The following is a 72,089-nucleotide window of genomic DNA, read 5'->3' as shown; positions in this document are numbered from 1 at the left end:
ATAGCAATTTGAGGTCGTAAAAGGGCACTAGAAATGTCGTAAATAAGAATAAGAGCGATACCATGCACTTTGAGGGCATTTGCGGTCTGAAATAAGAACTCAACTATCTATACGATCGGCCATACTAATTTTCAGGCGAATGGCACTTTATGTATGATAAAGAAAGATATACTTGCGGCAAAACTTCGACTAGCATGTAGCTATTTCTTAGCTCCCGTTATTAAAATTCAATTGAATATTTTATTGATTATAGCCTAAATGAATGGTTTTACGACATTAATAGAAAAATTACCATCAAGGAAAAAAAGAAGTTTTTATTAGAACCAACTATCAGGGCGGTAACTGTACTAGAGTGTAATTTCAAGGCGTGGAGGTCAATATCATAGGGTGTATTTTTTCGGGGGGGGGGGTGGATGTCCTTGGGGATTTAAAAAAAAAATAATTTGTATTTATTTATTTATTCATTTATTCATTTATTCATTTATTCATGTATTTATTATTATTATAATTATTATTATTATTATTATTATTATTATTAGTATTATTATTATTATTATTATTTATTTATATATATATTTATTCCCAATCTGAGTCAAATGAAGAAGTCAACAAATTTGTATTTTGTAAGTGTGATTTTCAAATTTCAATTTCAAACATTACTTCGAGCATTATAATATGTCGAGAGCGATCTGTAAGGAACCATTAAGGGGCCCGGCCGGGCGGCGCAATTTTTTTTACACGCTAGCCGTTTCTATGATAAATACCATGGAAACGACTAATATTGGAGTCTAGCAGCCTACATGCGATAATACACATGTATGATCATGTATGATCATGTATGACAATCATCAGATGGAGACTTAGCTGGCCCTTGTAAATGAGACGGCCATCGCAGCCACCGGGCGATGGAATTTGAAAGCTTAATTTAATTTAATTTAATTTCGGAACTTTACTTTAATCTTGTTCTAAGGAACTAGGAGACACGAACGAACGATCAGCTAGCGAGCAACCAAGTTCACTAACTGCGTGCATGCCTATTATGTAGGCTTTCCCACCAGCGCACTTTTACGAGTATTACGGCAAAACTGGCCAGGCTAGCGTGTAAATAAAATATTCGCGGCCGGGCGACAAAGTAATATCTCTTGACTAGCCGTAACAATTCTTCCATTCGCCTGGATATACGAACGGGCTTCCCCATCTCTTGCTGGCTTTGTGCACAGACAAGAGGCATGGGTGAGCGAAGATGACTTCCAGCCGGACACCCTGAGCTTAAGAACCTGGGCAATACTGATTGTATCACCAGCTTACGAACAAGTATGGTGGCCCTGAAGGGACATCGCGAATAGACTAAATCGTGAAAAATATGCGATAAAATTCACGATATCGTCAATTTTATCGCATATTTTTCACGAAGAAATTCACGAAATTGACGATATCGTGAACTTTATCGTGAACTTTTCACGATGAAATTGACGATATCGTGAATTTTATCGTGAAAAGTTCACGGTATAAAGTTCACGATATCGTCAATTTTATCGTGTACTCTATCGTGTACTCTATCGTGTACTCTCCTGACGGGCGCTTCGTAAACAAAACCAGCCCTAGCTGGGGGAGACAGAGAGAAGGAAAAAAGGGAAAGGGAAAGAGAAGATAAAAGGAAAGAAAGAATAATAAGAAGAAAAGAGGGAAAGGGGGGGGGGGCGAAGGGCTCTTGCCTCCTCCTCACTCCCCCCCCCCCGCCAAAAAATAAATAAGGAGAGAGAGAAGGGAAAGGGAAAGGGAAAGAAAATATAAAAGGAAAGAAAGAAGAGGAAGAAGGAAAGAGGGAAACGGGGGAAGGGCGAAAGGCTCTTACCTCCCCCCCCCCCCCCCGCCAAAAAAATAAATAAGAGAGAGAGAGAGAGAGAGAGAGAGAAGGGAAAGGGAAAGAAAGAAGAGGAATAAGAGGGAAACAGGGGAAGGGCGAAGGGCTCTTGCCTCCTCCCCCCCCCCCCCCCCGCCAAAAATAAATAAGAGAGAGAAGGGAAAGGGAAAGAAAATATAAAAGGAAAGAAAGAAGAGGAATAAGAAGGAAAGAGGGAAACGGGGGAAGGGCGAAGGGCTCTTGCCTCCTCCCTCCCCACCCCCCGCCAAAAAAATAAATAAGAGATAGAGAGAGAAGGGAAAGGGAAAGGGAAAGAGAAGAAAAAAGGAAAGAAAGAAGAGGAAGAAGAAGAAGAAAAGAGGGAAACGGGGGCGAAGGGCTCTTGCATCCCCCGCCCAAAAAATAAATAAGAGAGAGAGAGAGAGAGAGAAGGGAAAGGGAAAGAGAATAAAAAAGGAAAGGAAGAAGAATAAGAAGAAAAGAGGGGCTCTTGCCTCCTCCCCCCCCCCTCCCGCGCCAACAAATAAATAGGAGAGAGAGAGAGATAGAGAGAAGGGAAAGGGAAAGGGAAAGAAAATATAAAAGGAAAGAAAGAAGAAGAAGACGGAAAGAGGGAAACGGGGAAAGGGCGAAAGGCTCTTACCTCCCCCTCCCCCCTCCCGTCATAAAGGGAAAGAGAAGGGAGAGGGAAAGAAAATATAAAAGGAAAGAAAGAAGAGGAAAAAGAATAAGAAAAGAGGGAAACAGGGGCGAAGGGCTCTTGCCTCCTTTCTTTTCTTTCTTTTCCTTTCTTTCCTATTCTCCCTCTTTTTCGTTTTTCTCTTTCTTTCTTCTCTTTCCCTTTCCTTCTCTCTCTCTCTATTATTTATTTTTTGGCGGGGGGCGGGGGGACGAGGCAAAAGCCCTTTGCCCCCGTTTCCCTCTTTTCTTCTTCTTCCTCTTCTTTCTTTCCTTTTATCTTCTCTTTCCCTTTCCCTTCTCTCTCTCTCTCTGATTTATTTTTTGGCGGGGGGGGGGGGGGGGGGGGGGGGGGGGGGGCAAGAGTCCTTCGCCCTTCCCCCGTTTTCCTCTTTTCTTCTTCTTCCTCTTCTTTCTTTCCTTTTATCTTCTCTTTCCCTTTCCCTTTCCCTTCTCTCTCTCTCTCTCTCTCTCTGATTTATTTTTTGGCGGGGAGGGGGGGGGGGGGGAGTGAGGAGGAGGCAAGAGCCCTTCGCCCCCCCCCGTTTCCCTTTTTTCTTCTTATTATTCTTTCTTTCCTTTTATCTTCTCTTTCCCTTTCCCTTTTTTCCTTCTCTCTGTCTCCCCCAGCTAGGGCTGGTTTTGTTTACGAAGCGCCCGTCAGGAGAGTACACGATAGAGTACACGATAAAATTGACGATATCGTGAACTTTATATCGTGAACTTTTCACGATAAAATTCACGATATCGTCAATTTCATCGTGAAAAGTTCACGATAAAGTTCACGATATCGTCAATTTCGTGAATTTCTTCGTGAAAAATATGCGATAAAATTGACGATATCGTGAATTTTATCGCATATTTTTCACGATTTAGTCTATTCGCGATGTCCCTTCAGGGCCACCATAGACAAGTCAGGCTCGTAAAATTGTATAAATACGGCAATAAAACAATCCTCTAATAAGATCAAAGTTTGTCTCCCCTTCCTAACAGACCGCTTGTTCTAGATATACATTACCACAACAATATATTTCTTGTATAAGCGATTATAGGCGTCCAAATTCGCAAGAATGCCGCCAAACGAGGTGTGACGCAACCCGCCGCCATATATATCGCGTTACGTTCATATCGTTCAGACAGGTCACCTCTATGCTTCCACGGATGTAATCTTTTCTATTAGATATGGTCTGATCAAGGGTCTGATCATAATGAGTTAACTGCACTACTGTTAAAGGCTGAAGGCAAGTTAAGCCTGGCTTTATTACGTCAGCAATCCAATTAATATACGATGTGCATTAATATCAATGTATGTAAGTTAACACCTCATATAAGGAAGACGAAGAAGCAAAAGAAAACAAATTGTATTGGCTTGAATATCATCTAAAGTCGCCAAGAAGATACAGTTACTCTAATCTTGATAACCTAGTCGTTAATACTGCACACGAGAAGATGAAATTGATTTGTCATAATTAGCCCGATTTTAATACATCTCGATGTTAATCGACATAGAAGTCAAAAATGTGAATCACTAACGAAGCTATCCTCCTGTACGGGAAAGCAGGACATGGCGATTTTATGTTAGCCTAATCATACGAAACTCGAAGTAGAATGTCCGAACCCCGTAATCGTTTCAGCCGATGGCGTGGATATTGCGTAGATGGTCTGTGCATGGACTGCGCCAACTCATGGTAGAACTGTCGCTTGCGTGGGCGAGTCTACTGCGTGGAGAAAGGTGCTGACGTAATCCCTCAACCCCATCAGACGAAGCCCCGCGTCCCACTCCACGTGACTCGAACTGGGAGGCCGAGGTTTCCTCCCCGCCGTTTTGTCGCAAGAAGATCTGCCCAGTGCACCGTTGAGTCTCCGTACTACCAATACCTGAGGCTTGGCACGCAATCCAGTGGTGAGTGTGAGTGAAGAGGCTGCAAAAAGGAGGAAGAAAAGGAACAAACGGCCCGCATTTTGGGTTCCAAACATCCAACACACTCCGAATCTGACCATCTCTCATGAAGACCATAGAAAGAATGAAGCGAGCCGAGGGCACGCGGAGTATGGCGCGAACCTTTCTGGTTTTATTGCTGACGCCAATACTTTCACGACCCCCTCCCTTGACCACGCGGCGTGTGGTCTACGGCTCGGTTCACACTTCTTCGTTCAGATTGGGAATAACCTTTTTTTAGCTACTTTCGAGAAGTTCGCTAAAATGTAATATATAAATATATATTTTTTATTAATTAATTAATTTATTTTTTTTTTTATTTTTTTTTTATTATTTATTTTATTTTTATTTTTATTTTTTTTTTAAATTTATTTATTTATTTATTTATTTATTTATTTATTTATTTATTTATTTATTTTTTATTTTTTTTTCGGGGGGGGGGGGTTATAATGAAAACTGTTGGACATTTCTTCTTGGAAATTGCGTCTGCATACGTGCAAGTCGCTACAACACGTAAACTACTACTACGAATTATGACATTGTTGCATCAATTCGACCATATCTTAAGTTACCATTAACGTTATAAATTGGGGCGAGTCGCTTTTGAAAGGGGAGAATTTCTGCTGTTTTGTGGATTAGAAATTATTTCTGGGGACCTTTTAACCTTTCAACCCCTCTGCCTTTTGTTCTTGAATGTTGTTACGCATTCATTTCCTGAGACAGAAGTCTATGGCAGATGCCTCAATTTTGTGTTGATAAGTGTGCACGGTCATGCTCAAACGGCTATAATATTTGAATGCGCCAATGTATCAAATTGGGGCGAGCAGATCTGGAGACTTCAAATCTTAAGCTAAAATCTGATATCAAAATCATTGTCATTGGTCCAATTACCTCTCTGCCTTTTTGTTGTTAAAGTTTTCACCAATTGACGAAAAGCTCTGATAACTCGGAAACTAGCCATGACGTAATGGGAGATTCCATTATTGATTTGAGGGGGTAGTAGCATATAGCCCTTCATTCCTGCGCAAGGAGACGACAACCCTTGCGATCAGCGAATATTCAAGACCAAAATCATTGGAAAAGTGCCTGATTTCTTAAATTTTGGACCATTATGTGCAGGCACGGATCCAGGATTTCTTAGGGGGGGGGGGGCGAAATTTGAATTTATGCGAGCCAAATATTGGTACGTAATGGTGACACCGGCAGGGGGGGGGGGGAGGGAAACAAAAACAAAAATCCGCATCACCCTATTCTATGTAGGCCCAGCTGAACGTTTCTCTAAGTTGGTGGGGTGGGGGTGGTATTTACGATCAGGTAGAACGTAGCTTAAATTGGCGTGGGATTAAGGGGATTAAGGGGTGGAGCCCCCAGAAGTTCAGGGGGTATAGGCATTAACTAACGGTCAGGTGAGCATATTTTGATACCTTATTTGTGACACTGGCAGCTTACGAATTAGCTTGGGGTCCCCGGAAGCTCAAGGGTTTTGGGCAATAAATTACGGTCATATGAGCATATTTTGAGTTCTTATTTGTGACACTGGCAGGACACAAATGGGTGTGGGGGTCCTAGGGGCGGAGCCCACAGAAGCTCAGAGGTTTTATACATTGAATTACCGCCAGATGAGCATATTTTGATACCATAATTGTGACACTGGCAGGTCACGAATTTGCGTGGGGTTCCAGGGGGCGGAGCCCCCGAAAGCTTAGGGGTTTTGAGCAATAAATTACGGTCAGATGAGCATATTTTTATACCTTATTTGTGATACTGGCAGGTCACGAATCGGCGTAGGGTTCCAGGGGCGGAGCCCATAGAAGTTTAGGGGTTTCATACATTAAATTACGGTCAGACCAGCATGCATGGGGCCCGCCTTAGGGCCCCTGGCGGGTTCGAGGGGGTGAAGCCCCGGAAGCTCAGGGGTTTTAGGCATTTAATTACGGTCAGATGAACATGTTTTGATACCATATTTGTGACACTGATAAGACATTAATTGACGTGATCTCCAAGGGGCGGAGACCCCATAAGCTCAGGGGGTTTAAGCATTGAATTACCGTCAGATGAGCATCCATGTGCCCGCCTTAGGGCCCTAGATGATTTCCAGGGGGCAGAGCCCCCAGAAGCTCAGGGGTTTTATGCATTTATTCACGGTCAGATGAGCAAATTTTGACACCTCATTATTGTGAGAAAGGCAGGTTACTATTTTTTCTTTCTCTCTTCAGGAATTTGCCATTTTCCAACATACGTATAAAAACGTATAATTTTCTAAAGATTGAGGACAAATTTCGGAAAATTATGTCATTTCAGCAACATTTGTAAATCACCGGTATCGAATTAGAAATAAACCACGTTTGAGTTATAATTGAGGGGCATCTGTCTCCCTAAAGCCTCCTCCACCAAGCCCCCTCCCCCATCAGTACGCTAGTGCCCCCCCCACCCGATCTACACCTTGTTGGCGGGAAAAATCGCAACTTATCCCCCTACCTTTCTTCTTTCCCTTTCTCTACTCTTTTCCTTTCCCTTCCCTTCCTTCTCTCCGTTTTAAGTTTGATAGGGGGGGGGGGGGAAGGCAAGGGCCTTTCGCCCCCCTCCGATCCACACGTTTTCAGCGGGATTAATCTCAACTGTCCCCCCTTCAAGGGCAATTTGTTAGCGGGAAAATTACAACTGATATCCCCCTTGTTTTCTTTTCTTCTTCCTCTTTTTTTCCTTCCATTTATCTCCTCTTTTCTTTTTTCTTTCCCTTTCCTTCCTTCTCTCTTTTTTTGACGGGGGGGGGGGGGGGGGTGGGGGGGGGGGGGCAGGGCCCACTGCCCACTGAATCCTACAGGAAAGTTATTAGTTCAATAATGTTTTAAGTTTCATTAAGTCAAGTATTACTCATAAATAAGAGTTACAAAGGAACAAAATAGAGCTTTTTCTTCGCCATGCTCCGCAGTCAATCATGTTTCCATTCTCACGTCCCGCATCCGTGTCAATCGCGATATGTGAACCTACTTTCAATACAATGACTCAATGCAGGAATTGTGTCTGTTGGTGCATGCTGTACGTGTATTGACGTGTAAATTTGTGCTTGAAATGATTGTGAGTGAAGTGATTGTGGGCCTGTAAACATGTGCAATGTATAAGTTCAACATATATCCGGTACATATACATGAACGTGTTTGCTAGACGAGGCGAGGGATCGGTCATTTAATAGTAATGACACCAAACAACCCTATTTACTGTAATGGAGCAATCCAACCACTGCTCACTGAACCGCTGTAGCTTGATAAAGTTCAGGTGAATCCAACGGACGCTTATGGGATTTGTTTTCCTAATCGGTTTTCATTATGTTATTGTCCTGGAGTTGGGGAGTTTCCAGGGGGATAATTCTTTAGGGTGATTGTCTAGGGGGTAATTGTCCTGATGGGTAAATGAATGTAAATGACATCGATATTTGTGGTAATGAATTCAATTCAATTCAATTTAATTGTTTAAAATCTGGCACTTGTTCAGGTGTGTGTAAATAAAAATGGTTAAGTTCACTACCATAGCCCCGCTTTGCGTAAGAACGTCAAGGGAAACGATGAAATGTGTTTGAAATCTGCATATGAAACCTGGGAATCACGTGTTAAGTATGTATGAAAATACATCTTGGAGTTGAAAACCATGATGTTGTGTAAGTAAATGCAGACATATGGGTTTAACGTCTGGCAACAAGAAACCGGGGATTAAACAGAGATTATGTTTCAATATGAAAAAGAAATTGTCACGCAAGCAAATACGATTGTTCGCTTCCTGCAGTCGGAATGAGCGTCAGACTTTCACTCTATTTAACCCGGCTATTTCAGAAATGCATAGTCCGGGCGCGTTATTTTCTTCTGCGGCACAGATTGGGGCTTTAAAACAAAAGAGAGATCGGGGCTTTAAAAAAAAGAGGTCTTGATTTAACCCTAACCCTTACCCTAAACTTTCCCATAGGCTCAACACGCACCTAACCCCAATCTGTACCGCCGAAAAAAATCAGCCCGGGCGGGGAGGGGGGGGGGGGGGGGGCTTCTAAGGCCCCCTTATGATCTCGGCCTTTGAACGGCCGATCGCCCCGAAAATGTGCATGCATGTCAAGTGAAGTGTATACTATTCTAATTTTTTGTTGTTGAAAAAAATCAGTCATTTTCATATTTATGCAAATGAGGTAATACATCTCACATTTTTACCCATACATCATATATTATACAGAACAATTTTAAGATTGATCAATTTACAATTGATCGTATCTCAAAATTAATTTGTATCTTTTGGCCAATTTCAGTATTGATTTTGCGCATGCGGATTAGCTCTATTTTGCTTCACTGTCGTCTGCCATTATCTGCGACAATGAATCCAACTTTGGTGCTTGAAATGTTTTTTTGTAGAAATCCCGTAGGTACAAGTCATATATATTCCCTAATACGGACAATACAAGTCACAACTGGAAATTATGTCCTTTTTGGGGGGTATACTTTTCCGGAGGTTAAACAAAGATTGATTAACTCGCGTGCTAGCGATTGGCCAGTTTCGTGCGGCGGCCTGAGATAGGCACGAATCGAAAGCGAAAGCTGCCTGTAGCGCCTGGTCTAGTGCCTGGTATTTCTGCATCAGTCCCTACTGCCATCCGATGTTGTTATCCGGAGTTCGCTGTCGAGTGTCGGGTTAAATAAATTTAGAACCATATATCAAAACAGCAACTCCTGCAATAAAAGTGCAAGAACCCAAACAGTGTGTAGACCTTTCCCAAGTTCATCTCAAACCGCAAGGATCTTCAGGAATCAAGATGTAACAGTGGATGTAGAGAGGGAGTTTGTGACCCTCCTGGTTTCGACTACTCGCAATTACATTCTCAATCAATGGATTGTAGCAATTCTGCACAAAGCTCAATCAGTCATGATGGAGAAAAATTGAAACAAACACTCAGTGAAGTAATGATTTATGTGACTGGTATTAGGATATGTTTCAGCTTGTTAATTTTATAAAGAACTTTGTGCCAAAAGAACCTCAATGGCTCGAATGGTTCCATGTCACAAGCTGCCATCTTTGATCATAACTTTACGAAGTTACGATCAATTAAAAAAGATACGCTTGATTTTACGCTCAGCACAAAATGTACGACAATTCGGTACAAGGGTCTGGAAATTAGACTATATAATTAAACAAACGCAATCGCTAAGTTTCAAGTCCTTCTTTTTTGATGGAAGTAATGAATTAGTATCATCTTTCAAATGCCGTTGGAATTTAATATTTCATTTTTTGGTCTGCAAATGGGATATATAATCAGTTTTCATGTTTAAGTATCACAAAGGGATTCCCCGAGTATTTTTCGATGATATGTTTAGAACTAATTCGTAATTCCATAAATATTATATATGTTGCGTTAATTTTGTCTTCTCTCTCTCTGACCCTCTCTCTATCTCCCCTCTCTCACTCTCAATCTATCTCTATTTTCCTCTCTCCTCCTACCACTTCTCCACCCCTATCCTTCTATGTTTCTCTTCCCCTCCCCTCTCTCTCTTTTTATATATATAGCTTTTTAATATTTCTCTAGGACTTTTGTAGACTATATTGATATTGTCTGAGATGACCTTTGCTCCAGGATGGGGACAGAAAGATCATGAGAGTTTAAAAAAACAGGAAATAACACCCAGCTCATATTCGGCCTTGTTTTACTTTGTCATAATATTAGAGGAAAACATACGATATTCTGCCTCCACAAACCTCCTGATGAATTTATTCGAAAGCAACAAGGAATTAAAATCACGATTTTTTTTAACGGATCAAGTACGTACATTCGCATGTAAAAAAGAAACGGTTTAAAGTGTTCATTTTCCCTAGTGCATATTATGTTACCAGTCACAAGAGGGGAGCTGAGGGTTAAAGGCATGAGCAGCACAACTGACGTCCGAAACTTCCAGGTCAAGCGAAAACAAAAACAAACCAAACCAACAATAAACAAAAACAATCTGAAAATTAAACTAAAAAAGGACACATAAATGAAACCAAACAAATAATCAAATTTCACGTCGATGTTGGTGGTGTGTGCGTGTGTCTCTCTCCTCTTCTACATTTCTTCCTTTTTCTTTTTTCCATCTTCACCTTTTCTATTGAAATTGTTCTCTCTCTGACACTTTTTCTCTTTGTCAGTTTTGTCTCTTTATGTTTATATATGATAAATCCTCATATATTGTGTGCGACTGTGTTGAATTACTTTATCAAGTAGCACTGCGAAAAGGCATTTAATGTGCATTATATTATGGTTCGAATTCAAAATATATGATTGTCATAAACCCAATTAATCAGCCTCAATTAAAATTTAAAATATGAATATTCCTCACTTCCCAATATATATATTTTTTTTAATAATGACGAATTTGTTATGTTTGTAACTTCAAGGGATAGTTGAGTTCTGTAGCAAAGGGTGCTACGCACAATTATTTTCTTGTGAGATAATGAAAATCTGAGAGTCGAATGTCAAAGAACATACAATTTAAATGATAAAATCATCTTTTATTGATCAAAACCAGTTCAGAGACAGTTGAAATATCCATTAATATAATGATTTATAATATTTGTGTACATCCACAAATATTAGATAGTTTGAACCATCCGTTGAAAAAAAACAACGAAATATTGCCTAATACGTTTTTTTTTCTCCAGTCAATGCCGATGTTGGCTTTTCGTTGGCATTTTCATGTGGGTTATAATACGCATAATCAGCCGGCCCATGTAGTGTTAATATTAATTAATTATTTGTTGAACGTAGAGCTGAATTTGTATAATCGTATTGGCTATATTTCACATATTGTATGTCCTAGACGAGTACTAGAAATGTCATAAATAAGAAAAAGAGCAATAACCATGCACTTTGAAAGCATTTGTGGTCTGCAACAAGAACTCAACTATACCTTTCAATTTGTTTGTAAATAAGGAATATGTAATAAATTGCAATCTATTTTACTGTGTATTATTTGTACTTGTCCATATCTAGGTTTTTTTGAAAAGTTTTTAAATCTGAGCTTGTACAACATTGCAATGTAATTTAACTCACGGGCTACCAATTTGCAGCTGTTCTAAATAACCATTCTACTACTACTACTACTTCTACTACTACTACTACTACTACTACTACTACTACTACTACTTCTAATAATAATAATAATAATACTGTTGCTACTACTACTACTACTACTACTACTACTACTACTACTGTACTTAAACAATATTTTTGCAATGTATGCCTTGGCCGAATACGAGGTGGGTGTTATTTCCGGTTATTTTATCTCGTGATCTTTCTTTCCTCATCCGGGAGCAGAGGTCACCTCAGATGATCCAGGGATCAACATAGCCTACACAAGTCCCAGGGAACTATCAATAATGTGTATAAAAGAGAGAGAGAGAGAGAGAGAGAGAGAGTAAGATAAAGAGAGGGAGGAGAGAGGGAGAAAGAGAAAGATAGATACTGAGACAAGGGGAGAAAGAGAGAGAGAAAAAAAAAAGCGTAAAGAAACATTGCCTCTGACAACATCTCAGTAGTCAGAACAAATTAATATTCGTTGTATTCCTCTAAATTAAATTTTATGATCAATAAGTTTATTTGGTATCATACAAAAACATAACAATTCATAAAAACAGAATTAATAATACGCCAGGACCTCTGAGAATCAACATGTGCTTGTACATGAGGCCTTTTTCAAGGTAAATTTATTATCAAGTCAAATAGCGAGATAAACAAAACTTACTAGGTATGCTACGTATATTAAAGCCCCACTGTACTACTTATAGCTACTTGCGCCCTCTATATAACAAACAATGCCTAATCGGTGACCATTGGTCCCCAATGATCCTCTTTTTAAAATGTTATTTGAGAGCTGAGTTGATGAGATAACCACCTGTCCAGTGACATTGCAGGTTGGTCTAATCCCTCCTGTACACTAGTACAGATGGGATTTAAGAGAATCAAACCCCCAAAAAGGCCGACCGTTAACATTCAATTTGTATATTTAATTGATCCTTGGATACCTTATTTGTGACACTGGTAGGTCACGATTTGACGTGGGGTCAAGGGGGCAAAGCCCCGGAAGCTCAGGGGTTTTATGCAATACATTACGGTCAGATGAGCATATTTTGATACCTTATTTGTGACACTGGCCGGACACAAATTGGTGCGGGGTCCAGGGGGCGGAGCCCCCAGAAGCCCAGAGGTCTTATACATTAAAGTACCGTCAGATGAGCATATTTGGATACCTTATTTGTGACACTAGCACGTCATGAATTGACGTGGGGTAAAAGGGGCGAAGCCCCCGAAAGCTCAGGGGTTTTAGGCAAAACATTACGGTCAGATGAGCATATTTGATACCTTATTACACTAGCACGTCACGAATTGACGTGGGGTAAAAGGGGCGAAGCCCCCGGAAGCTCAGGGGTTTTAGGCAATACATTACGGTCAGATGAGCATATTTTGATACCTTAGGGGTTTTATACATTAAATTATCGTCAGATGAGCATATTTTACACCTTATTTGTGACACTAACATGACACATATTGGTGTTGGGTCCAGGGAGCAGAGCCCCAAGAAGCTCAGGGGTTTTATACATTAAATGTGACCACGGCAGGTCATGAGTTGACGTGGGGTCTAGGGGGCGAAGCCCCCGGAAGCCCAGGGGTTTTATACATTAAATTATCGTCAGATGAGCGTATTTATACCTTATTTGTGACACTGGCAGGACACGAATTAGTGTAGGGTCGAGGGGGAGGAGCCCCAACAAGGTCAGTGGTTTTATACATTTAATTGTCGTCTGATGAGCATATTTTTATACCTTATTTGTGACACTGGCAGGTCACGAATTTGCGTGAGGTCCAGGGGCGGAGCCCCCGGAAGCACAGGGGTTTTGGGCAATACATTACGGTCAGATGACCATATTTTGTACCTTATTTGTGACACTCGAAAGACATACATTGGTGTAGGGTCGAGGGGGCGGAGCCCCCTAGAATCTCAGGGGTTTTATACATTAAATTATCGCAAGATGAAAATATTGTTATACCATATTTGTGACACTGTCAGTTCACTAATTTGACTGGGGTCCAGGGGGCGGAGCCCCCAGAAGCTTAGGGGGTTTTGGAAATAAATTACAGTCAGATGAGCGTATTTTAATACCTTATTTGTGACACTGGCAGGACACAGTCTGTGGTTGGGTCTAAGGGGTGGAGGCCCCAGAAGCTCGGGAGTTTTATACATTAACTTATTGTCAGATGAGCATATATTCTTACCTTATTTGTGACACTCTCAGGTCACGAATTAGCGAGGGGTCCATGAGGTTGAGCCCCCGAAGGCTCAGGGATGTTAGGCAATATATTACGGTCAGATGAACACCCTGGAGTCCGCCTTAGAGCAATGGTTGGGATCAGGGGGGCAGAGCCCCCATGAGCTCAGGAGTTGTAAGCATTAAATTACCGTCAGATTAGCATCCAGCCGTCTGCCTTAGGGCCCTAGATGGGGTCCAGGGGGCAATGCCACCGGAAGTCAAGAGGTTTCAGGCATGTAATTACGGTCAGATGAGCATATTTTGATACCTTATTTGAGGCACTGGTCACTATAGGTGTCGGATCCAGGGGCGGAGCCCCCAGGAACTCAGGGGTTTTAGGCATTAAATTACCGTCAGATGATCATGCAGGTGCCTGACTTTGGGCCCTAGGTGAAATCCAGGGGGCAGAGCCCCCGGAAGCTCAGGGGTCTTAAGGCATTTAATCAGATGAGCAATTTTTTTTTTTTGGGGGGGGCGGAAAATAGAAAATTACGTCGTCAAATATTTCGTTCAGTAGCTTAGGAGGGGGGAAGGAAGACTTGTTTTTTGTTGCTTTCTTTCACACAAAAAAATAAAATAAAATGAGATTTTTCCCCTTTTTTTCTTCTTTTTTTGCAAGGGGGGGGGGGGCGGGCCCCCGGGCCCCCTGGATCCGCCACTGTATATCAGTCTACGTATTTTCTAAACCATATTCATTTCTCCATTAAGTTAAACAGCAATTTGACATATGAGACATGATATTTATATGAGTAACTTTTGTAGGCTTTAATCTGCAAGCCCGATTCCCATTGGTGTATATTTGATCACGTTTACCTATTACTGGAGGTATTTAAGTTGGTATTCTGAACATTGTTGTATCTTTTCTCACATCTGTTTGGCCGCGCCTGTGTTCAAACTTTGGTGCGCTTTTAATTGTGCTTATTAGTAATAAAATGGCGCTTAATCCTCATTTGCATATACGCACGAGTAATAATATGACAAGATAATTGGTATTCTGAAAATTGTTGTATCTTTTATCTTATCTTATCTTGCATGGTATTTACAACAATATTTACAACAGGTAGGGGGTGTTGTATCTTTCGTGGTGATATAATGGCGGCAATATTTCTTGCACAGAACCAACTACGTGCCAATATACAAGTTAGAAGTAGATTGTGTGTTGACCGGAAACATCACAGATGGGAACTTTCTAAGAAATTAAGGGCTAGGATATGACGATTTTAATGCTCTCATCGTAACTAATATAGTGAAAGCGTGATTTGTCTTCATGTCTCCACATGCCACAGCGCATATGATGACGCGCGTAATAAGCGCTCAACTAACTAATTACGCCAAAGATTAGTATGCGCTAGGCCCATCTTCAGATATGGCATAAAGTATTCCTATTGGTCGACCTACTTCTCATGCTTATATTTAACAGATTTCGATTGGTAGGGTCCATACAAATGGGCGTGTCAACAGTGGTCAAATATAAGATAGAGGCGGTCCTTCAAGAGATAACACAGGGATAGAATGGTGTTCATAATACCAATTTACAACAATATTAGCGCTGTGTTATCTCTGGGAGATACAACAAAAGATAACACAAAACTTACAACAATGTTCAGAATACCACCCCTTGACTCTGCAGCTGCTGAAGCAAAATGGGATGGGGGAGGGGGGGGGGAGGGGTGATTAACACAAACAGGAAAAATGGTGATTGTGATGGTGTTGTTGGCGGTGATGATGGTGATGATGTTATGATAATGAAGATTGTAAAAAGGAAAATGAAATTATGCTGATGTAAATATGCCTCAAATGGAATATGTATGTATTGTGGATATCCATTTTATGTTATCACTAAATTCCTATTTTGTTATCAACCACCACGTTTACCAATCATGTTAACATTTTGATTAACTGCGTTGTTTTTTTGACAGCGTCTGAAGGTTCGTCATGAAACATGCATGTTCGTGTACCGAGGATGAGATGATATTGACTGACAATTCAGATGTATTTCCCGCTGACTCTGCAGCTGCTAAAACAAAACGGATCGTAGAATTCAGTGACGAGGTCAAAAAATGTCTTACCCTTCTCAAAGCCGGTATCAAGCACATTCAGGATTGTGAAGGTTTTCCATGTATCTCGTGTCTTAAAAGTATAAACGATATCGTCACAGTTTCTCGTAACAGGAAAATTGATCGGAACGCTGTAGGGGATGGCTTGGGCATTGACACAGACTACTGCAAAATGTTTACGTATACGTGGAAAAAAAGAGATATGTTACAGAAGATTGAAGACGCTGATCAACAGAAAAAACTATCACAAGAGACCACACAAATGTTTACATTTTATATGTCACTGCTTACTTCCGCTTGGGGCTTTACGGATACATCTGATTACTTCTGTTCACAAATGGACAAAGATGGGTGCCTTTCTTTGATTGTGGATTGGTTTTTACACCTCGTGAGGGATGATAAGGCAATGAACAAATGGGTAGATGACATGATGTTTCATGCAATAAACATGTTTGACAATGTCTGCAGAAAAGTGCCGTCTCTGGCTCCTAAGCACCACCGCGCCGTGCCTGCCTTCGAGAAGTTTAGCGAGTCGCAAGATAGCTTGACTCAGTCAAAATCATTCATGATATTGGCAAAGCTGGTGAAGAAAGAAGAGGCAGACAAGCTTTCCGCCGACTACATCTGTATCCTAACACTACTTTCGAAGTTGAAGGAATGTCTCTCAAATCCTGAACATGAGACAAAGACAAGTCGAAAAACATCCGACAAGAACATTGTGAGCGTGATTTCTGATAGTGCGGAGGAGTTAGTTCAAGCTGTAGATGACCTAACAATCAATGACAACAACAAACGGCTCGTAGTAGAACATGAAGGCATTCCTATCCTCGCTAAATTGCTTCAACGAGATTGTTCCGTGGTGGAGAAGACTTCTGCCGCCAACGTGGTCTGGAGACTAGCCTTTCTCAAGGAAAATAAAGAAAAACTGCGGAAAGAACATGATATTATCTACAGTAAGTAAACATTATTCACATTTCTCATAATCATGATAATATGGGAGGGGGATTTAAACAACTTCATACGTACACGAGGAGTCCTGATAACGATTATAGACTTAAGATAATAATAATGGATATATTTTTTGCTTAAGTTGATATCATAGGTGTAAGAAATGAAGGGGGGGGGGGTAGCCCCTAAAAAAATGGCTAGCCACTTCGATTTGTATAGCAAAGGTGAAAGGGGAGGGAGTAAAGAACGAAATCCGTTTATGAAAAGGAGTTTTAAGATTGAATATTCCCACCTTGGGCATTAATAACATAACACGTTGGGCAGTGACGTTCTTGGCCCACACGAGGCGAATATTTTCTTACCTCCATTTTAAGAGAAGAAGCATGTCTTGTGTTCAGATATAGAAGGGCGTTACTATGTGTTTAAGATCATATGTTAATGCCCTAGTAGCTACGAACTGACGATATAATATTTTCTTTTATTACCAAACAAGATCTGAGCGAGGGTTCCCGTCATAGAAACGAAAAACTCCGCGATGCCTGTGAGGGCGCCCTTTTCGAGATAAAAAAAACAACAGGTGTCGAGTCACCGCCGGGGGCGCCGCACAGTGGGCCAGGGAGGAACCAAAGGTAAAATTCTGATTTGTACTGGAAGGAATATTGGCATATCCCCGTTACGACAAATGACCGAAGGGAAAAACATGAAACAGATTAGGATTTGTAAGAATTCGACGAAATCACATCGTCTATTTCCAGGTGTATATGGAACATAGTTATTTTGTATTGACCACATGACACCGGCCATTTTAGGAATAAAGGGTAAATCTACCCTGATATGAATTTGGTTTTAACAGAAGTAAATAAATGAGCGAACCAGGTCGGTGAAAGTGTGAGCAAAAATTGAAAAAAAAGTTATGATTTGTTGACGGTGCGATCGATCAAACCAAAATTGGCAGCTCTGTGACTAATCTTGCGAGGCCCCCTCCCATTTCTTCTGTACTATTCAGAATGTGCAAGCAACTATAACATTATTACAATTTCGTTGTAGTACCTTGTATTAAAATGTTACCATTATTTACAATTGCCCATCTCCAAATTTATTACGGTTATGGATGACGATACGTTTTAACTGTTTCTAGTAACTTCCTACTAGATAAAACGTAACATACCTTAGTGCTTCAAGTATCATTACCACGGTCACAGGATTGAATTCCGATTCTGGACTAAACAGTCAGACCGCAGCGTGCGCGATAATGAGGCTGTACGCTGATTTTTATTCAGCGTCCTTTTGGTAATCTCGTACATTCACGTGCGCTGAAATTCACGAGATTTTCAGTGAGATTTGTAAGGGTGTACACGCAGCTGCTTTTGTGGTCGATAACTTTAGTCAAAATGGCAGCACGCAACGGTAATTACTCTCGAGATTTTCAGCTTCAGTTTGATATGAAAGTTGCAATATTTCACAATTTTGAAACAATCCTTTTTTACCACTTTTATTGTCGTTATTTTTGTAACATTTCAACAGCTATTTTGTACCCGGAATTTCGCTTTTGGTTCCTGACTTTGGTACATAATTAATTTGTTTACTTCGAGATTCGTTGGAAAGATAAAAAGTCACTGATCAAAATAATGTCAAAACCTAATTGACGCAAAATCATGTTCTCATTATATTCATAGTAATTAAGACCCTAAAAACCCGGAAATTACGAATTTGTTCTTTCTATGATGGCGCGAAATTGTGTGATTTCATACTCGTGCACGCTCGCCGTCTGAACAATGGCAATGCATAACTGATTGTTAAACTCCAGGGAGCTCCGCCGCGCCACCGACTGGCCGAACAAAATAAGAAAAATGATTAAAAAAGAAAAATCGTAGAAAATAATGATCTAAAAAGCAAATGATGTATTTGATACGGGCTTTTTAGATTGTTGTCATGACTCCTTGAGCGCACGTGGATTACCGGCGCACGCCACAAGGCAAGCTTATTAAAATGTGGATTCAGAATGTTAATGAACCAAAGCGGAACATATGTGACGTAGTTGACGTATTTGACCAATCAGAACTCTCTATTACCACATCGGCAAAGTTGACTACTTTTTTTAAATTATTCATGAACATTTGCGTGATTTGTCTTGGTTCCTGACTTTGGTACAGCGTAAAATATAATAATTTTGATATCATTGTAGAAAAAAATGCTGATTATAACATCTTCTTGACGAAAGCATGATTTCTATGTGAAAATCAGCCCTACTCTTTAGATAGATTTATTGTCGAAAAACCCCATTTTCAAGACGAAATATCTGTTTCCAAAATATATTTAACATGATTGTCATATAAGTATATGGAGAGTGCAACTTCTTATCTTTAAAATAAGACCCATTTCATGAGAAATGAACAATTACAAAGGCAAAAACTGCCGATCGGGAAGACCGTCTGCACTACTAATTTACGTATGCAAGACACGTAAATTCTTGCATACGTGCTGAATAAAATAGAGGGTTTTCGCACCGGCTGCGGTCTGACTGTAAAAGGGGAAGTAAATAGGTCAGTTAAAGTTTGAGAAAAAACGATTGAAAATAAGAAAGTTTGGAATTTTGGAAGGTGCGATCAACCAAAGACAAATTGGTACCATTGTGACGTATCTTGCGAGCTCCCCTCCCGTTTGCCCTTTACTAACAAACTCAATGGCCCGAATTCACAAAGCAAGGTTTGAGCTCAGACCAAGGTTTGAGCTCAAACCTCCTTTTGTTTCGCCAAACCTCCTTTTGTTATTTTCAAACCAGGTTTGTAAATAACAAAAGGAGGTTTGGCGAAACAAAAGGAGGTTTGAGCTCAAACCTTGGTCTGAGCTCAAACCTTGCTTTGTGAATTCGGGCCAATATATTTTACCTAAAGCCAATTTTCGATCATACATTTACTCTAAATACAATTATTGCATATAGGTTTTTAAGCAACCCCTGTATGAAATAACTTTGTTCCATCATCGATAAGTAAACAAACAGAATGGAAATGAAATGTTCTGTTCAGAGAAAATAGGAGAGGACCGCGCAAAATACGTCACAGTGTTGCCAATTTGTGCTTCACCGGTGTGAACTTTAGCAACTCATAACTTTCCTATTTTTTTTTATCAGATATTGGTCAAACTTCTACCCTTTTTTCTCTCATTTTCTGCTTTTATTACAACCAACCTTTTATGAGGATGATCTCTCCGTCAAAGACATGGATACATTTATTTCACTTGTATCATATTATTATTCATATTAGTATAAATCCAAATTTACTCTTATTCAATTTTTTTTTTTTAAATTAATAAAGTCGTTTCATTGACAGTTTCAATGTACATGAAAGGGTACTCTGTTTATGGGAATGTTGATTGGAGACTAAATCTATTCTGTTGTAATATAACTGGTATACGATATTATTCATCGTTTGGATTGCCGTCGTGTGAAATACACGTCGTGCGAAATACACTTTCATCGGATTACAAACATTATAATCTAAGAACTTTTAATTAAGAGTACATAACAATTTATATAGTGAATACAATATGGATTTGAAATTGCTACAAGCTGCCCTTTTTATAAAGGAAATAATACATGGTAAAATTGCACCAAAAATATACACAATAATAAAAGTAGTTGCATTGAAACTGAATGTTGTGAACACAGTCCCGTCACAAGACGAAGGTTTTATAACGTTACGATCTTGATTTCTTTACTCATGTATATTCTTGTATTTATTTGAATAGGAAAGTGAGCGACGAAATGCTAAATAACGTGGCAAAGGACGTTCCAGCCTACGCCTACGACCAGTTTAGCGAAAAGCTTGGAGTCAAGCACAACGAGGCCAGAAATATCTTGACAAAGTACCAAAGCGACTATAAGGAGGCAACGAGGGAATGCCTTGCGAAATGGACGGATAGATCAACCCGTAGTGTGGCTGAATTACATGACGTTCTGAGAGCAGCTGAATTGGGAGGTTTAATCGGTAACTGTAAGTAACGTCAATAAAAAGTAAGCCATGTGGGGACAGTTAACAGCTAACACGCACCCACATTCACGAACGCATAAACTGTACATTTTTTAGAGAGAATATTATGTTCGGCGACAGAGGAAATAAGCTTAAGACAAAAACACTTCAATACAAAACTATGATAACGAAATCGCCAATTACTAGGTAGGGGCATATCAAAATGAAAAAAAAAAAACATTTTAATTTCAAACAACTCTATAATTAATTAGCCTATGCAGAATATCTATATCGTTTCAAAAGATCTGAGCATGATTGTTGTTTAAAGTGCAAATGCACAAAAACCATTATCATTTATTTTATGACTGTAAGTACTCACAAATATTTTGGAACAAGGTCTTATTTTTTCTCCAAAAACAGAAGTAGTGTTTGATAATGACAAAAATGAATAAAGTGATATAGTGGTAGGTAACCAATGTGATTATATAAATTAAAAATATGTAGTTCTTAAAAATCTATAAATTAATTTAGCTTCTTATGTTTTTATATACGCAAAATAGACACGTCAAGCGAGGAATCACAATTATTGAGCAATGAAGAAGGAGTGGACGATGTGTCAAAAATATCAGACGAATCACCAGAGCTATTGGAACATCCCCTGAAAGGAAAGAACGAGACAGAAAAAAAACCAAAGCCAAATACATCGAAAAAACCACGAAAGCCAAATACATCGAAAAAACCACCAAAGCCAAATACATCGAAAAAAACACCAAAGAAGAAATAGAGCAGATCTACGATTAGTATCGTGTGTAGTAATTTTGTTTATCTCTTATATTTTCTATAATGGTAAATTGTCATGTTATTAGTTTAAATATACGCGGTTTGAGAAATAAAAAGAAACCAGATATTTCGATGGTTTAGACATCAGAAATCAGACATTCTCTTCCTTCAAGAAACTTACTGGTCTAGAGATATTGAAACAATTGTAAGAAGTGAATGGCATGGTCCATGTTTTTTTGCTCATGGAACCAATCACTCACGAGGAGTCTCAATATGTTTCAATGATAAATTAAATGTACAAACTATTGCAGTAAAATGTATGCTAAATGGTCAACTTTTGATGCTACAAGCCAAAGTTCATGATATGGATTTATTGCTAATAAATGTGTATGCGCCCACTCAAAAGCAACATAGGGAAGGTTTCTTTCGAAAGTTAAATTCTGAAATAAATAAACATTATAACCATGACCGTGAATTAATTCTAGGGGGTGATTGGAATTGTGTGCTAGACATGCACAACGATGTACGAGGAACGGAAAACAGATATTACAAGACACCCGTAAACCTCAAAAAGTTTGTTAAAAGATATGCTCTATGCGATGTCTGGAGACTAATGCATTTATATATCAAGCAATACACATGGAGAAACATATCTCTCAAGAGGGCTTCGAGATTGGATTTTTGGCTTGTATCTAAACAGATGAAGGTAAACACATTATGTACTGATATCCGTCCTGCCATCAGAACTGATCACAATGCTATAACACTTAAATTTTGTATCAAACAAAATAAAAGAGGACCAGGGTATTGGAAAATGAATACCGATATCTTAGATGATGTAAATTACAAAATGAAAGTTTCAGAAATTATCTATTCCTTTTGTGAAAATGAATACCCTTCCTCACAAAAAGGTTGGAAATGTTCAAGATTAGAATTCGTGAATTTTCACAACAATTCTGTAGAACAAAAGCACTCGATAGGAAAAATTATAAATTTTCATTAGACAAGATATTGTGTGATCTTGAAAAACAAATTGATGTCAGTGTACCTGATAAAGAAATAGAAAAAGAGTACACCGACACAAAGGAGAAGTTAGAGAAGATTTATAGACATGAATCTAGAGGAGCTGGAATCAGAGCTCGTATTAGGTGGATGGAAGAAGGAGAGAAAAGTACCAAGTATTTTTTGGGTTTAGAAAAGGGTAATGCAAAGAAAAAGGAAATTTCACAATTAAAACGTGGAAATGATAGTCGAATCGTTAGCAAAAATGAAGAGATTAGGGAAGAGGTTGTAAAGTACTATTCCAATTTGTATAAAGAAGAAAAGCATGATACCAAGAATATGAGCAATTATATTGGTTTTCAAAACATTAATCCATTATCTAACGAAAACAAAGAATTGTGTGATGGATTAATTACCGAAGAGGAATGTAAACGTGCAGTATTTGCAATGCAGAAAAACAAGACACCGGGATCAGACGGAATCTCTGTTGAATTCTATCAGTTGTTTTGGCCATAGGTAAAAACATTGGTGGTTGAAGCGTTGAATGAGTGTTATTCAACAGGAGTTATGTCAGACACACAAAAGAAAGGGCTCATCACATTGTTATTCAAGAAAGGTGATGCTCATGATTTAAAAAACTGGAGACCAATCACTTTGCTCAATTATGACTATAAAATAATGGCAGCGGTTTTAGCTGCAAGGGTACAGAAAGTCATTGGGGAAATTGTACATGAAAATCAGACAGGTTATATAAAAGGTCGTCTGGCAGCCAGTAATGTAAGGTTGACAAAAGACATCATTGAATATTTTACTAAAAATGGTCAAACTGGAGCAATTATGCTAGTAGATTTTTCTAAAGCATTCGATGTCCTAGATATACAATTTCTTAACTCATGTCTAGAAAAGTTTAACTTTGGTGAGTCATTTCGCAAATGGATCTCTGCCCTATATAAAAATATTTCAAGTTCGGTATTGGTTAATGGTTGGATTTCCAAAAGTTTTGATGTTGAAAGAGGCATACGACAAGGACGTCCATTGTCAGCACTTATCTTATCTGCCGAGCTCATGGCAAACAAAGTGAGAAAAAATAATATTATTAAACCAATAGAAATGGTCGAGTATGACCTTAAACTAAAGTTGTTGCAATATGCCGACGATACATTATTTTTTGTTCCGGATGAAACTTCATTAAATGGAATGTTACATGAACTGAATCAGTTTGGCGAAGTAGCAGGTCCAAGAATAAATAAAGAAAAGACAGCCATGATATGGCTAGGAGACACTGATAGAAGTTGGAATTTAGAGAATCATGATCTGAAATGGTCCCACAAACTTATAAGATACTTAGGTCACTACATATATTTTAATAATAATGAAGCTCTAAAGATGGACTGGGAGCAGAAGTTAATAAAAATGAGGAAAATTCTTGATAGCTGGACAAAAGGAAGCTTAACCATTTTTGGAAGAGTCACGGTACTGAAAAGTCTAGCACTTAGCCAAGTTACTCACTTGATCATGGTTGATTCCATCCCTCCAAACTTTTTGAAGTTGATAGAAGGCATTATATTCAAATTTATTTGGAGTGGGAAAACAGAAAAAATCAAAAGGGTTTCTCTTATTGAAGACTACAGTAAAGGCGGTATAAAAATAGTTAGGTAGATTTTTCAATGAGAGTAATGGAGCATGGAAAACATTTTTTTCTTACTGGTTTAACTTATTGGGAAGCATCAAGCTACTGCCGAACTGCTCTTATAATATAACCACACTTAATGATATTCTAGTTCAAAAGAAAATTCCGTCATTTTACGTAGAAATCTTAAAGTCATGGGAAATGATTATATACTGCACTACAGTGAAAGATGTTTGTATATCTATACATGAACCAGTTAAAGTTTCAGATCAGATTATTTGGCACAAACAAAACATGTGGTGTATGATAATCAGTCGCTCTTTTATAAAGGCTGGTATGACAGTGGTCTAGTATTTTTAGGAGACCTTTTTACGAGAGATGGCTTTCGGTCAACAGAATATATTAAATCGCAGGTGCATTCCAAACGAAAATGCAATGCAATGTTTGACTATGCAAGACTTAAACGAGCGATACCTCCTGTATGGGTCAATAGTTTAAAAGAAGAATTTATGCATGATTATACTAGACAAGAACATGAAAACAATGTTCCATATCTGTTGGTGGCAAATAAGGTAAAACATGTTACTGATATAAGTAGCAATCGTTTCTATAAACTCATTCCTTCGAGAACTGTATTAACTAACACATGTTGCCTTTATTGGGTAAAAAAAACTTAATGTATATATTGATTGGTCTAAGGTATTCAAGCGTAATCTTGCTCAAATTAGAGAAAGCAAATTACGAGAGTTTAATTTGAAATTACTGTATAACCTATTGCCAGTAAGAAGTAATCTTTTCAAATGGGGAATATCCAATGACGATGTATGCCCAACATGTAATATAAAAGAGGATATGAATCACGCATTTATAGAATGCAAACTAATTGAGCCCTTCATTAAACATATCAAAGAAATATTAAGAGATATATACAAAGTAAGGATACTGACGCTCAATATCCAACACCTACTCAAAATAGATTGTGAAAGTCATTGTATATTATTCTTTACAATATCATTTTGGACCATTTATAAATTGATTGTTCAACGAAATATAACTGGGATAGACAAGAGAAAAGTTGCTTCTAAACAAAATCTCTATAGAGAAATTACAAAAAGAATGGAAAGTAAATCAAACTTAAAGATGAACAGAAAGCTTTTACCAAAATAACTGTTGGGTGTTATTTAAGAAAATAAAAGAAAAGAAAAAAAAAAAAAAAAAAACAAAAGAAAGGGAATCAAAACTATCAGTATAATTTGTTTGTTAAATATGATTCAATTGCTTTGCAAAGCAAAACTTAATTTCAATTCTCTGTTATGACAATAATAATGTATTTGCGATTATGTAAATTTTATTTGTAGTATTGTATCTTTGAATGTAACCATGTATATATAATCAATAAATCCTCTGATGAGGCAAAACAAAAAAATATTTACACAAAAAAGAAAAGGTAATTTTACAAATATATTCGACATTTACTTAAAGGAAATATTATGGAGGGCAAATGTGAAAAAAAATGTTGATTATGTTAAACAAAAAAGTATAATTCCTTTTGTGATATAAGTATAATTCATGTTTTTTTTTTGTAATCGAGATAATTTTGTGTCTCTGATGTACGTATTATTATTCAATTAATAAACGATGAGGTAAAAAAAAAGAAAACAAAATATTCGGCTCAAAATTTATATTCAACACACTACCATAACAATGCAATTGATATCAACTTAAAGGTATTTTTGTTATCTATCATGAGACACCAAATCCATAATGATTTGAGGTTTTACTTCACATTAATCTTTAACACTCGATTCAAACTCATCAAACACATCCTCACTACACTAATACAGATACTTATTTTCATACAATTAATAAACGTAAGGGCAACAATATCTTTTTTTGGGAAAATCAAATCAATAACTTTGGGTTGCTATAACTTTTCACCGAAAAGAGATGTAAGTCTCTCCTATGCACAATATATTTTTCTTGTACATTTCTCGAACTTTACATACAAAGACACCTCCCCCATTTTAGTAGATGGAAAATAATGTTTTTGGATAAAATTCAATTTTGTGATAAAATCACATTATTTTTTTAAAACTTAAAATGGTAATATCATCTATTTCTGTTTCCGAAGAAAGGAAGAATTGATATTTGACAAACGCTGTATATATTTTGTTCAAATGAGTTGATAAGGTTTCTATAAATGTTTAATACTTATTTTGTGTTAATTCAGAGGGTTACTGTGTTCAAACCGGGAGAGGAAGGATATTTCGATAAGAGTAGTCGTGGTAGGTACAGGTGAACACGCAGGTAAAAATCCACCTGATCTGGCAATGTACATATCATGCACACAGTGAATCTTTTAACGCTTTGGTAATATTATGTGTCCAAGGGCGTGTTTTCTGAGTTTTGCCCTAGTGTTGTGTTTCACATGTTTATCTGGGGAAAAGTTAGTTGTTTTCCTTAATTGTTAGTTGTAGAAAACATTGATGTTTGAACTAAAGTTAAAGGTTTTAAATACATTTCTATTAAATGTTTATTGTTATTTGGAAGAAAAGATGTCGTTCAGAAAATAAAGATCAAAATGATTTCTGGACAAGAGATTATTCGATTTTAGATTTAACTGTTTATGTTTAAGTTGTGGTTTTATTTCAGAATTACATCCAATTAGACAAAACGTGATATATATTTGTGCTAACAGCTGGCATTTACAATAGTGGTACATTTCATATTTGTGTGGTAATTATAGGAATGTTATACCAGAATGCTAGAATGTGGGGAAGGTTAAGTTTTTTTCCCGTTCCAACTCCCTAGTACTGCATATTCAATGTGCACTATTTGGTGCAGGTATCGTTTGTATAACGATTTTGCCGTTTGGGAATACTTTATTGTTTGTATAAGAAATTCAATGAGTTATCATTATCTATACATTGTAAAAACATTTTAATGATTTATATTTGTAGATATTGATTGTGAGGTAAACTGTCATGGACTTCTGGTCAATATTTCAATTGGTCAATCATTCTAAGATCATCGGACTTTTCGTGCCAGGTCAGTTTTTGTGATCTGAGGAGCTAGAGGATGTGTTTGTAGCTGTAGATGCAGAGTGATTAGCTGAGAGAGACCGGATTAGAGTCCAATTTCAATTGCAACAATTGTTTAATTGGAGAATTATTAAAGTAATGTTCATTATTATACTTTTAAGACGCTTTCAGGATATATAATGTGGTATGAGAAAACCCTAAAACGTTTATTATTATATGCATGTACTGTGAAGATATTAACGTCATAGTTTACATTATTTTGGGGTAGGGATAATTTTGTTGGGGTTGCGACTGATAGATTGATAATTAATCATTTACCCTGTGGTTACCACACCTATTTGTTAGTTGTCAATGACGAATTTGTTCCTGAAGAATGACTGCTTATACGTGTTATTTGAGTCTATGTACTTGCATTTATGATTGTCATTTTTCGAATTGATTTGCATGATTTTCACGTTTCCCACAATATAATCTGAAAAATAAACGAGTTCAAAAATAAAAAAATACGAATACCGGATAGTCGAACTTATTGAAGCGCACACGTGACTGGGTTTGACCAATCAATTGCATATGATGTCACAGTAAGTTGTTATAGTTGCATATTTAATTATACACCTGTGTCATCCTCCTAATAATGTTGATTTATGCATTTGCTGGAATTATTGAAACACACAATTTCTTTGTATCGACTGCTGTTTTTCCTGGTTTCATGAAACATCAAATCGGTTGTAAAATCTACCCTCAGTGTTCAAGATCTAAAAAGAAAACAACCTGTATTATGAAACGTATTAATTCGATCAAAATAAATATATTTGATCGATTTTTTATTTTAAATTTGAAGTATGCATGATATTGTCACAAACAGCTCAGCAACTTTATTCATCTTTATATATTTATATGATTATCTGAAAATTTTATATAGAATAATCGAAATCTTGAGCACATTGCCTTGCTGGCACAGTGTGGTTTATATAGGTAATACGCAAATTCGGAGGTCAGTGGTTTAATTTACATAGTGTTAACGATGCTTCCTTGAATATTTGGTCTTTTTGTGTGAAATAAAGTCAAATAACAACAACAAAAACACAAATACCCTTTACTGAATTGTAAACGTTGCATTAATTGAAAGGAAGATTGAGTGCTGGGAATGGGTGACGTATGATTGGTGAACTTTTTTAATTTGATATGTTAGTGTTGAAGAGTAATATTCGAAAATATACCTAAAAAGGATGGGTCTTCAAAACGCCCGCTCATTCGAAATATGACGAGTAACAAGTAAAGTTTGTGGACCCAACTTTCATACGACATGTTTGTGTATGCTCTTAATAATGTACCCTATACATTTGTATTAACAGTGCAAGTGACTTTTTAGTAAGACTGGGCCAATTTCTTATCCTTTTGTTGATTCCAAAACCTAACATTGTAAAGCAATGTGCATGTGCCACATGAACACAGTTTTTCATACATATACAATTATCTTGGGTTTAATTTCAGCAGACGAATGAGAGAAACAAATAAGTGGCATTTGAACAATATTCGATTAAGAATAGAAGAGCTATAAATATTTGAAATTGTAATCAATGAAACACGAATTGTCAACACTGTGACGTGTTTGGCGAGCTCCTCTCCAGTTCTCTCTGCACCCACAACAAAAAGTGAGTCATTTGACACATTTAAGCATAATTTTCGTGAGTCAGGTGTAAATTGACTCATTAGTAACAACCAATGAGTCTCTATTGACTCATTTATATTTCACCAGTGTGTCAATCATGAGCTGACGCATTTGCAAAATGCTTCGACTGACTCACATGGTCGTAAAAAATGAGTCAAGATCGACATAACAGCATTTTAGAAGAAAAAAGTGAGTCAACTTGAAAGTGAGGCTGTATGCATGCGCGCGCATGCTTTCGTGACGTCATCCAAAATGCGCATTCTCGAGCCATATTTGAATTCCCGATCGACGACGCGACGTTCGCCATCTTATATCTTGGATTCAGAAGAGTTTTGACTGCAGCTAGTGAAAAATTGGTACGCATAATTATTCATATGGTTTTAAACGATGATTTTTATGACTGGATTCGTGGGCTGAATCTTCTGATTATTATACAAATGATGCATGCGTTCATTTTACGATATCCGCACTCGAGTTGATGAGGCTGTGTGTAACTTAACTATCACTATGAACAAGACTGACAATGAGAGCGGACAAAATATACAGTTCCTCAGGTAGACAAAGGAACATCCCTTACTGCTATTATGTAAAAATGTGTAGAACAGGTGTCACATGCATATTCACTTTTTTACATAATAGCTGTGAAGGGATGTTCCTTTGTCTACCTGAGGAAATGTATATTTTGTCCGCTCTCATTGTCAGTCATGTTCATAGTGTATAGATTCTACTGTATCGCACGAAGCCGTGTCGAATGAAAACATGCATGATCTTGCATCATTGTTTTATACAACGAAACTCCTATCCTTGTTATTTGATGTAAAACGAATTAATTCAAGATTGTTTCGTGACAGTATGGGTGACAAATAAATCTCAAGTTAAGGCTTAATTTAGTGCGTACAAAGTAGATTTTTCAGATTCGGGTAGCGGGACCACCGATTACATCGCTAAAATGTGATATTTTAGGATATATTTTCCATTGCAAATGTGGACAGTGACTCTGGCATGGTATGGTATGTGTGTGATAGGCCTAGGGAGTAGGGGGGTCTATGTCATGATGCACCCACAACAAAAAGTGAGTCACCCTTACTCAAATTGATGAGTCACTGGTTTGTCCGTACAGCGAAACACTTGAAGGATCATGTGAGTCACTATGACTCGATACAAATGAGTCTCTTAGATAAATAAGACTCATTTGTATCGAGTCATAGTGACTCACATGATCCTTCAAGTGTTTCGCTGTACGGACAAACCAGTGACTCATCAATTTGAGTAAGGGTGACTCACTTGTTGTTGTGGGTGTGTACAAAGAATTTCATAAACTTCCATATTTTTAGTTTTTGATGACGGAATAGACTTGTTTCAAACAGATATTGGAATTATGTTTGGTGAATGTATGATTGTGACATTTTCTCAACGAAAATGTTTGATTGATCGCATTGTCATTGTAATACCCCACAATACCTGGGTTGCTAGATTGAAAGAAACAGCGGGCGATGAAAACAAAGAGAAAGAGAGAGAGAGAGAGATGGTAGGGGCAGGGGCGGGCCGGGAGGGTAGGGGAGGGGGACAGGGGTAGTTACACTGACCAGACCGAAAGCACACCGACAGACTGAACAAAAACATTGTACAAGTTTGGCGGGGTGAGTGAAGTATATATGTGAATTAAAGGCAATCCAACCTTAGTTATGAGGTTATTTGTATGAAGTAGAAAAACAAGCGAAACATAATGGCGAAAATTTGAAGTACATTGGACCAATAATAAGAGACTTTAAAATCTGAGATAACCAACTCTATGAAAATCTCAATTGTTTCGGATTGCGACGTACACACGGACAACTATCTAGTTTGCAAGTGCCTCCTTCGGGGAACTATCCAACATACAATGAATAAACAAGTTGTATAGGTCCTCTAGAAATTAAAACAATCGTGAGCTTCAAAATTTGTTTTCCGTCCACAGACTTTAGAATAGAACCAACCCATCAGTTTCCTGGCATCGTTACAAACATTTGCCACTTATTTTGCTTGCAGGGGCTTAGAGCCATATTCGCGGGCTTTGTGCCATACTAGTCGCGTTGGTCCTTCCATTCTTTCATGACATCGACGGTTGCTATCAACAAATATTAATCTTATTCGGCCGGGGGTGGGAGGAGGGTTTCCCCCCGGTTATCCCTCTTCCATCTTTTTTACAGAATACTAGAATCACCCTCAAGGAGGTGAATTAACAATTGCCACTGATATCATTGATTTTTTTTAATGAACAATCGACTACAGCAACCAACGATGAAAGAACACAATGTACTTTAACATGCAATGAGAACAGTAATCGATATATTATAATCCGTATTTTCGTTACTTGCATTGCCCTTGTGATGACCTAGAGGATAGGCGTATCACGTCGTTTGCCCAAGAACAACATTTTCCTGAATTACTTTAATTTCTTACTTCTTTTAACATCGCACACAATATAAATGAACACTCCTCATAAATGAAACAAAAAAACCCAGAACAAAAACAAAATAAAACACAACAATCAAACCGACTTTAAAAAAACCAAAACAAAGCAAACTTAAACAAAACAAACAAATTAACAACCACCCACTCACGTGGTAACAGTTTTCTTTATATAAATAAAGTTGAAATCTGGTAATGCTATTATATTGTGTATTAAAGAAACTGTGTGGAAGCTATACACATTTCTAGTTTGAAGGACAAACGTATTGGTATATGCTGTGAGACTTTGGAATCAAAATGATAAGATATTGACTCAGTCTTGTTGGTAGTTACATGCGTTGTACATATACTTTGGTATATGGGACTACACTAACATGTATGATGTATAACTGGTTTATAACCCTTGGTTGTTACTTGTCTTATTTTATAAATGTGAGAGTATTTAAAGAGCCATCCTTTTATCAAGGGCAATTTTTTATACGATAATCTCCCACTCAAACATGAAATTAATTTTAAAAAAGCTCACAAATTATTTCCACCTGTCGCTGAACCCTACCTTTAAACTGTAATGAATAATGACTATAGTAAGAGAGCATTCGATCATGATTGCCGATACCTGCAATGAAACATGTTGACGTCATTGATCCTAGTCTTTGGTCCCTCGCGAAGGTTGTAAGGGGGGGGGGGGGGGGTTAAGAGAAGGGGAAAAGAGGGAAAAACCAATAGAGCCTACACAATAGACATGCACAATACGATCATTATAATAGATATCCATAACTCATTAATCAAGTAGAGGACCAACTCAAAGTTGCCGCCACTCCACAAATGTTGAATTTGTTTGTGAGCCAGCCAGGGTACTGTGTGGTTAATTTGTTACGCTCTCGATCTTGACCTCAATCTATATTGTTTTATCTCCTCCTATCCCTCTCTTCTCCTTTCTCTATCTCTCTATCTTACTCTTTATTCTCTCTCTTTCACCTTTGCCCCCACCCTCTTTCTCTCTCTCTCTCTCTCTCTCTCTCTATCCTTCTATCTTTCTCTCTCTTTCCCTCTCTCTCTATCATTCCCGTCCTCCCTTCTCTATTCCCTATTTCTGTCTCTCTCTATACCTGTAACTCTATTGTCAGTTCTATGCACAGCACACCTACAATACAATAGAATGGTCCTCCAATGCTTATTTATTGCACAAACCTTAACATTAAGTCTCACAATCCAATACACAGACAGGAGGAATCACATGATATATGTCACCATCTTAATCTAAAAAAATTCCACTACTTGCCCCGACAATATTTTACCCTAAAACTGTGTTTGTTTGTTGTAATAAGAAAAACTGCTTTACATTATAATTATGATTCATGTGAATTGCCAACTGTCAACAAACACATGCCTACAATATCATGATATGGATATGTAAATATTGTGCCCAGACATACAAATCGAAATATTAATTTTGAGAACTTGGCAAGATTATTAGATTGTTTAAACCTTGATTTCAAAGGTCATTGAAGGGCGTATTGCAATCTGCTGCGGTCGGTTGGCAGATGCAGAGTTTGCACAGGAATATTTTACAATGATGAGAAGAATTACTTTCAGAAGACAGGGTTGGAATGTACTCTACCAAAGTTAACACTACTGTTACACACATACTTCTTTAAGGTATCAGTTTATTCACTTTTATTTTATATGATCATTATATTTTCATTAGTGTTTATCTATGTTGTTAAATCTTATGACGTGTAAAGTCATACAAAATATATATATATCTTGAAGAAGACAAAAGTCTACAGGTCCCAATCAATCACACTGATCATCATTCCTTCTAAGAGATGGACCATATAAAATGGAATTCCCCATTATATCATCCACTTGCTACTTCTCTTGGTTTTTTATATTTTGTATTAGGGCCCCGAACACTAGGTTTGGTGATCAAATATTATGTAAGTTATTCTCTTAAACCATTGGCAACGTTGCAGTATAACTTTAATCACTGTAGCCCTCAGCGACAGAATTCATTTATAAGAATTCGATCATGCGCTAATCAATATAATGGTTTCGTTCATTGCCATGGGACTGTCACAAACTAACACTCTCCAAATCAGTGCACAAGCAGCGGCGCTTCGTTAATTGATTCAGTAGCCCGTAATATGACAAGGGCAATCATTTATGAACATACGGACTACAAGCATTTTACTTATCGTAGAATAATGCAATAATTCTACTTGAACACCTTCATATAGGTACAAATCCTGTAATACTCTTTTTCCTTTAGGAAAGCTTTCACAAACAGGATCTACGATCGTATGAGCAGGTAATATCAAGAATATTCCAATTTTATAAAGATAAACGTATCTTGTGTTATGAATGATGATGATATAAGTTTTAATTAGTCTGCACGGTAAGGGGTTGATCATATTTCTATTCTGCGACAATATACTGCTATGGGCTAGCCATACTACCCTGTATATTCAATAATTGAATAAGCCAGCGAGGTGATCAACCAGTTGCTCTCACGATACTTGCAGTGGGCTTTAATCCGTCAAAGGTCAGGGGTAGTCTTCATGGTAACTTTGGGGTTCTAACTTAGGTTCAAAGATATTGACGATATTAGATTAAAGGTTATGGACCCTATTGGGTTTCGAGTTATGTTTAGTGATATGGTCCCTGTTACATTATAGGTTTAAGGTTTAGAGATATGGTCACGATTTGGTTTTCACTAAGGTTATGGTCGCTATTGGTTTTTAGATTTAAGATTTAGGGAGATGGTCGCTAATTGGTTTTTGGTAATGGTCACGGTCGCAAGTGGGTATAAGTTATGTTTAGGAATAGTATTGATGTCGAGATTAAGGTTTAATGTTTAGGTTATGATCATATTTTGGTTTAAAGTTAGGTAAAGGTTGTGGTCGATTAAATGCATGATGAAATACTTTAAAATGCAGATATCTATTCGTAATTGTGTTATATCAGGGATAACTAATTGTTTAACATACACATGTCATTGGGAATTGATACAATGAGAATTATATCAGAAACTATTTAATTGATTTTTTTTTTCATCTTCAACATACAAATCAGAATACAATTTAGCAATTCAACATTTCTATTACACAAAATACAACAAGTTTTTTGAACGTGTATACAATATAATAATATATCATGATAATAAGACAACTTGTTACCATTAAGACAATACCATTAAGAAATTTGCAAACAAAAGAAGGGCTTTTACATTAAGCGATTGCTTGATAGCGTGACAGACCGGGGTAGGGAGGTTAAATATGGTGATATTGATGATGGTGATAGTGTTGATGATAATAATTATGGTGAAAATAAAAATAAGAATATGCTGATGTAAATATGCCTGATACAGAATATGTATGTTTTGTCGATATCTATTTCACTTCATCACGGAATTCCTAATTTGGTATATACCAGCATTACCTTATCATGTATTTATTTGAATACACTACATTATTCATTTGACAGTGTCTGATGGTTCGTCATAAACATGGGATGTTCTGCGAGTACTAGACAGATTTCGCCGGTCAAGATAGTTGGATGTTCTGCACAACCGAAGGCGGTTGCTGCACTGAAGCACAAGGGAAAGGCGAACACTTTAAATGTGGCGATTCTGCCTACTATCGACGGTGCCTCAAAAACATTGACTTACATTTCGGATCGGAGAGTTCAGTGACCAGATCAGAACATTGCTAACTCTTTTCAAAGCCAGTATCAAGCATTTTAAGGACTGTAACGGTTTTCCATGCACCTCGTGTCTTAAAATGATGAAAGACATCGAAACAGTTTCAGAAAACAGCAAAATTGATCTGACCGCTGTAGGGGATGGTTTGGGCATTGACACCGACTACTGCGAAATGTTTGCTTATACGTGGAAAAGGGGAGCTATGTTACAGAAGATTAAAGACGCTGATCCACAACAACAACTATCACATGAGACCACACAAATGTTTACATTTTATAGCGAACTGATTGGTTCCGCCATGAACTTTACGGACCAGTCTGATTACTTCTGTTTACAAATGGAAGAAGATGGGTGCCTGTCTTTGATTGTTGATTGGTTTCTACACCTCGTGGAGAGTGATAAGGCGATGAACAAATGGGTAGATGACATAATGTTTCATGCGATGAACATATTGGAAAACGCATGCAGGAGAGTTCCGTCTCTGGCTCCTAAGCATCACCGGGCCGTGCCTGCCTTGTAAAAGTTTGGCGAGTCGGAAGACAGCTTGACACAGACAATAGCATTCACGACTTTGGCAAAGCTGGTTAATAAAGAAGAGGCTGACAAGCTTTCCACCAACTACACCTGTATTGTATCACTACTTTCGCAGTTGAATACATGTCTCTACAATCCTGAACACAAAGCATATATAGAACGAAAGTCAGTCAGGGGGAGCTTCGATATTGGTGTTAATGCAGAGGAGATAATTCAATCTGTAAATGACCTGGCAATCAATGACAACAACAAACGGCTCATAGTAGAAGAGAGAGGCATTCCTATCCTCGCTAACTTTCTCAAACGAGATTGTTCCGTGGAGGCAAAGACTTCTGCCGCCAACGGGATCTGGAGACTAGCATTTCTCAAGGAAAATAAAGAAAAACTGCGGCAAGATAAGAGTATTATTAACAGTAACATTCTCTATATTTTTCTTATCATGATAATATGCGAGAGTAATGCCAACAACTGCATACGTAAACACGGCTTTAGATTATTATGATGGATTATCATTTGCTTAAAGTTGCATCCAAAGGCATGAGAAACTGTTGGAGGCGGGTGGTTAATACTGAACATATTTGGATAACCGCCACAATATTATGCATATCAAATATGGGGGAGGGGAAGGGGATGGGATGTTTTTTAAATGATTGTTGTTATAATGATTAAAGAACGAAATCAGTTCATGAAAAGGAGCTTTAAGATTGAATATTCTCAGCATGGGCTTAAATAACATAAAACGTTGAAGTGAATGTTCTTCTAAATTATTTCAAAGGAAGCATGTCTTGTTTTTAGAGATTAAAGGGCGTCATTAAGTATGTGTTACAGGTCATAAGTTAACGCCCTTCTGGCTCTAAACAGACGTTATAATATTTGTTTTTATCACCAAACAAGATCTGAAGAAGAATTCCAAGAGTAAAAATGAAAAACTCCACAATGCGTGTATGGGCGCTCTTTTCGAGATCTACGAATCCAAACTTCCCGAAGGCCTGACGCAGGGGAAAACAGATGTCGACTCACAGCAGAGGGCGCCGTCGGACACTGCGAAGTCCAGTGGACACATCATGCTCAGCTACAAATGGGAACACCCATCCAAACCTGTGATGCGAGAGTTCAAGAAACAGCTGCGCAAAAGAGGTTACAACGTGTGGATGGATGAAGACCACATGAGTAAGTTTATCTGCATACACTTCTCTTAGGAAGAATGACACTTTTCATTTTCTTAATATCTTTAATGCTTGTCTGTTTTTTTAAAAGCTGGTAATTTCCTAAGGTGGATCGAGCAGGTGATTAAAGGAAATTAACTTGTTAACAATATGTTCTTATTTGAGCGTTAACTTCTGGACCAACATGGCTATTGGTAATAACGTATAATTCATATTAACTATCCCCAAAGCTAGAGCTTGATTAACCATTGTTTTTGTTCCTTCTCTTCTTTCCTTCTTCTTTATTTTTCTTTACCCTATTGTATTCTTCTTTTTCTTCTTTTACCCCTTTATTCTTGTCCTATCTTTATGTTCTTCTCCCTCTTCTTCTTTTGTCTCTTTTTCTTTTTCTTCTTCTTTCATGATCCTCCAATTTGTTTCTTTTTTGTTCTTGTTCTTGTTATTTCTTGTCTCAGTGGGTGATAAAATTGGTGCCATGGCAGAAGCCGTAGAGAATGCTGATATGATCATAGCTTGTATCACACGTGGTTACCAAGATAGTCAAGACTGCCGTACAGGTAAGAAAAGATTGACCTCTTCTTCTGATTGATGTCAGTTGACTTAAAGGGAGAGGGTACTCAGTGTTCATGTGCAGAAGCTCATAATTCGCTGACACGAGGCTTGGTGGAAATATCATTAAAGGGCCACTCGAACGCAACTAACACAGCCTTTCAAAACATGAATGCACCTCTACTTATTAATATTCCAGCCTCCATTGTTTCAGAAAATCTATATATTGACCAACAAATGATAATAACCATCGATTGTTCATAGATCTCACGCTTGCTGGGCTACACCCCTCGTAAAAAGGCTATACACGGTCACGAGGCTTGATGATAAATTTGACGTCATTGCGGGAATGTCCTTGTATTTGGCCTTCAACTAAGGATCTTACAATCTCATTGTATTCATAATTAGGAATGATTAAATGGCCGGAAACGTTCTGGGGTTATCTAGTGCATATTATGTTTTCGGATAAATGTCTTTTTTAAAACTATTAATATCATAATTTGCCTTTTAAAAGACACTTTAATGCCGAAATCACACTCCTTTTCACCGAGAAGTCGCCAGCAGACACTTTTTGCCTAGACCATTTACCATTTACTCGAACTTAACGTTCTCAAAAAAAAATATTAAAAAATTATATAATATTTTCAGAAGCGTCTTATGCTTACGAATGCAAGAAGAAGATTATACCTGTGAAGGTGAATGACTTCAAAGCTTCTGGTTGGCTAGGCGGTATCACGGCAGGGAAGATCTACTACATGGTTCAGCAACCCGAGCATGTCTCCGAGGTACTCTCCGGCATCATCGAAAAAGAATTCGCAGTGCAGAAAGAAACGGTCCAGAACGTTAAAGCAGCTCCGGTATGTTACTTACACTGTAAGGAGAGAGAGGGGAGAGACAGATAGAGAGGTCTATATGAATAGAGAGGGCGAGTTATATATATATAGAAAGAGAGAAAAGATAGAGCGAGAGAGAATAAAAGAGAGAGAGATAGAGAAAGAAGAGAGAGAGAGATATATATATAATGCTACGGTCACAAATGTTCGTACGAACGATTCGTTCGTACGAATCTCCCTGTTCCTACGAATTTCAGAGTTCGTAGAGATTCGCAGATGGGGCAAAGTTTCTTACGTCCTTCTTACAGAGTTCGTACGAACGCCGTTTAATTCGCAAGAACAACTCAAGACCTTCTTGAGAAACGAAGATTTACGGTTATGCAATGGCCCCAGAGTTCGTACGTTTTTCGTAAGAACGCCTTGTGTTCTTCTTACGTCAGACTTACGCCAATCTTACGAGTTTTTGTTCTCGCAAGCTGGTCGTACGTTTAACTCACGGCATTCACAAGCCATTCGTAAGAAGATCTTACGATTTTTTTCCCTATTTGTTCGGGTTGCAAAAAAAGCGCTGCCGTATACTGTCGAAAATTCTATGACTGTTGAAAGTTTGATATTACACGATGACAGTATTGCCAAGAAGACTACAACTGCAACTGCAACTCCATAAAATGTTTCTTGAACTTGCTGTTAGCATATCTGTTACTTCCTTTATTATAAAAGCAGTCATGTTAACCGAAGAAGTCAACAAGTTTTTGCTCTGGGGTGGCATCAAAGTCGTAGGACTACTTCTCCTTTCTTAGTTTCCCCGTTACCTCATCTTCATCGCCGTCAAACTGCCATCTTGATGGTTCTCCCTCCTCCTCGTCGTCGTCATCTTCCACCGCCTCCTCCTGGTCGCTTCCGATATGGCCATCATTTCTTGATATCAGGCGCGCCGAAAGCAGTTTGGGATTGGGGTGGCGAAAATTCCAGGGGGCTCACCTTCCAGGGGCAGTGGCGTAATGAGCAAAATCGTTTGGAGGAGGGGGGGGGGGGGCAGAAGGAAAATTTGCATCACCACCACTCCTAGGCCTACATGTTACATGCAGGCCCCACGGAACATTTTTCAAAGTGGAGTATTAACGATCAGGTTAGAGTGTAGCGAGCGTAGCGTAAATTGGCGTGAGGTCCGGGGGCTTTGCACCGGCGGGGGTCAAGGGACTAAGCCCCCGGAAGCTCATGGTTTTTAGGCATTAAATTGCGGTCAGATAAGCATATTTAGATACCTTATTTGTGTCACTGGCAGGTCACTAATTGTCGGGGGTTCCAGGGAGCAGAGCCCCTGGAAGCTTAAAGGTTTTAGGTATTCAATTACGGTCAGATGAGCATCCAGGGGCTGTCTTAGGGCCCTTGCTGGGGTCCAGGGGGCTAAGCCCCTGGAAGCTCAAAGGTTTTCGGCATCTAATTACGGTTAGATGAGCATATTTTGATATCTCATTTGTGACATTGGTAGGTCACACATTTTGTTCTCTCTCTTTCTTTCCTTTTCTCTTTTTTAAAAAAGTGAGGGGGGCTCGAGCCCTGAGCCTCGCCGTTCTGCAGGCCCTGACATGAAGGCTTCTAAATAAGCATATTTTTAGGCTAATTTTTATGTTAATTTGGGAATTAGTAATTTTCAAACAAACGCATAAACAGATATGATTTACACAAAAAAATGAGAAAAAATACCGGAAAATCATGTCATTTCACCAACGTTTGTGAATCGCTGGTATCGAATTAGAAATAACCCCGCCCATTAGTACGCCACTGTTTAGGGGCTCATGTCTTCTCACCACTACAGTAACAAAAATAAAAAAACACTTTCCCATCCTCTTACAATATTTCCACGATATGCCCAAATCGCATATTCTATAAAAACCTCCATTGATAAAATGTAGGAGCAAGCGGAACGTATACGAAATTTAATCCCTATTAACTTTCCTTTTCTTTGAATAGAATATAATTTATATGTGATTCAATTCAGGTTTTGTTCTTGCCCCCCTGCCCCTCCCCCCCCCCCCCCACTTCCGGCGCCTCTGCTTGATATTGTTGTTGCTGCTCTCCTCCTCTTTCTCCTTCCTCCTCATCTCTTTCCTTAAATTTGTTTCCCTTCCCTCTCTTCCCTCTAACAGATTTCCCCTTTGGTCCCATATTTCTTCGACAGGAGATGCACCCCGACAAACACTATGAACATAGTGTGGCTTTATAACCGTTAAAACTCAACATTTGCATAAATTGTGTACGTACATCTTACGAGCACCTTACGAACGTCTCACGAGCGCCATGAGTCATTTGTACGAAGACCATAAGAATCTCCGCTCGTAGGGCGTTCTTACGAACGCCGTAAGAGCCCTCTATGAACAACTTGAGGCGTTCTTACGGTCATCGTAATAATTTGAAGCTTCTAGAATTGTCCCTTGACCCTACGAAATGTACGTAGATCTTGCGTGGTTCTTACGATGTAAATACGGCGTTCGTACGGCCGCCTTACGAAGAGAGGGTTTCGTACGATGTTAAAAAAAATCTTGGACAAGACCATCGACCAATCTGCGTTCTTACGAACGGTCTACGAACGGTCTACGAACGCTTGTTTCGTACGGCCTTCTTAAGAAGATCTTACGAAATGGTCTGAAAATTGTTCGTACGGCGTTCGTAGCAGCCCGTAAGGGTATTTGTGACCAAGGCATTAGACAGAGAGAGAGAGAGAGGGAGCGAACAGAATTGATGAATATATGAATATATCTTTGTAATAATAATAATAATAATAATAATAATAATAATAATAATAAGTTTATATCCTTCTTTTTGGTCCTTGATAACGTGATGAGTGGCTACTTTGTGAGATTTGTGTAGATATTTTTTTTCAATAAATAACACCCCTTCTAGTTTGCTTCATACTTATGCATGTTACTTAATATTAATATAATGCATGGTATAATTATAGCATAATATGAATATGAATACGCATTAGCCTTGTTAAAAGTAATAACATGTATATTTACAATTAGAATGTAAATATAAGTGAGTAACAATTTAACAAGCTGGAAAAAACAAGGCATATTAATTCGAGTAAAAATTATCAGCTTTCATGGCCAATGATAATTATGTTGGTTGTTATGCTTATAATTATTTTGAGATATTTTGTAATATACATATATATATATATGTATATGTGTGTGTATTTTAAAATGAATTTCGTTTCTTTACTTGTGCTCCATTTTCCTTGAAAGCTTCCTCGTCCCCAGAGCTAGAACTGAATCCACCTCCGATGGAATCTCAATTACCCGGATGGGATTCCAAGAAGGTCCAGGACTGGCTGGCAGCTAACAACGTCACAGCACGTATAAACAAAGCTTTGAAAACTCTCAATGGAACCCAGTTATTGCAACTGAAGAAACTACTGGTCACAGTCCCACAAACTTTCTACCAGTCTATGAAAGATGATCTTAAGGTCCCCTTTATTGATGTCCTATCACTTGCTGCAGCTCTTGAGAAACTAAATTAAGTGATTATTATAATAGTGATGATATGAAATGTTCAGTTTTTATTCCACACAATTAATCCCCTTTCCATTGTATTTATCAATTGATAAATAACCTAAAGGTTTCGAGAACATTGAACACTAAAGGTTTCGAGAACATTGAACTGTTTCATTGCATAAGTAATCTATACCGGTGGTAAAATGACTGACATGGAACTAATCAAGACCGGAAATAGGTAGTTTTGCAAAGGCATTATGCTGCCCGAAAGCAATCTTTAGGTTTTGGTTGTCTATTATTATGTGCAAAAGTTCACATGAGATTTAGTGTATTTTTGCCCTTTAATTTATAAGATTTCCTATCAAAGAGTATAAGAGAAGTATAAAGATAGAGTAATGTACAGTTTCTTAGCACGACATGGTACCCGCCATTTCTTGATAACGTAATACCAAGAGCACCTACCCTTTTATGGATAGAATACAATATTCCAATGTCTTGTGTCAAGACAGTAATCTGCAGTTGACACTCTCCACCCAGGTGATGTAAATGGATACACTGTAAATAGAACTTCCTCGAATGCCAAAGCACGTAATCAGGACCGCTTGGCGTATATCTAGGTAATATTATATGTTTGATCAATGAAATCCTGTTCAGTGATTTGTCAACATAGCATCACGTGACCAAACATACCATTGCTATGATGTCACCGTGACGTCATCTATGGTGTAGTGCACTATTCCATAGCACTATACCATGGATGACGTCATATATATACGATCGATCAAGATAAATGTGCTATCGGTCGCGGTCGCGCGTCTGCGCTGCACTCTTCACTACTTCAGTGACAGTAAACATTATTATTATCATTATTATTTTTTGGTTGGTTTGAAAAATATAAAACAAATATATCATGCACTATTTCAAGCCACTAGTGAAATTATGGATTCCTCGGCGACAGAAAAGCTATTCCTGCCACCTCGATCCATAATTTCAACTAGAGCCTCTCAGTGCATGGTGTATTTGTTTACTGGTCCACTGTTTACTGGTCCAGGAAAGGAAACATTATTATTTAAGCAATACATACATTTTACTGCCATTATCATTATGGAGCAATGTTTATGTGTGTACATTATTACTTTCCACCAATGTGATGTATATGGATACACTGTAAATATAACTTCCTCGAATGCCTAAGCGCGTTATCAGAACCGCTTGGCCTATATCGAGGTAATACTAGTACACGAAAGGAACATTAGTACTCAAGCAAAAGATACATTTTACTACTATTATCATTACTATTTTTTTCTCGCACTCTCTCAAAAGTTACTGCACTTTTATGTGTGTAAATATGTGTGTGTTTGTGCGTGTGTGTGTGTGTCTGTGGGAGGGGGGAGGGATCTCTCTAATTGTACATTATTTTGCATCAAATTCACCTAACTTCTTATTTTGGGCCTGCCTCAAAACAGTTAAATATGAGTTGTTGTTTTTTGTTTTGTTTTTAAGTTCCCACATTTTGCTTCAGGACATAAATAATGATAAGGGTAATATAAAAGCAACATTGAAAACTACAAATAAAGCTCTTGGCTTAAAATCATGTTCTAAACAATGTATTGATGAAATTAATGTTGATGGTAGAAAAATTACAGACAAAAATGAAGTATCAGAAATATTTAATGAGTATTTTGTAAAAATTGGTTACAATTTAACAAATAATGTTCAATATTCTAATTAATTTTATCAAAAGAATCTTTAAAAAATGATAAAACTGCATTTTTTTCTCCTGTAACCTGTAAAGAGATTATTGATATAGTTTTTTTTTTTTTTAAATGGAACTAGTGCCGGATATGATGAAATCGATGTTTAATAGTGTCATTAAAAATTCATTCATATAATTGCTCCACAATTATGTTCTATATTTAATTCTTGTATTTCATATGGTGTGTTCCCTACTCAATTAAAAATAGCAAAAGTGATCCCAGTTTTTAAATCAGGTGATGTTAGTTATACAAAAAAATACCGCCCAATATCTGTCTTACCTTTATTTTCAAAGATTTTCAAGAAGTGCTTATACAAACGTTTGAATGATTTTCTATCTTCATGTCATATTTGTTCTGATAATCAATATGGTTTTCGCTCCGGACACTCCGCATCGATGGCGCTTCTTGAATTAATTCACAAAGCTTGTAAAGCTATTGATTCTAAAGAATACATGGTTGCGATTTGCTCAAAGCCTTCGATACATTAGATCATTTCATTTTGTTGAGCAAGTTGGAAGATTATGGAATTCGTGGACATTTATTATTATTATTTAAGAGTTATTTTTTAGACCGGTCTCAATTTGTAGTTATCAATTATCATAACTCTTCAAATAAGCAAATTCGATGCGGAGTGCCCCAATGGTCTATATTGGGTCCATTACTTTTTTGGTTTATATAAACGATATCATTACTTCTTCTAAACTCTTACAATGTATTCTTTTTGCAGATGACACCAGTGTGTACATGTCTGGAAGTGATCTGAACATGTTATTAGATACATTTACTGTCGAATTACATAAATTAAATGATTATAAATATTGATAACAATCAATTTATGTTATTTACAAACAGAGAAGTTGAAGATGATAATTACATTATTCATTTCAATGGACAAGCTATAGTTCGTGCTTCTTTCACTAAATCTCTCGGTGTTTACATCGATGATAGATTGATATGGCATGAGCACATTGGTGTCATATGTAATAGAGTTGCTAAGGGAGTTGTTATTATTTATCGATTAAGACACTTCCCAAGATATATTTTGATTATGTTGTATTATGCCTTGATAATTCCGCACATTTATTATTGTAATATTACATGGTCAAATGGTTCTGATTATTTTATGACGAAATTATTTAAATTACAAAAGAAGGCTGTTCGATTACTTTACGATGCCCCGTTCAATGCGGGCTTAACTCCGTTTCGTTGACAATCAGCCATACATCAAGTCTTTCGTCTAGAGGGGCTTTTACACCGGGCCTTGCGTAGAGTTGCGTAGAGTTGCGTAGCGACTACGCCGATCGTACGCAACCCTACGCAACTGTACGCGGAGGGACGCAAATGGGTACGCGAGATGAACGCAAAAAAATAAACATGTTTAATTTTTTTCGCGTACCTTCGGCGTAGACTTTTTACGCAGAAACTACGCAACTGTACGCCAAGCCTACGCAACCGTACGCCAAGCCTACGCAACTGTACGCCAAGCCTACGCAACTGTACACCAAGCCTACGCAACAATACGCTACCCTACGCCAGTCCGACGAAGCATTAAAAACGTATAAAGATTTTTTGTTGTATATACCTGGATGTAAACTTGGCAGGTATTGATCATTATTTTGAAGGGAAATGCTATTTTTGTTTACATTTGTGCGTTCTCACATTTATTCTGTTCATGAACAAAAAGGTTTTTTTTTAACTTTATTTTGTATTCTTGCTTGTAATTCTGTTTGTACTACCACAAGGATTTTCAGACTAACATGTTTTGCTTGTTATGGTTTATTCAATTTGTGATGTTGACCTCTCAGGCTGTTGATATAATAAACAGAGATAAGACTCACAAACTGATGCCTCATGCGAAATGTTATTATGTTTTGTGGAAATCTGTATGTATTTGTGTCGGTTTGTTTGCTTGTGTGTACGTTTATGGCCCTGTTTGTATGTTTGTAAAATAATTTTGTTTAATTGAAATGAGCAAAGAAATAATTTTGTCTCACTCTGTTAGTGAGACTGAGTGAGTGTGTATGTCAGAAGTAATAAATGACTAACATTTATATCATTACATTGTCACATACATATACGCTACGGACAAAGGACAACAGCTATCGTCTTCAAACTTTCAGGAAACTGTTATGGAATGATATTTACAAATGAGTGAAAAAAAAGGGATATGGTCAACAAATATCAGACTTCTGTCCACATTTATTCACAAATCAAAATAAGCGCTCTTTTGTTGGCGTTTTGAGGTATCGAATCACATCACGTGACCTTGCAATGTACATCAACAGAAAGTTCATTTATTACCCTTGTGAATGATTATAATAATGTAGTACATCCATAAAAATGTCTACATTTTTTGGAAAATAATATCTTGAACAAATTAACATTACTGCAAAATAGCCTCAGCAGTTGTTAATGTCTACCAAAAAAAAATGAAAATATAACGGTCAAAACCGTGTACCCAATGCGACTTTTGGCAACACTACGCCAGGCCTACGCAAGCGTACGTAACCCTACGCCAGGCCTACGCAAGCGTAAGTAACCCTACGCCAATTGCCTACGCCGTAGGTACGCGATGCCTACGCACAGGGTACGTAACTATACGCAAGCCTACGCAAAACCTACGCAGGGACTACGCCGAAGCATCAATTTATTCATGAGTACGCAGCTTAACTTCGGCGTAGTCGGTACGCAACACTACGCAACTCTACGCAGATCCGGTGTAAAAGGGGCTTAAGGGGCTTTCACACCGGGCCTTGCGTAGAGTTGCGTAGAGTTGCGTAGCGACTACGCCGATCGTACGCAACCCTACGCCGATCGTACGCAACCCTACGCAACTGTACGCGGAGGGACGCGAATGGGTACGCGAGATGAACGCAAAAAATTAAACATGTTTAATTTTTTTCGCGTACCTTCGGCGTAGACTTTACTACGCAACTGTACGCCAAGCCTACGCAACTGTACGCCAAGCCTACGAAACTGTACGCCAAGCCTACGCAAATGTACGCCAAGCCTACGCAACAATACGCTACCCTACGCCAGTCCGACGAAGCATTAAAAACGTATGGTATAAAGATTTTTTTGGGGACCTGGATGTAAACTTGGCAGATATTGATCATTGATCATTCTTGCTTGTTATTCTGTTTGTACCACTACAAGGTATTTCAGACTGACATGTTTTGTTTTGTTATGGTTTATTAAATTTGTGATAATTGACATCTCAGGCTGTTGATATAATAAACAGAGATAAGATTCATAAGCTGATGCCTCATGCGAAAATTTTATTATGTTTTGTGGAAATCTGTATGTATTTGAGTCGGTTTGTTTGCTTGTGTGTACGTTTGTGGTCCTGTTTGTATGTTTGTAATATAATTTTGTTTAATTGAAATGAGCAAAGAAATATTTTTTTCTCACTCTGTTAATGAGACTGAGTGAGTGTGTATGTCAGAAGTATTTCTTTAAATTTAGTAAATGACTAACATTTATATCATTACATTGTCACACACAAATACGCTACGGACCAAGGACAACAGATATCGTCTTCAAACTTTCAGGAAACTGTTATGGAATGATATATTACAAATGAGTGAAAAAAGGAGATATGGTCAACAAATATCAGACTTCTGTCCACATTTATTCACAAATCAAAATAAGCGCTCTCTTTTGTTGGCGTTTTGAGTTATCAAATCACATCACGTGACCTTGCAATGTTTATCAAAACAAAGTTCATATATTACCCTTTTCAATGATACATAGTACAATAATGTAGTACATCAACAAAAATGTCTGCATTTTTTGGAAAATAAAATCTTGAACAAATTAACATTACTGCAAAATAACCTCAGCAGTTGCTAATACCTACTAAAAAAAACTGAAAATTTAACGGTCAAAAACGTGTACCAAATGCCACTTTTTACTAGTAAAACTTATGGCAGGTTTATAAATGTTATATTTTCTGCACTCACTATTTTACGCAAATTGGCGTTTCAGCCCTATTTCACACATGCAAAAGAGACCCACTGCCCCTTGGATGTCACAGTTTGTCAGAATGTTATGATTATACTAAGATCAAGTTATCTTCACATGTAATAACATGTACAATTCTTTGTACACTGCACAGTTCATTTATACAATAAATATTTTTTTTTTCCTTCATTATATATGTTTATAAAGCGCCAATGGCTATACTCGCGGCTCCTACGAGCGTCTATTGCATTTTTACATGGCATTTTCTCCCACAGTAAGCAACCGTACGCAACCGTCAGCAACCCTACGCCAGGCCTACGCAACCGTAAGCAACCCTACGCCAGGCCTACGCAACCGTACGTAACCCTACGCCAATTGCCTACGCCGAAGGTACGCGGTGCCTACGCACAGGGTACGTAACTATACGCCGATCGTACGCAAGCCTACGCATAACCTACGCAGGGACTACGCCGAAGCATCAATTTATTCATGAGTACGCAGCTTAACTTCGGCGTAGTCGGTACGCAACACTACGCAACTCTACGCAGATCCGGTGTGAAAGGGGCTTTAGGGCTGATTGTCAACGAAACGGAGTTAAGTCTTTTGTTAATTCCGTGTGTTGCTACGGAAGGCAGCCAGTGAAAACGAATTCGTTTAATATAGTTATGGAAATGCAAGCACTACTTTAAACAAACAGCAGTCTGTTATTCCTTGCTCATTTTTCCTGATTTAGGTGTCAAATAAAAGGGCAGGGACTCAACTTTCTGGAAATGTGATTTTATCTTTGGAATTCAGATACCGTCCGCCAAATAAATTTTTGATTTCCCCTCTTCAAAATCATTTTAATCACTCATGCGTGAAAAGGGCATTATATTAGTTGCATCTAATGAAAGAGGAGGATCTAAGCTTTACAAATATGTGTCATTTATCAATTATGATTGTGATTTAGTTATGATAAAACATCGACAATTCTCGGTTTCTTTTTTTCTGGGACGCACTGTATATATATATATATATATATATATATATATATATATATATATACAGAGAGAGAGAAAGGGGGGGGGGGTAGCGTGAAAGAGATAGAGTAGATGACAAGATAGAGAGATAGAGACAGACGAAGAGAGGGAGAGGGGAGAAAACATTTTAGATTGAGATATAGAGAGAGGGAGAAATAGAGAGGAGGGGAGATAGAGAGAGAGAGAGTGGGGAAGAGAGGGGAGATGTGTGTATATATTTATATATAGAGAGAGAGAGAGGGGGAGGAGAGGGGTGGATGAATCGTTCTGCACTAGCGAATACACTCTACATTTAAAGACAGTTGTCTAAATTCAACCCAATATTAATCAAATGTTATGGATTTGAACAATAATGTTTTTGTTGTCCATGTCTGTTGCGTTGGCTCCCTAGCTTTTTACCCTCTGTGCCCATTCTTACCCCCTGCACAACCCTCGCGTGGATCCGAAGCCTATGATCACGTCAATATCTTTTATATCAGTGATCGTCAATTATGCTCGAATGGTTTCTCACTATAGTCAATTTTTTATCCCAGCTCTACAACTTTAAAGAAAAGGTACGGTTCTGGGACAGGTGGAAAACAAATTGTTGCCTCCTTTTTTCAATTTCATGTTTGAGTGGGATAGTATCCTTCTTTTAAAGTCCCCAGAAAAATGGATGGCTCTTCAAATGCCCTTACACTGTATATTAAAAATAGGACAAGAAACAACTAAAGGTTTAAGACCCTACTGTCATTATATTTGTTAGTGTAGTTCCACATAAGCATTGCTGTGTATAATGTATGTGACTCCCAGCAAGAGTGAGTCAATATATTATCATTTTCATTCCAAGGCCTCACAGCATATACAATGGTTACTGTTCAATATTTTCAAAAGGCTTCCACACCGTTTCTGTCACTATACAACACCATTACCAGAACTCAACTTGTTTTTTAATGAAGCTGTTATCACACGAATGTGTGTTTGTTCTTTGCTTGTATTGTTTAGGTTTGCTTTAATATTTGTGTTTTGTTTTGCTTTTTTCCCCTTTATCTGTAGGGATTGTTCATTCATGTGTGCAATGTTAAAAGAACTAAGTAATTAAAATTATTTAGAGAATTATGTTCTCCTTAGCAAACTAAGAGATATTCTTATCATCTAGGTCATCACAAGGTCAATGTAAGTAACGAAAATACGGATTATAATCTCATGTGTCAGTGTTGATCCCATTGCCTGTTGTAGGATAATGTGCTCCTAAAACGTTGTTTGCTGTCTGTACTCGATTGTCCATTACAATAATCAAAGATATCAGAGACAATTGTATATTCACCCCCTCTGAGAGTGATTCTTTTATAACGCAAATGGATGAAAGAGGAAAAAGTGAGGGGAAAACCCCTCCCACCCCCGTCCAAAAGGAATGAACCGTCGTTGGTAGCAACTATCGATCTCATGAAAGAATAGTAGGACCAACGCGAATATGGCGCAAAGCCCGCGAATATGGCGTGGAACCCCCGCAAATGTTTTTAATACTGCCAGAGAACTTATGGGGGGGGGGGGGGTATTTCAAAATCCTTTGATGGCAAATTCAACCGTAATTAGTCTAAATGAAAGCAGGATAATTCAGCGAAGAAAACTGGTGATGATTTGAATAAAATCGGACATACAAATATGAATTTATCTATCTAAATGTTTGTTTGTTTGATTGATTTTATTTCTGCGTTCAAAAATATACAAATTCAAAGTCAAAGTACAACATTTCGAACAATAACAAATACAATGAATACAATGTTTATAAAAGTAATTAAATGAAAAATCATGTACAATTATATCATTCGATAAACATGTACGAAGCATACAATAACATAAGAAATATGAAATATTTTCAATAAATTAGAGAGGTAATTTGGAACGCAGGAGACTACCATCGTGAGCGGTTAGGCTGGAGATGGATGGCGGCCTCGTAAAAAGAATTGGCGACATAACTCTCTTCGAAAAACTGAGTGATCAAGAGGGTGCGGTGCAAGTGCAGGTGCAGTGAGCAGTTGCATGATAAAGAATAAATAAGTCACGGTTTTGTTATACTAATTTTAAGAGAGGGGAGCATATAATTGTATTATTTGTCGTTTAAGTGTAGCTTTTAAGGAGTAGATGGTTGAACAAGACTTTATGTTGTCGGGTAAATCATTCCAAATGTCCGGGCCAAAATGTCTAACAGATGTGTGTGTTATTGATAATTTGGGGTTTGTAAGATGGAAGTTTCCAGATATGCGAGTAGAGTATGAATGAACGGAATTATTAAACCTAAACATGTTATCAAAGGATGGTGGAAACAGATTATTAATATACTTAAACATAATAACTGCTACTTGAGTAGTGTTCAGATCGAATTTGTTTAGTGTTTTAAGTTTATAGAATAAAGGATCAGTGTGAGCTAAGAAAATGCGAACCTGTACAAATACGTATGGCTTTCTTTTGCAGTTTGAAAATAGAATTAATTTTTGTCGAACCACAATTTGCCCATACACTATTACAATATGTTATATACGGGAGAACTAGCGAATATCATAGTAGGAATAAGGTTGCATGGGGTAGAAGAAACTTTAACTTGGAGATTATTCCAATACTTTTGGAAATGCACATTTTAACTTGGTGTAAATGATCATTTCAAGTCAAGGTTTCATCTATAAGAACACCCAAAAACTTGGAATTAGTTTTCTTCTCTAGTAGCATACCATCGATTTTAATATATATAGGTGTTTCTGTATTATGAGAACGATGTTTAAAATACATGAAATGAGTCTTTTTTGTATTAAGTGAAAGTTTATTGGATTTAAACAAATCTGATACTTTGTTAATTTCATAATTCAAAGTATTGTTTAACGAATTAAGGTCTTTATGGGAAAAAAAGATATTTGTTTCATCGGCAAATAAGATAAAAGAAAGAAGGGGGATGTATTGATAATATCATTTACATAAAGAAGAAATAACAGTGGACCTAAGATGGAGCCTTGAGGAACACCGCATTGAATTAAAAGAGGATCAGAATCATAACTATTAAATGTAACATATTGTCTAAATAGTTATTCGTCATATTTCGAATCTTATGGCGTTTTGAAGAGTCATCCTTTTCAGGGGACATTTTCTCATAATACTCTTCTACACTAACATACAAAAGACCAACAAAATGCTCTCATATATTCTAGCAATTCCGAGAACTCAAACTACTCAATGGGATTTAACAAAAAGGAAAAGGATCATCATCTTGCTGTTGTTGTTTCTTAAACTTTATTTCACACAAAACGATATAAACTCTAAGAAATTTCGTCAATACATTGTAAAAAAAAACACACCAGACTAGCGAATTGTCATACTCCCCGTTAGCATACTACAGAAAACACCATGGGCCAGCAGGCAAAGTGCTCAAGATATGATTAAGTCTGTATACAATTTCCAGATAATTAGATATATGTAATATATATTCCTCTGTATGACTTTGCGGTAATAAGCTGTTGAGCTATTTGTTACAATACTAGGCATACTTCACATTTATGTGATCAAATATTTCGTTTCGTAATACACATTGTTTCGTTTCGAGATCTTGAACACTGAGAGTACACGTTTTTTTTTCTTCCACAATTAAATCAAACGCATGAATCAAGATTATATGGAGGATAATAAAGGTGCATACATAGTTATGTTTCTTTAACGACACCAATTCACTCTTATATCACATTCATACGATTGGTCAAACGCAGTCACGTGTTATCCATTAAGTGAGACAATCAAAAGATGTTATATCTTTTTTTTTTATTAAAAAAAATGCAATAGTTCATAGTCGAATCCAACCATCATTAAAGGGATTGGGTAACTTTGTCTCAGATTCTGAAACAAAATCCTGGATTATAAACTCTTAGGTCAGTCAGGAGCCCCGTGACTGTTACAAGCCGATCACATGTCTGATTAGCAAGATATTTATGATTGGAAATCGGAATCAAATTGTGCGTTTTCCTAACGGTTTTCATAACACTACAGTCCATTGGGGAAAATGAGTATGGTAAAACCGGTCCACTCAAGGATTTACTTTTTTGAGGCATTTCATGATCATTTTGAAGCGCATTTGTTTCATTATTACACCATATCACATACACTGAGTACACATAGGGCCATGCATCTCAGATTTAACATCAAACATTCGGATTTTTGCCATCGAAAATGACAAGGACCAGTCTTAAAATAACATTATATTTCTTCTAGGAGTTCCTAACAGAACAAAATATTTATATATACATAAGCATACACTGTATCAACAAACTTGACTGTTTGTCTAGATAATTGAGGTTCGTAAATATGTTGGTGTTTGAATTTATGATTTTTAGAATCATTGCCAGATGATTAGTAGAAGGAAGCACATTTCAATAATAATATTAATGCTAATAATATTTAATTTTTATATAGCGCTTATTACAAATGTCTCTAAGCGCTTTACAAATATACTATTACCCCGGTAATTGGATTCAGTGCTTGCCCGCACACACCGTGTGCACAATTTCCACTCCCTGGGGAGCATTCCAGCCAGGCGTTACATGACGCTCAAAGAACAACATTAGGGTAAAAAAAATGCTGCCATCGTTGATAATTACATGCTATACGATGGTATAAAAACACATTGAATGGAAAATGATTACAAGATTGTAACAATATAAAAATGAAAAATGAGTGGCTTAGAAATGATTCTAACATTAAAGTATAAATTTCAAGTTTTATGGCTCGCTGCCAGAAGAGATGTAAGCACTATTTTATTGATTAATTTCACAATTTCTTCTCATTGTTTTCGTTTCATTTCCCTAAAACATTCACTAACCCAAGCCACGTATCCCTCATTTAGGGTACGCGTATGCTTGTACCCTATTTTTGAAGAAAAAAAGATATTTTATAACCCCCTTTTTTAATTACAAAGAGATGAGAGAAAAACACCCCCTTTTTAAAGAAATTTCCGGGTGAAAGTCAAATACACCCCCTTTTTTTACATTTCTCGGGCCGGACTTTGACGCACGAAAAGTACCCCTTTACCGGACATTTTGGCAACACGCATGCGGTCATTTCGAAACCTGAGTGGGGGGGGGGGGGGCGGGACCATGGCTCCCTCACACAATACCATGCATACCTCACACAAATGTATAGCAACATACCATATATACATGTTATTTTCTTAGAACACGCACCCACCCAAGCCCAGATATCCATCCTTGGCACAAATGTATATACATATGTATATACTACGGCTACATCCCATATCTGTACGTTATTTGCTAAAGGCCCGGTCACACAGAGGGGACGCATGGAGGACGCACGGCCAGCGCATTGGAAATTTGCAATTTGGGCCAGTGCGTTGTCGTTCGCTAGGCGTGCGTCATCATTCGTTACTCGCTCGTCGAGCGTTCTGGACCAACGCTGGACCAGCGCTATGCATTCGTCGTCCTTCGCTGTGTGCGTCGGGCTATTTTGAGCATGCTCAAAAGTGTGCGCGGAGCTCGACGCATGAATGTACACGCCAAAGGCACGCCAGACATGCGTCGAGCGCGCTAGACCAGCGCCAGACGTACGCAGAGCACACGCCCTGTATACGCACAGCGCGCTAGCTACACGCTGTGCATTTTTTGTCAGCTCGCTAGCTTTTCCAAAATCTTGACAAAAGTAAGGCACACGGCCTTTTCCGATTTCCGATGCGCTGGCCGTGCGTCGTAGAACGCGGTGCATGCGTTGACCATTCGTCCAGCGCGCTAGCAACACGCTGTGCATTCGTGGAAGTTGTTATCATGTGCGCTCTGTGTACGGTCTGTATGCGCACTGTATGCGCCCTGTATGCGCTCAGCGCGCTAGCAACACGCTATGCATTTTGTGTCAGCTTGCTGTAGCTTTGACAAAAGTTGGGCGCACGACAACGCACTGGCCAAAATTGCAAATTTCCAATGCGCTGGCCGTGCGTTCCCCATGCGTCCCCTCTGTTTGACCGGGCCTTTACAACACCCCTTCCAAGCTTGTAGCTAGAAGGCGTTAATAATGTGTAAACATATGTGAGTTAATACCCTTCTGTCCTCAAACGAACGAAACACATCTACTTTATCAAAGTTACTGTACAACTTAGTTGTTAACATGTTATTCATAATGTTAATATGTCAGAGACTCAAAGTTGTATTACGTCTTTCTATTTTGCTATGACATTCATTTTACAATATTTATGTAGATCCTTCGGTAACTTAAAATCTTTGCTTCTTAACGGGAAACCCCAACTCATTTCTCCATTACTAGTGTCTATCATTGTTTTTCAACGTGCATTTTCTTGTCAACTTGTATGTATGAGACAACATTATAACGTGAAGGTGGAACAATACAACTACAACAATTAGTTTGTTATTCGAGTGTTTATTATTATAAAAAATGTAAGGAAATATACAAATTCACTTTGTGCGAGTTAGAACATATTTCCGGTTCTTGTTCCTCTCCTGCCGCCCCTGTTCCTCTACCAGTAGGGCTTCAAGCATATCCTTCCGACTTGAGAGATGTCCCATCTAATATTTCGTCTGCGTTCTTATTGTTTTTTCTCCTTATTTCTAGCTTTCTTTCACTCCCTCTCTCTCTCTCCTCCCCCTCTAGTTCTCTCTCTCTCTCATTCTCCCCTCTCTCTCCTTTTCTCTCCTCAATCTCTTTGCTCACTCTCTTTCTCCTCCCTCTATCGCTCTCTCGCTCTTTCTATATTTCTCCCTGACGGTATTCATCTTAGTAATACAAAATAGATCGATAAGGCTTTTAAAGTCTTCGTATTAAGGCAATATTACCCATTTTTGGGGCGGAATTGGTATTCAGTGTTTTAATCGTCTCCCCATGCTGTTTTTGTTGCGTTACCTACAAAGAAGAAGATAAAAAGACGTAAATAAACAACCAATCACACAAGCTATAAAAACATAATAGTCTGTTTTAGGCAAGACCTAGACAGAGGGTCTTTTTTTAGTTTATCGTACTGTTATGGCTTGTAAGGAGTGTAAACTTCCGTTCATATATATATCAAAATGCAAAATGATGACAAACGTGTCGTGTAATTTATGTTTGTGTGTGAGTGTTTGTTCTGGTGGGTGCGTGTGGATGTGTAAATGTTAGCAGAAATCCACTGAGTGAGTAGTGTGTGTGTGTGTGTGTGTGTGTGTGTGTGTGTGTGTTTGTGTATGTTTGTGTGAGGGAGGGGGAGCTGGGAGTTCCAGTAAAATAACCTCCAATTGTTTAAATATGTTTTCATATAAGTAAATAATAAATAGAATTGCCTTATAAATTATGTTTAATTACTTTAAGTTTACTTTCATTTTTTTTGCTAAGTTATTTTTTTTCTTCTCTTTACCTCTTCAGAGGGACTTTATTGTTCCATTTCAAAATACATATATATTATTTACAAAACAAGTAAAATGAAACATGAATTATATACAAGATCAACATAATATCTTAAAATGATCATTTTAACATTTCTAATACTTTCTTAACTTCCTCAATATCGAAGTATTTTATATTTTCTTTGTATTTCAAATAACATTTTAATGATGAAATAAAATTATTTATTAACCTCTTTGGATTGGTTGGTACTTCTCCAAAGTTCCGCTTTACGTAGTCTTTGTATATAACTAGTTGAGGATAATTTATCCAAAAATTAAGTAAAGTATATTTTCTGTTATCTATTTTATATCAAATCAATAACATTTTCATATCAATTTCAATTTCTATTTTAAAAATGAAATATATAATTCTTGAGATAATTTTCCAGAAAACTCTTAATTTCTTGCAACGAAATATAAAATGTTCAATAGTTTCTTTTTCACGACAAATTTCACATTCGTTAGACTGTACGATTTTCCATATAAAGAGATTGTCTTTAGATGGCAATATTCTATGAATTAATTTAAAATTATATTGTTTGATCTTATTGTCTCTTATGTTATTAAATTTGAACTGAAATACTTCTTTCCAAACAAATGTTTCTGGTAGGTCTAAAATATTTTGCCAAAAATAGAAACCAATTTTTTCTTTTTTCCTTTCTAGCATTAAATTATAATAACTTTTCGCCATAGTAAATTCAACGTTTATAACATCTAAAGTTGTCTCAATGTACTAAGTTATAAACACTGCAAATAAGCTTTTGTTTAATTATGTTCATGTATAAGCAATCAATATTGAAAATGTTTATTTATTTTATTCAATTGTATGTTTATATTACACATTTGGAGAAATACAAATAAATTACAAAACAAACAACTTGGAATAACATGTACAAGTAGTACAGAAGACGTGATGTGCACAGAGCCGTTTCGAAATGATCAGAAAGAAAGTAAATTGAATCGGTGCTGCTAAAAAGTTTCATACCCTATTAACTAATATTTGAAACTTTCTACTCTAATATTTTGTTTTAATTGCGTAGAAATAAAACATAGCGAATTTCCTTGAAAGGATCGTGAAATTGTCTTAAAAATGTTACACAAATTAGGTATAACCTTTACCTTCTTTTGACGAAGTACCAATGCTTGCATCAGCTCGCTCTATAGGTAGCCAGGATAATAAAGAAGTTAAAAACATTAAGAAAACTCAATATCAGACAAACAGAGTTCTACAGATGTCCGACATACTATTATTTGTTCATTTTTTGTTTCAAAATTTGGAAATTAAAAAGAAAACTTTAAGCTCTTTCATGAAGTGCTGAGTTAACATTTGACCATCCTGACCGAATAAACCGTTGTTGAGCTCTAACTGAGAATCAAAGCATACGACTTGTTGGTGGCTTTGTAATGATATGGCTCCGTCTGTGATAAAGTTACGATTGATCCGGATCAATCGCAAGTCCTTCAATCAATCGGAAGTTTACAGTTTTCTATCTCTTGTGTACATATGTGCGATCGATTTCAATCGCAGATGAAGTGCGCTTGATATCAACTCTTTATAAGACGGGGCCCTGGTCACATATGTTCAATATGCCAATAGGAAAAAGGACCAGACGAAAAAAATGATAATTTTTATCATCACAATAAATATCATCTGGCGAGCTGTGGATCAATCGCACCTTTGTGTCTGTAAGTGCAACAAAAAAGTTATTAGGTAAACATGGTCATTAGCAAGCCATTTGCCTATCCTGTTTGGATAATTGAACGATTGAATAATATAATAACTGCCCCCTAGATAGAGTTATATTCATTAGTCATTAGTTTAATTAGTTATATTGTTTTGAAATTAGGGTAAGGGTTAGGATTAGTGTTTTAGTGTAAGGATTAGGGTTAGTGTAAGGGCTAGAGTAATATACCATTTGTACGATGTCCGGTTAATGTACCATTAGGGGTTATATACAGATATCCTGTTAATACAATATGTACAATATTAATATATAAATAATTGCATATTGAATGCATATATTTATGCATAGATATATATAATTATCTCATTATATATAAAACAAATAATTCAATTTGGATAATTCTCCATCATGGTAATATAAAAACTATGATTACAAAAATTGAAAATAAGTGATGAATTCACTCTTGAATTCATTATATATGACTTTACAATGTAACGATACATACTATAATAATAATGTTGCCACATCGCGACATTTCGCGTGTACGCATTATTTGCATAGTTTGTTGCATTTATTTGTAATTTGTTATTCTGAATTCACAATATGAAAGAAAAACAAATTGAAACCATATATAGTGAAAGAGTGAACTCTAAGATTTGATTTATGTTGTTTTAAGAATTATATGTATATATAATTTATTTATATTTAACTATAAATGTTGTATTAACAGGACATATATATATATATAACCCTAAATGATAATTTAACCGGACATCATCAAAACTGGTATATTTCCCTAACCCTAACCCTAACCCTAAACTTTACCCTTACCCTTACCCTAACTCTAAATTCAAAACAATATAACTAATTGAACTCATGACTAATAATTAAACCTATTGTTTCTTGGGAGGCCTTTAAGTTTTCTCTCTCTGCAAACGTACGTAGATGGTAGTAATTATATTGTTTAATCGTTAACAGGACACGCACATGTCCTGCTAATAACCATGTCTTCTTAATGTCATTTTTCACCACACATGTCCGTCTTATGCGTATATACCTTACAGCGTTTAATTTAGACGGGTTGATATGTATATCTTATGTCCGTCTAATGTATGTATATATATATATTTTACCTTTCAAATCGACAACAAAGATGCTGTTGCGTCTTCTCTTTCCGTGTGTTAGCGTAACTTTCACATTGCTGTCATTTGTTGATAAGTGATTACAATCTAACGTGAAGTCCAGGACATTCCGTCCGAAATCATGCAGATCCCAGAAGTAGAGAGTCTAGCGATGGTCGAGGAGAAGTGAAGGGGGTGTATAGAGAGATAGAAAGATGCATACGATAAGAGAAGAGGGGAAAGAGAGTAAGAGAAAAAGAGAAGGGAAAAGATGGTGAGTATCTATCATGTGGTATTCTTTAACCAACCCGGCCGCCATTCTCATTCTCTTTTCTCTCTTCCTTTGTATCTCTCTACCACTCCCTATCTTTATTTCTATCTCTCTCTCTCTCTCTTTCTCTCTCTCTCTCTTTCTCTCTTAATCCCTCCGTCCTTTTCCCTCTTCCATTTGTTATATGTGACGGATGGGTGCTGATAATCCCGCGCCCCGTTGCATAAATGTTATCATTCATGATACCTTTGCCATTTATGGTAACTTCCATGGACTTGATTGGGTGTTGAGTGATGTTGTCATTATCAATATTGATGCCAACGTTACCATCACTGGTAGGTTTTAATATGCAAAGGACTCTAGATCTGTCCTGGTGTATTTTTTTTACCTCTCTCAAATCTTCATTTGTTTCATCCATTCTGCATGATACCTCCAGGCTGTTGTGATTAGAAGATTCGATAAAAAAGAGTCTCTCGATATCTCGGCTGATACGACCCTTTGCGTCCATTTCTTCACATAGACTCTATTAAAATTGAATAAGTGCAAGAATAATAATAATATAAATAATAACGATAACGATCAATAATGATAATACTACTACTGATAATGATGAAAATAATACTAATAAAAAGGAATCATATAAAATTGTTATATTATCGTCAAATGCTTTAAAGCGATGACAATTGCCTCGTTGACACTTGCACACATTTTGGTCCCACACTGACCCACACTGACCCATTTTATGGCGTGGCAATGCGTGCCAATTAGTGGCACGTAGTCCGTTTAGGGTCACGTCTAATTTACGAATAGTTCACGCAATGCGTTACTACCAGGGCATGTATTCGTAGACTATGCGCATGACATGCGAAAACTGCGCAGGAAATATGCGCAGCCAATGCGCAAATTGTGAGCAACTTAGTTGTTAACAATTATGCTAAGTTCACACCGACGCCGAATTGATGGACACGCATCGGCGCGCATTGGCGCGCACTGCTACGACTAGGTAGCGCATATGGTCCTGATAGTTCACAAAGTATTCACGAACGTTGCCAAACAAAATTGTTGTGCCAACATTTTGAACATTTTGAAGATGTCGTCACGCATTTCAATCACGGCCCGCATCCTCCCGCACGTAACGACGAATACTTCCCGAATTGACACGCAAGATTATGTGTCAATGCGCAAACTATGCGCAAACCAAAATGCGGGCTAGTGTCAACGGGGCATATTACTCCGTTCTACCCCTTTTAAACTGGCCTGATTTTCATCGGATGCATCCGGACGCATTCGATGAAACGGCCACTATGAATGCTACAGAGGAGAAAAAGCCGATTAAATAGCCGATGAAAAGAAGAGAAATGGGCGATTAAATTCTCCTGCTCAAGAGCAGGAGAAATACTCATTTTATCAGTGTGACACCGATGAAACAGCCACTGTGAATGCGTTCGGGAGAAAACAGCGATTAACACACCGATTCAAATGGCCTAATGTCGTAATGTACGCGCGCTTTATCGTAACCAGCTGTGTTTGTTGACTTTTTGTTGAACATGCTGCATGCCAGCTAGATGAGGCGCGGGCTTAATAATTACGTAATAATTATTAACTTCCGGCAAAGGCTCGCTACAGCGAGTGAATTTCACCAGCAGTATGAAAGCGACAGTAGGGAAAACGGCGGTTTTACCTTTGTTTACCAAAGGAAAATTCAATCGGTATTTTCATCGGTGTGACTCCGATAGAAGCCAGTCTGAAAGCAGTATCAGTTAGTTAAAGTGGCATTGGAGAAGGTTGCAATTGGTTTTTAGTTAAGGCTTGCGGCCAGGGTTATGGTCGGGGTATGGTGGTGGGTCAAGGGTTAAAGTTGGAAATGTATGAAACTTGCCGCGGGGTAATTGTCACATTAGCATATATTGTTATATCGTACAATTACTCGTCTTTTTATGTTCGTTTAGCTTTTCTTTATTTTCTAAAACTATCAACAATTAAACATATTTTCACTCCTTTTTGGTAAAATAACAATGACATTTTTTTATTAAAATACAAATTTGCTGTAATTCTTGTTCGTTCTGTCATACGTTGCAATCTCTATCAATTTGATTCAAAGGCTATTCGCAAAGACTATAAGAACACACCATACTGCTATGAATTGGCAAATTCTTTCTTTTTCTTCTGCCTTACCTTCTTGAATCCTGGTAGATTGTCATAGATGACCAAGTTGAGAACAGGCTCCCTTGACTTTGGCATTTCCTGAGGAAGAAAGGCAAGATAACCTACCACCTTCCCATCGAGACTTTCGGTTGGCAACCGAAATTCGTAGGCACGGAGTTCAACAACTTCAGCTTCAATAATTGTATCCTTAATCCTGCAGTTCGGAGCTCTAATTTCCTGGCGGTCGACATTTGTGTTCCCTGAGGCCAAAATCATGAAATACAGCGCATATGAAAAGAAAAATACACTCTTAAGAATTTTTGAAACTAGACGGACCTCACACTCATACGTCAAATATTGTCAATACTTGTACAGACCACGATTTCATTTGCAAAAAACCATGCAGATATCGTGGAATTATAATTGTTGGGAGAAATATTTCAAGATATATAATCATGCGTTGGTTTAGCCGGTAATGCCGTGGTGCGGTCATCTCTCTGTCTTCGACTACAAACTGACCTCGCAGAATCCGGTTCAAGGCCGATTCACGTCTTTTGGATGGTGAGTTTATAAAAGGTTGGTCCCCAGATGTGAATTGTCGTATCTGATTGAAACACGTCAGTGAAACCCGAAACTAAACACAAACACTTACCTTCGGGACTGAGAAAGTTGTCACTCAGCTCTACAAGATTGGCCTTGATGAGGGCTTCTGTGAGCTTCTGATGCTGATCGCCGGGGGAGATCTTCTGCCGCCAGTCTAGAAGCATATCTCGGGTACCTTTAAAGGTAATCCGGTCCCCTCTCCTATTCGTTTCCATGTATCTGTTCAATGCTGCGGTAGAAAAACTCAACGCTCGGCCTAATGCAGCAACCTTCTCGTCATTTCCCAACGCTTCAGCTATACCAACGAGTACCTTATCCTGTAGAGCTGTTCAATCCGTCGGATTATAAGGGAAATTGAGATTTTTTAAGTACAGTCAAACTATCTTCCTCTTTGACAAAATACATTTTTGTTTCACACGTAAACATTATAATATACATACATAAACTGATAGTGTGTGTAATACAACATGTTTAGACCGCTGAAGGGAGGTGTATTTTCCAAAGGGTTATCACTAAAGCAGGCAGCACTGAGGGGGAAATAAGATCATGAGGGAACGTATAACTGATATTCGGTCCACCCATAAGTTTGGACTGCACACGAGTGGACGGCCCATAAATTGTTTTCACTTTTTTTTAAATGACACTTCTCTTGAACATCAATATATTGCGAAAACGACACTATTGAATGGACATGGTTTTTGCATATCTGTAAGGCTCTTTCTCACGGTCTAAGGTCACGCTGCGAACTCACCAAGGGTCACGTATTACGCATAAACGTATGAAGAAGTTAATGTACAAACATGACATGTAAACTGTTTTTAATTTGATTAAAAAAACGACGAGGTCGAATAAAATAAGACTTCAGCCAAACATTCATACATACTTCGATAAATGGATCGAAAGCAGAGGTTAAAGAATTTTTCTACAAGGAATTGTGATTCCTTTATAGGGTAATTAGTTAATTATAAGCACGGCCGCTTGTGGGTTCGGAGTGACCTTAGCCGGTGCGAACGAGCCTCACAGGGACGCAGAAGCGCGATCACTCAATACTGAGCCTTGCCCAAGCTGGTCAAAAAAGGGTACCTTCGTTAGGATCGGCGTTCATGAAATGTGTTTCTGCCAGCATGACTAGTCCAGCCTTCTTGAGAGCTTCTGGTAGCCTTTGTAGCTGATTGCGTGCCCCAACTTTCTTCCTCCAATCACGGAGCATGAACATTGTTCCGTTTGTTGTCGTCCTGTCCCCTTTCCGGTTTGTGTCGGCATATCGGTTTATCTCGGCCGCGGAAAACCCCAGTTCACGGCCCAAGGCTTCCATGTGCTGTTCCGTTTCAATGGCCTCAGCCAAATCGCCAAGTGTCATGTCATCTATTTGCGTTTTCATTTAAAAAAAAAAATCACTTTTTTCCATTGTGACATATTAATAATGCTGGACCCACAAATGAAACATTTCAATAGCAGTTTATATATTGCGATTGATTTCACTGATCACTATTTGCAATCACTCGTTAAACAAAAAATCGATTGCTTTAGTTTTAGGTACCGGGGTACTGGTTATATAAATTCCTGAATCCAATTGTGTAACAATTGAATTGTATTTATTCATGTAATACCATGAAACGCTGACTTACCAATAATAAATGTGAAACACTTGTTTTGTGAGGCAATATCATTTACAAGATGTCCTACTATTTCAACCAACGTCACGTTTGAAGCATCGAGAAATCTGCGCTTGTAAGCTTCCCATATGACCCGCTGTGTTGGGACATGGTAATTCAGATGAGAGAAAGATATTCAATATCGGTGTATAGCCGTTTAATATACAACAAGTCAGTCGTAACCTTTTCGGTCTATTTTCATAAGGTCTACTCCAGCCAGTTTACTAACCACATTATCAATATGGTTTAATGATCATGTTATCATAAATAAATAACAATCATCAAATGCTTGTTATACCTCATGGATGGTAGACAAAATTGGCACTATACAAGCCTGTGAATTATACCACCTGGTTGTTTGACTTAATTGACAATATACCGAAATGGTAGCAGAATAATTGGAGACCAGATGAAAATTATCCTAAATTGTCATTAGAACCAATTTCAAATTAACGAATTAATTATTAGGCCTAGTTCACAGTAGACAGGCTGCGTGTAGACCATTTGTAAACATACTGTTTTGGTACAAGACGTACTAGTTGTAGACCAGACGTCAATCCACCTGCCTTACCTATAGGCTCTTTTGAAGAATAGACAATGATAGGGGTATCCCCTGTCTTCACCGAAGGGGCGATCCTTGCACAGTGTTCACACGATATAGTCATTGGTTTCTTCAATTTCAACCCCGAAGGGGTGCATCGAACTGCGGGGCAAATGGTGGCTTCGTGCTCACTAGTAACTTCTTTGCTGGTGGAGTTTGGAAACAACTCAACTGAAACAAAAAAAAGATAAAGGAAAGGGTATTTACTTGTTAGTTGACTTTTCAATTAACTCAATTTGAAGATGAAAACAGGCGATGAGTAAAAAGCAATATAACAAAGTTAACAACTGAATTATTCACACCCTTTGTAAATGTGATGTTTCTAATAGGGGGCATGCTCTCCTTTTGAAGGATTCGTAATAGCAGATCGGTTGAAGTGTTCAAAGTTATTTAAAAATGTATCTGTTTGATTTGGCATATGATTTCTTTTTCCTTTTTTGTTATCAATCTATGTTGTATTTTTCTGAACCCAGGCAATTTTTCATCGATGACAAAGTTCAGAACGGGCTTCCTTGACATTAGCATGTTAAGAGGGAGAAAGGCAAAATAACCTACCACCGTCCCATCCATTCTTGGCAAGAGCGCCTTGATCATTTTATTTCAAGTGAATTTCTCATCATCATCCTTATTATTAATGATATTTTGATTATGATATCTATTATCGTCTTTTAATTATCATCAATACCATGTAATATACACTGCATAAGAACTAAATTATAACAATATTATTAATAACAGTGACAATAATTTTCTTTACCCAGACATTTCAGGAAAGCCTCATCAGCATCAATGCTGTTCTTCCACAGGGCCCTGCGATCGTTATTACCCCCACCATTTACACTTGGATGGAGAGTGGAAAATGTGCATTAAGGTTGGGATTAATATCGTGCCAAATGTGCATTAAAGGGATCCGGTAACTTTGTCTCAGATTTTGAAACAAAATTCTGGATTTAGCTCATGATGCAATGATAATTATAAACCTTTAGGTCAGTCAGGAACCCCATGACTTTTACAAGCCGATCGCTTGTCTGATTATCAAGATATTTATGATTGGAATTACAAATTTTAAAAACCGTTCGCCTGACGGTTTTCATAACACTACAGTCTATTGAGGAAAAAGAGTATGGTAAAACCGGTCACTCAAAGATTTTTACTTTTTTGAGGCACTTCTTGATCATTTTGAAGCGCATTTTTTTTAGGGCTTCAATATTACACCATATCACAGACACTGATAACGCGTAGGGCCGTGTATCTCAGATTTAACATTGTTAAACGATCCCTTTAAGGTTGGGATTAATATCGTGCCAAAGGATGTATAAATACTCTACCTTTAATGTGCGTATCCTTTAGCAGTGCACCCATGGGGATCGATAAGAAAACACCGAATCCTTTGACATCGATGATTCCTCCTTCTTTGCCCATAACGGCTTCAGTTTCCGCATAGGGTTTTCCCTCCTCTGCATCGTCAAAGATATTACATATTTAAATACATTTTGAGAAATTTTGATTTCCAGTTTGCAGGCACAGGTAGATGTACAGGTTTGGGCTTTCGCTGTTCCCGCTTATTTGACACGGCCAAAGACTGACAAGCCTTCAGGAATGTTGGTAAAGTGTGAACTTATAGACTCTATGCCTGCAGACTAGTACACTATGCAGTACAGAAGTCAGAACATATGTGTATGTTGAACTGTTGAAATCATCGAAAGGATTAAGATTCGACTAAATCCTGTTGATAAATCGAAAGAAAATGTATTGCACTACACACACCATTTCACGCTCATGCGGCATAAAGGTTTGGTCTAAAGATATGAGCAAATTGTCGTCATATTCTCAAATCGTGGTTATTCTCTTCAGGGGACATTCATTTTTCTATGCTACTATTCCGCAAAGACACAACGGAATTAGAAATATTGCTTCCCCCTCATTTCATGTTTGGAAGAGGGACTGGACTTAGGGTTTTAAGGTTTTGAAATGTTCACTCTTTGAAATTAATTATAACACATATGTCACAATTTTGAAATACTTTGACATCCCTTCTTTTTCCAGAATTACGAGCCTTTGGACAAATGAACCTTGTTTAACTTTCCAAACTATGAACCTTTGAAATAAGTGAATCTTCTGAATAACGCAAAAATTATGAACCAAATTTAATATTTAGAATTGTGAACCCCCGGTATAGGAAAATGTGTTTCTAAATTAGGAATATTCGGAATAATGAAACTATGACATTTCGGAAAAAGGGAACCTTGTGGGATTGCGCTTACCTTCGGGCGTATCATCTTGAGAATCAGATCCTCCGGAGGAATGGACCGCATCAACCCCATCGTGTACAACATAGTTATCGAATAGGTCAGCTATCAAAGATTAAATTTGAAGAGTGATGATAATTTTAAAATAAAAAGAAGAAAGATATTAAAAAAACTATGAAAGTAATGATGTAAAAGACGTCTCTACTTTAATAAATATTATATATATATATATATATGTGTGTGTATGTGGGTGTGCGTGCGTGTGTGTGTGTGCGTGTGTTAAAATCGAATGAAAGGAAAAGTGTAATTAGGGAGGTGTACAAAGAAAATGGGGAAACTACTAGAGATAAGGAGGAAATTTTAAAGGAAATTAAACTATTTTATAAAGATTTATATTCTTTAAGGGCTGATATAAATCAAAACGACCCTTTCTTTTTCAATGATATTTCAAAGTTAAATGAAGACAATAAGGAAATCTGTGAAGGTAAATTAACTAAAGATGAATGCTTGAAAGTTTTAAAAGAAATGAAATTGAATAAAACCCCGGGAAATGATGGGTTAACAGTTGAATTTTATTATACTTTTTGGCCAGCTTTGGGTGATTTGTTAGTAGAAGTATTGAATGAAACATACGAAAGGGGGGAATTAACGGCATCTCAAAAACAAGGGGTAATTACCTTAATTGAGAAGGAAGCGAAAGATACTCTCCATATAAAAAATTATCGACCCATCACGCTTTTGAATGTAGATTATAAAATTGTATCTAAAGTTCTAGCAAAAAGAATGAAAGAGGTTTTAAATGAAATAATTCATCATGATCAAGTTGGATATATAAAAGATAGAAATATTGGGGAAGCTGTACGATTGATAGATGACATGTTATTTTATTCTATGCATTATGGGGAACAAGGGAAAGGGTTTTTGTGTGCAGTGGATTTTGAGAAAGCTTTCGACTCTGTATCTCATAGATATTTATTTCAAATATTGAAATTGTTCGGTTTTGGAGATTCATTTTGCTCTTGGGTAAAATTATTGTATAAAGGGATAAGTAGTTGTGTTATGAACGGTGGTCACTCCACGGGGTATTTTGAAATAGAAAGGGGAGTAAGGCAAGGGGATCCATTATCGCCATATTTGTTTTTGGTTGCCATCGAAATTTTGGCGCATGCAGTAAGGAGGGACAACGGTATTAAAGGGATTACATTTGGAAAATCTGAAATTAGGCAAGTGTTATATGCAGATGATATGACAATATTTTTGAAGGATATTGATTCGGTTAGAAGGTTGCAATATATTTTTGAATCATTTGAAAAAATTAGTGGTCTTAAAGTGAATAAAACAAAGACACATTTTATGTGGATGGGTGAGGATGAGAACAAACCTGATGGGCCTTTATTTGGAAATTTGGTTAAGGAAATACATATTTTAGGGGTTAGTTATTCATTAGATCGAAGTTTAAAAGATGATTTGAATTATAAAGAAATTCTAAGTAAAATAAAAAAATTGCTTGTATGGTGGAAACAAAGAGATTTAACTATTATGGGTAAAATACATTTGCTAAAAACTTATGCGCTTTCAAAGTTAAATTATATTTCATCTCTCGTTATTGTCCCTCATTGGGTATATAAAGAAGTTGCAAAAATTTCATTTGAATTCATATGGAGGGGGAAAGATAGAATTAAACGGGCAATAATGTATCACGATTATGACTTTGGAGGATTAAGAATGATTAATTTTGAAATGTCCGTTAAAATACAGCGCATAATGTGGATAAAACGTCTTTTATATGGAGAGAAAAGTTTGGGATGGAAATTGTTTTTTGATCATTGCTTACAGTTTGTGGGTGGTAGATTTATTTTTTTATGTGATTATGATTTAAACAAGATTAAACTCGTTTTAGATATTCCACCATACTATATGGAAATGTTGCAAGCATGGCAAGAGACAAGTAATTTAAGATATTTGGAGGGTTATATTAATCCAATTATTTTTAATAATCAGAATATATGTATAAATGGAAAAAGTATATTTGATAGATACTTGTTTGAAAGAGGGATTGTTCAACTGAATCATTTGGTTGAGAAAGGTCATGTTAAGCCTGTTAAATATTTTATGAACCTCGGTATGAAAGGTAATAATTTGCTTATGATTATTGATATTTATGATGCGATACCCAGGTTATGGAAGGATGATTCAGGGTTAATAGAATTCCTCGAGGTTGATTTGATAAGCTTTAATACTTATTTCCATATTTCTAGTAAAAAAATACAGTTTGTGGATGTGGGTTCAAGAACAATCTATGATTATTTCATCAAAGCACTGCAGCGAACGTATGATTTGCAGGTAAGGGATGGGCAAAATGATTACGATTTTATAGATAAAGAATTAAAAGAAATATTTGTGAGACCAAGAATTACTATACTCATTAGAAAACAACGTGAATTTCAATTTAAATTATTGCATGGAGCCATTTACACTAATGAGCATCTTCATAGATTTGGTTTTGTTGGTGATAATTTATGTTCGTTTTGTAAGCAGGAAATAGAAACATACAAACATTTATTTTTATCTTGTGGGAGCGTTCAAAGGTTATGGCAGGCTTTAATACAACTGTTTGAGTTAGATGAAATTAAAGATTTAGAATGGCGAGATATATTTGTTGGGTTGGTAGGTAGTTCATATAGAATAAAAATGTGTAATACTATCATTTTCATGGTGAAGTATGTTACATTTATGTCAAGATCGGGGGGGGGGGCGAGTACTAACTTTAGAAAAGATGAAAAAAAGCATTTTTAAGTATAGGGATGAGGAAAAGAAAATAGCAATTAAAATGGGAAAGCTAGGATCACATTTTTTAAAGTGGGAGCAGCTTAAGATTAATTAAGATTTGCTTTCTTCTCCACCGTGAGCTTGTTAAAAGCGTAACTCGATTTTGCGGCCTGGATAACTTATTTAGTATATTTTTCTTAAGTTGAGAATGTTGGCAGACATCCACTGAGTGAGTACTGTGTGTGTGTGTGTGGGGGGGGGGGGGGGGGGGGTGGGTGGGTGGGTGAGTATGTGTGTGAGTGGGTGAGTATGTTTGTGTGATAGAGGGTGAGTATGTCTGTGTGATGTAGGGGGCAGGGAGGGGGCAGGATTGTTTCAGTAAAATTATCTCCAGATTTGTTTTTTTTTTGTAATATATAAGTAAATAACATTTACAATTGACATATTATGTTTAGGTACTTATACGTTTACTTTGTTGTTAAGTTATATTATACTGCAAATAAGTTTGTGTTTAATTATGTTTATGTAAAAGCATCAATATTGAACACGTTTATTTTATTCAATTGTATGTCATGGTTTGTATTACACATCTGGAGAAATAAAACAAAATTGTTAAAAAAAAAAAAAAAAGTGTTATGTTACGTACCATTTCACATATAATTCGAAATTCACATACTAAACTAAAACTTTATAATGTAATTTACATTGTACATGTTACTGTTTTAAATTTGATCGCTTTTGAAGAAAAATATATATTAAAGTGATGATACGCATTATTAAGAGATCATACGTTTATTGTATATGTTAATTGCTTGTATTAAATAAAAAGATAACGCTGTGATCAGTTTTCACGATCATCATATTTTACTATCAATACGCAAAATAATACCGACGATATAAAAACAAACATTAAACTAGTAACGAGCTGGATAACTGTGATTGTTACGAAGTATATCGTATCCCGAGCCCATTTTAAAGAAGCAGTAGACACTTGGTACAACCTGCAAGCTTTTCAATCTTTAACCGACGTCCACACAATAATGTTCATTATAATCAAGCAGTTGAGATGAACAATATCAGCTTCCCCCTATCATGCAAATAGCTGGTTGTCGCTATTTGCCTAGCCCTACCGAAGAGAACGCATGCGCAGCGTGTGTCACCATGTGTTATAGGGGGAATGTCTCTTTTTACAGATTTGAATTAAAATAGGTGCAAAAAGGGGAAAGGAAAAGAGGATAGCTAAAAGGGAAAAAAAAAGAGGAAGAAGAAAAAAAAAGGGTGAAAAGAAGGGAGAACCGTTGCGATTTTTCTCGCCAACAAGGTGTAGATCGGGGGGGGGGGGGGCACTAGCGTATGAGCTTGGGAAGGGGTGTGACAGATTCCCCCAAAATATAATTTTCCAAGTTTATTCCTCAACGTTTTAATAGTAAATTATAATTTATTATGCGTTTGTCGGAAATTTATGAAGGAAGAAAAAAAAAGGGACCTGCCTTTGTCACAAATTAGAAGGTGTCAACATTTGCTCATCCGTGATTAAGTGCCTAAACCCCTGAGCTTCTGGGGGCTCTGCCCCCTGGATTCCACCTAGGGCCCTAAGACGGGCACCTTGATGCTCATTTGACCGTAATTATTGCCCAAAACCCCTGAGCTTCTGGGGGGGGGGGGGGGGCTCCGCCCCATAACTATTGCAGAGGCTTCGCCCCTAGACCCCACTACAATTTACGCAACGCTCTACCTGATCGTAAATCCCCCCCCCCCCCACCCCCACCACCTACTTAGAGAAACGTTCAGCGGGGGTGGTGCAGATTTCTTTGTCCCCCCCCCCTTAATACGCAAACGATTTTGCTAATTTCGCCACTGCCGGCGTCACCATTACGTACCAATATTTGGCTCGCATATTTAAATTTGGCCCCCCCCCCCACCCCCTAGGTAATCCTTGATCCAATCCTGGAGGCTAGCCAGCGCTCAGCGACCCGTTGATTATCGATGATACAAAGTGAGAATGTAGTATACTTTTGGACGATTATAACTATAATTTTTCAGCTGTTGTGATTTCAGCTAGTATAAACTCTGTAATGACATGCATATTTCAACTAAATTAGCTAATCATTAATGATTAAATAATGCGGTAAAAATGAACGAGACAGCCATTTGGCTTGCCAAATTTCACTTCCGGTCGTTCAAAAAATCATGCATAACTATACGAACATGCATCTTTATGAAACACTAGGCCAGGCCATCATCTGTCTCACTCTACTCATTGTCACCGGGAAGCTTGGCCAGGCTAGGCCAGTAGCTAGGCCAATGCATGCCCAAAGTCCACTGTAGTGGACAAGCCGTGTCATTACAGAGTCTATACCAGAAGAGCAGAAAAATTATACTTATAATCATCTCAATCGTCGCGACGCGTTGTCAGCTAGCTAGGCGCAATCGATACACAAATCATAGATATTACGGTGACTAGTCTTAGTAACAAGCGGTTGTAATTTAAAAAATATCGATTAAATACTCACGTCACGTTTTGGTAGACGTGATCATTCGTGTTTTACCGGCGTGGAAAACAACAAATGGTTGGCCCTACACTTCGTAAATTAGAGTCACCTATTTTACGAAACGGCGCAAAACGTGAACGTGACACGTCATACGTGAACGTGACACGTCATACGTGACTGTTCCTTGCAAGCCGTTAGGAAGAGGGACTGGACTTAGGGTTTGAAGGTTTTGGAATGTTCAATCTATGAAAAAAATTATCAGACATATGTCACAATTGTGAATTACTATGAAATCCCTTCTTTTTCCGGAATTACGAGCCTTTGGAAAAATGAACCTTGTGTAACTTTCCAAACTTTGAACCTTTAAAATAAGCGAACCTTCCAAATAACGCAACAATATATCCGAATTATGAACCAAATTTAATTTTTAGAATTGTGAACCCCCTGGTATGGGAAAATCTGTTTCGAAATTAAGAACATTCGGAATTGTGACAATTTGGGAAAAGGGGAAACTTCGGAGATTGCACCTACCTTCGAGTGTATCAACTTCAGAATCTTCGGAGGAGCTGGGTGCAAAGCCTGCATCAGCCTCATCGTGCACAACAGAGTAATCGAACAGGTCAGCTATTAAAGATTCGATTTGAAGAGTGATGGCATTAAAAGAAAAACAGTATTCCAAAAACTATTAAGACGAATAATGTAAAAAAAACGCGTCGATACGTTAATAAATAAATATATATA

The 72,089-nt window shown here is 37.5% G+C and overlaps 1 protein-coding gene across 1 annotated transcript; it reads left to right on the top strand.

Moving 5' to 3' along the window:
- Window positions 1–20,561: 20,561 nt before the first annotated feature.
- On the top strand, window positions 20,562–41,650 carry LOC105440236. The gene is made up of 5 exons (XM_030993817.1): window positions 20,562–20,790; window positions 36,474–36,749; window positions 37,201–37,302; window positions 37,943–38,167; window positions 41,376–41,650. Exons 1-5 carry the CDS (start codon window positions 20,562–20,564, stop codon window positions 41,648–41,650), a joined length of 1,107 nt encoding a protein of 368 aa, XP_030849677.1.
- The last annotated feature ends 30,439 nt before the right edge of the window (window positions 41,651–72,089 follow it).

Source organism: Strongylocentrotus purpuratus, unplaced genomic scaffold (assembly GCF_000002235.5).
Source record: "Strongylocentrotus purpuratus isolate Spur 01 unplaced genomic scaffold, Spur_5.0 spur5_scaffold_20, whole genome shotgun sequence".
Taxonomy (NCBI): domain Eukaryota; kingdom Metazoa; phylum Echinodermata; class Echinoidea; order Camarodonta; family Strongylocentrotidae; genus Strongylocentrotus; species Strongylocentrotus purpuratus.
This window is presented reverse-complemented; position numbering and strand designations above follow the sequence as displayed.

Bases quoted from the DNA above. Each gene is read 5' to 3' on its own strand.
- LOC105440236 (XM_030993817.1), top strand. From the start codon at position 20,562: ATGCTAAATAACGTGGCAAAGGACGTTCCAGCCTACGCCTACGACCAG. The intron at 20,791-36,473 runs GTAAGTAACGTC...TCACCAAACAAG, and splicing joins GGGAGGTTTAATCGGTAACT to ATCTGAAGAAGAATTCCAAG. The intron at 38,168-41,375 runs GTAAGGAGAGAG...TTTCCTTGAAAG, and splicing joins TCCGGTATGTTACTTACACT to CTTCCTCGTCCCCAGAGCTA.